Source organism: Schistocerca piceifrons, chromosome 5 (assembly GCF_021461385.2).
Source record: "Schistocerca piceifrons isolate TAMUIC-IGC-003096 chromosome 5, iqSchPice1.1, whole genome shotgun sequence".
NCBI lineage: Eukaryota > Metazoa > Arthropoda > Insecta > Orthoptera > Acrididae > Schistocerca > Schistocerca piceifrons.
This window is the reverse complement of record NC_060142.1, coordinates 83,283,699-83,355,787: the sequence shown is the minus strand read 5'-3', so window position 1 is coordinate 83,355,787 and position 72,089 is coordinate 83,283,699.

Sequence of the window (72,089 nt, the reverse complement as noted above, 5' to 3'; positions counted from 1 at the left end):
TTTGAAATATAACAATGTGTATAAAATTATCAGAAAGTATCCGGAAAACAACTGAGATAGCATTGATTTGTCCAAAAGCCGAAAAATAATACTGGTATCGACAACTACTGTTGAGGAAAAGTAATGCTAAAGGAAGATGTCCCGTTGCGGTGTTCTCTCTGTTTTGGGTACAGATGAATAACACATGGTGCCAGTCGCTACTGTATGGAGTATGATCAATGACAGTGAACACAAACGGTTCAAATGGCTCTAAGCACTATGGGACTTAACATCCGAGGTCATCAGTGCCCTACTTAAACCTAACTAACCTAAGGACATCACACACATCGATGCCCGAGGCAGGATTCGAACATGAGACCGTAGCAGCAGCTCGGTTCCGGACTGAAGCGCCTAGAACCGCTCGGCCACACAGGCCGACAGTGAACGCAAAGCGTCGGATTACTCCTGATGTCGCAGCGCTCGTGAGTGCTCTGGTATCGTCAATTTGAAGGAGAGGCTGCTCCATGTGTGGACAGACCCTTTAAAATCTAAACTCGACTACAGCACGCTGTTTTTTACGCACCGACGTAGTTACGTTACACATGACGCCATGTTACACGCTACAGTTCAGAACCCTCTAGCGACAGAGGGCAGCAAATATCTAGACATAAAGGATAAAGATGTAGAATGGCAATAGCGTTTGTTTCGTGTAAAAAGCTTTAAGTGTTTTCACACACAAAATTCGGAGGCATTACTTTTCAACACGTTCCCGTACTTACCGTGGACTAGAAGACCCATAGATATACCACTAAGAGATTTGCAGTTTTCCTACGTCTGCCCTCGTAAGAGAGTGTAGGGCAGTCAGCGAGTCAGTACATTTAAGGGCTTTGTCGAAGGATCATGTAAAGAATTGCTCAATGAATGGCAATGAACTCCGCGGTTAATACGGGTGCATCTGTAGGCAGTAACATGTATTGCCTCCTCTGTATTTGGTCATTAAAAAATGCGGCTCCTGTAGGAGCACATATTTCGGAACTACCCATGTGCAATATGTACCTATTGCTGTGTCGTCCGAACAAAACACAGCCAGGACAAAAGCACCACAGGTGCTGGTGCCAGTGTCATAGAGACTCGCCAATTGCGCGAGTTCCACCAGTGCAGCGGGCGGCGCTCAAGATGAAGATATCGACCTCGCCTCGGCCAGTTTCAGCAGAGTACTATGGTGTGCGTACTGTAAGACCTTCAATACATACACCATCAGGTTATTTGACTTGTCGCTCTAACGAAGTAGCCGTGTGTCAGCAATATGTCTCGTAGTCTTATCGTGGCGTGCTTATCTTCTGCCGTTAGGTCAGACGATAGAAATGCCACTGGCAGATTGACGGTGACCAACTTTAAACAGAACTTGATTAATTTTCACGCAGATTTATTAAAATAATAACAAGCATGAAAATTACTTAGCTTGGTTCTGGATGCTATTTACAATTGACAGTCTGAAGTTCCTTTGGTATTGGTACGTTAATCGTATTCTCACATATATCTCTGATACTTGACAAAAGTGTCTATACATTTATCTTCAAGGCTGTGTACGGGAATATGGTAATCTTATTAGGCGCAGACTGAAACTTGACTATAGCCTGGTAGAGACAAATGTAGAACTCGTACAGACTGGTCCAGACAAATGCAGACTGGTTGATCGGAGGTCTGTACACTCGTTATAATACCTCGCGCGTTCAGGTATCACTGCGCGAGTGTGATCCGCGAGGAGGGAAGGTTCTACGTTAGCAGCAATCTCATTGGCTGCCTTACATATTAATACGCGGATCGGCGGAAGCAGAATTTGATCCGTCTCTATGGCAACGCCATCTCGTAGTGCGGAGACGGACGAGCGCTGCGCTTGTGCTGTAGTGCTTAGCAGGGGGCTCTCTAGTGGGAAAGTTGTGTACGCGCTGACTACGCAGAACTATGTACACAACAAGTACAATCCGCCAATGGCCGGACGAGAACGGACAGTCGGTGGTTAGAAGAGCAGCTCTCGTCCACTTGGTTACAGATCATCGTCCAGGGCTGACTTAGATAGGGAACGTCGTTTAGTAAACCCTTAGAAGTCACCATACAGTTATGGTAAATTGCATTTGCTATTCTCTGTGGAGTTTACCTACGATTATTCGTACTTGGCCATTGAGGGCCTTTTTTGTGGTATATTAGATGCAGTGCTGCAGACTTCATTACTCGACAGTCACAAAGATAAGTATACCTTTTTAACTAATTTGTGTAACTTTATCACTAACTTGTTTAAGTGTTGTAGAGCCTTCGTTCTCCTATCCCGTTACCTGACACTGGAGCATAGCTGTGTAATAGTGGCAGGAAGAAATTGTCTTAGCGGTGTACTGCACTAGAAACCGTTTCAGGAACTCACAGACTCGGCCTTCCGCAACAACAGTGCCAATTCTGCCTCCACAGCAGTAGCGACGAGGCTTTTGCAAAACAGGCGTTACAAAGCTTATCATGCCAATTACGATTCGATTTCAGCCTTACCTGAATACAGAAGTGAGATCCCTGTCGAACCGTAACCTTAAATGTAACCTTCCCGACAACTAACAGCACTGATCCACAGTGCACGCTTTCGCAGGTTTCGCGTCGTGCAGAGGTGGTGCCTGCTAAATTTTACAGCCGGGTATCTGGAAAGCTTCTGCGCGCAGGCGGACTCGTGAGTGAAAAGTTTCCAGAAAATTCGGCGGGAAATTACGGCGCGCGCGCCAGTGGCTAGTCGCTAATGCACGCACCTTACGGCCCACGGGACAGCTGACGGCTTCGCTCCTGGTACAAGCGAGGACCGCGCTTCCAAACTTTGGAAACTAAATTAACGTGTAGAGCGGAGTCCGCATACGTGTGTACTCGCCGCGCATGAACGTTGTAGGCGAGCGGTTAGCTCCTGCCACCGAAGTCGCGGAAGTTTGTGGCGAGTGCCGAGTGGTAGACCCGCCAGGAAGTGCTCACGGGGTAACTCATGCACGTAACGCACCGTCTTTGCAAGTTTCGTTACGTCCCTGAAGTTTCTCGCGGCATCGTCATCGCGTAACAGAGTCCCTGATTTTTCAGTGGCATCAGCTGTTAACTGTCAACGCTATGAAGATTACTTCCGTCTTCACGAGTATGACTGAATTTTACCATTAGGGAATCATATACACATCAAAAAAAAAGTTTTGCATCACCTCGTTTCCGAGGTACAGGAAATTGGAATAGAGATCAACATTAACATCATTTCCGCCCTTTTTATTGTTCATGAAAATCACACATTGCACGTTGTACCATGATACAGTGAGACCTTCTGAGGTGGTGGTCCAGATTGTTGTACATACCGGTACCTCTGATACTCAGTAGCACATCCTCTTCCATTGATGCATGCCTTTATTCGTCGTGGCATACTATCCACAAGTTCATCAAGGCACTCTTGGTCCAGATTGTCCCACGCCTCAACGGCGAATCGGCGTAGATCCGTCAGAGTGGTTGGTGGGTCACATCGTCCATAAACAGCCCTTTTCAGTATAACCCAGACATGTTCGATAGGGTTCATGTCTGGAGAACATGTTGGCCTCTCTAGTCGAGCAATGTCGTTATCCTGAAGGAAGTCATTCACAAAATGTGCACGATGGGGCCGCGAATTGTCGTCCATGAAGATGAATGCCTCGTCAATATGCTACCAATATCGTTGCACTATCGATCGGACGATGGTATTCACGTATCGCGCCGCCGTTACGGCGCCTTCCATAACCACCAGCGGCGTATGACGTCCCCACATAATGCTACCCCAAAACAGCAGGGAACCTCCACCTTGTTGCACTCACTGGAGAGTGTGTCTAAGGCGTCCATCCAGCCTGACCGGATTGCCTCCAAACATGTATCCAACTATTGTCTGGTTGAAGGCATATGCGACACTCATCGGTGAAGAGGATGTGATGCCAATCCTTAGCGGTCCATTTGGCATGTTGTTGGGCCCATCTGTACCGCGCTGCATGGTGTCGTGGTTGCAAAGATGGACCTCGCCATGGACGTCGGGACTGAAGTTGCGCATTATGCAGCCTACTGAGCACAGTGTGAGTCGTAACAAAACGTCTTGTGGCTACACGAAAAGCATTATGCAACATGGTGGTGCTGTGAGGGTTTCTCCGAGCGATAATCCGTAGGTAGCAATCATCCACTGCAGTAGCTGCCCTTGGGCGGCCTGAGCGAGGCATGTCCTCGACAGTTTTTGTCTCTCTGAATCACCTCCATGTCCGAACAACATCGCTTTGGCTCACTCTGAGACGCCTGGACCGTTCCCTTGTTGAGAGTCCTCCCTGGCACAAAGTAACAACGCGGACGCGATCGAACGGCGGTATTGACCGTCTGGCATGGTTGAACTGCAGACTACACGAGCCCTGTACCTCATTCCTGGTGGAATGACTGATCAGCTGTCGGACCACCTCCGTCTAATAGGCGCTGCTCATGCATGGTTGTTTGCATCCTTGGGCAGGTTTAGTGACATCTCTGAACAGTGAAAGGGACTGTGTCTGTGATACAATATACATAGTCAACGTCTAACTTCAGCAGATCTGGGAACTGGGGTGATGCAAAACTGTTTTTGATGTGTGTATATGTTATTTCTCAAGTTAACATCACTTTTTCTCAAAACATGCTAATCGTACGGTGATAAATGAGATATCGGCAGAAAGGTTTTGTAATCGGCTTCTGACATTGCATATCGATTTCGCGCTAGAATTTACTATTTGTGGAAAATTTTAACATAAAAGAGACATTCAACTATGATATGCAAAAGGGCATCATGGATGACCACCTTGAAACCTATATTTTACGAAGCTAACTTATTAATCACGAATAAGAGACTCCCTTTTCATATTAACTAACCACAAATACCGTTTTATTTGTTTTAAAATACTAGTAACGGGTAACTTGTAAACAGCATAGTCATAGATAATAACCGTGACCACTGCGGTAGTCTTTTATCTCTGCCCGTCGTACAAGTTGACTTTTCTAAACGAATATACTTTCCGAAACAAACAAATTTCTCATTGTCAGCAATCACCTTTATCCCAGCGACTACACTTATTCCAAATTTACAACTATGAAACTGCGGAAGTTCCTCACGGGTTCCCTATTTACAATCACTGCTCAGCTGATTGACACTGATGCGATCATACGTTTTCAACTGACATGAAGACAGTTGTCTATTAAAACTCCCTTTGTGATCATTATAACCGCATAGACAGATGCTTCAAAGAGCAGGATGTACACTACTGGCCATTAAAATTACTGCACCAGGAAGTAGACGTGCCCCAGACGCGAAATTTAACCGACAGGAAGAAGATGCTGTGATATGCAAATGATTAGCTTTTCAGAACATTCACACAAGGTTAGCGCCGGTGGCGACACCTACAACGTGCTGACATGAGAAACGTTTCCAACCGGTTTCTCATACACAAACAGCAGTTGACCGGCGTTGCCTGGTGAAACGTTGTTGTGATGCCTCGTGTAAGGAGGAGAAATGCGTACCATCACGTTTCCGTCTTTGATAAAGGTCGGATTGTAGCCTATCGCGATTGCGGATTATCACATCGCTGCATTGCTGCTCGCGTTGGTCGAGATCCAATGACTGTTAGCAGAATATGGAATCGGTGGGTTCAAGAGGGTAATACGGAACGCCGTGCTGGATCCCAACGGCTTCGTATCACTAGCAGTCGAGATGACAGGCATTTATCTGCATGGCTGTAACGGATCGTGCAGCCACGTCTCGATCCCTAAGTCAACAGATGGGAACGTTTGCAAGACAACAACCATCTGCACGAACAATTCGATGACGTTCGCAGCAGCATGGACTATCAGCTCGGAGACCATGGCTGTGTTTACCCTTGACGCTGCATCACAGACAGGAGCGCCTGCGATGGTGTACTCAACGACGAACCTGGGTGCACGAATGGCAAAACGTCATTTTTTTCGGATGAATCCAGATTCTGTTTACAGCATCATGATGGTCGCATCCGTGTTTGGCGACATCGCGGTGAACGCACATTGGAAGCGTGTAATCGTCATCACCATACTGGCGTATCACCCGACGTGATGGTATGAGGTGCCATTGGTTACACGTCTCGGTCACCTCTTGTTCGCATTGACGACACTTTGAACAGTGGACGTTACATTTCAGATGTGTTACGACCCGTGGCTCTACCCTTCATTCGATCCCAGCGAAGCCCTATATTTCAGCAGCATAACGCACCACCGCATGTTGCAGGTCCTGTACGGGCCTTTCTGGATACAGAAAATGTTCGACTGCTGCCCTGGGGAGAATATTCTCCAGATCTCTCACCAATTGAAAATGTGTGGTCAATGGTGGCCGAGCAAGTGGGTGGTCACAATACGCCGCCCACTACTCTCGATGAACTGTGGTATCGTGTTGAAGCTGCATGGGCAGCTGTACCTGTACAAGCCATCCAAGCTCTGACTCGATGCCTAGGCGTATCAAGGTCGTTATTACGGCCAGAGGTGGTTGTTCTGGGTACTGGTTTCTCAGGATCTATGCACCCAAATTGCGTGAAAATGTAATCACATGTCAGTTCCAGTATAATATATTTGTCCAGTGAATACCCGTTTATCATCTGCATTCCTTCTTGATGTAGCAATTTTAATGGCCAGTAGTGTAGCTGCCTTGTCCTCGATAATATTTCCATAACAAAAGCGAAGGACACTTACTTCAGACGATAAATTAAAATATAATCGTATGTGTTAGAATTGTTAATCACATTAACTCTTCTACAAAGCGTATTAACCATGAGTTGCACTAAATTACTTGATACATGTTGTTGAAACAGTTTTCAAGACAGGTTAATTTGGTTCCAGTGATACCACAGATCATCAGTCTCGTGTAGTCTTGTTTGCAAATCATTTCTCTCCTATGTATTCTGGCAGAACGAATAAATGCTGTGTGGTCGAAATTTAAAAAAAATGCTTAAAGTTTTGTGAATTCCTAAGGGACCAAACTGCTGAGGTCATCGTTCCCTAGACTTACACTCTACTTAAACTAACTTATGCCAAGAACAACACACACATTCATCCCCGAGGGAGGACTTGAACCTCCGGCGAGAAGAGCCTCACAATCCGTGATATGGCGCCTCAAACCGCTCGGCCACTACGCTCGGCTCGAAATTAAATATGTATGTTAAAAGCGAGGAGCAAATAGAAAAACTGCAGCGCTAGTTTTCACATCACGACATAACTATTATTGCGAAAACGTTAGTTTAAAATTCCTTGTATTAAATAAATTCTTGAAGAACAAGGACTGGATAAGAAGACACGGAACATCATAGAGCAGACATTAACAAATACAAAATGCAAAGTGAAATTCATGGGAAAACTTTCAAAATCATTTGAGATAAAAACTGGGGTTAGACAAGGTGATGGATTATCACCTCTGTTATTTGACTTAGTTCTGGATAGAGTCATGGCAGAATGGGAAAAAGAACTCAAAAAAGAAAAGTACTGGAAACCAATATCACTGGGAACCAAAAAAGATGACCTACAAATCCCCTACTTAGCCTACGCAGACGATCTTGCAATAATGGCAGATTCTAGTGAAATGGCAGTCAAACAGATAGAAACCTTAAAAGAGTGTGCAGGAAAAGTTGGCCTACAAATATCTTTTGAGAAAACGGTGTTTACAACAACAAATCTAGAAATTTCTAAGTTACAAACCAAATATGGAGAAATTAAGAGGGTACCATACTTTAAATATTTAGGAGAGATAATTTCTGAAAAATACTCACAACAAGAAAGAATATTAAAAGCTCGTAGGGGTCTAGGGCTGGTCCAAAACATTTACAATAAAAAATGTCTGTCTATAAATACAAAAATTAAACATTATAAGTCGGTAATTAAACCAATAATGCTATATGCCAGCGAAACCTTGACACTTAAAAGGAAAACAGATATGGAAAACCTGAAGAAAGAGGAAAGGAAAATCATTAGGAAAATTCTGGGACCAAGATGGACCAAAGAGGGGTATAAATTACAGAAAAATTCTAAAATTGAAGAATATTCTAACATAGAGATAGACATGAGGAAGAGGCGTCTAAAATTCTATGGCCACATAATGAGACTTCCCGATCACAGACTTACAAAAAAAATAGTAAGATACGTAGCATCCCTTGTTAATGGAGGAGAATGGATCAAAAATGTAAAGAAAGATCTGGAATTAGCCAACATTACTACTGAAGACATGAACAAAAGAAACAATTTCAAACTTAAAGTTGACAAATGGGAGGTCAAACCAGAGACAAAAGCGCCGAGAACTGGAACAAAATGGAGCGAAGAAAGAAAAGCTGAATTCTCGCAAAGAATGAAGACCTGGTGGGCAAACAAGAAGAATAAGAAGCCCCAGAAGTGAACCATCTTTACTTAGCGTCTTCCATGTTGGGAGCTTTACGACTAATAATAATAATAATAATAAAGACCCACAGAATTACTGAAAGACGTCTGGGCGAAAGTAAAATATCGAATTGGGACCATTCCTGTGTTAAGAAGCGCCTTTTGATTAAGGAAAAGGAGGATTGAATGTAACGGAAGAAAACGAAGAATGTCAGCTGGGAGCAGGACAGTCTTTATAGTACTGACTAACGCGAAGTTATGGCTCTTCAAATAGAAGGCAGCTTTTGTTCTTTGCTAAGGATCTCGTCTTTTTTACGGCCCGCGAGATGAGCAGCTTCTCAGTTTGAACCGGATGTTTGGACAGGTAAGAAGAGAAATAAAAAAGGAGAGAAGACAGAAAGAAAGGATATGGAAGGACGTGGCAGGGCGGTGGAAGGGACAGGGGTAACTCATCCAGCGGGGAATCCCCCAGGGCGTTGCGGCTGTTACCTGCAGAGCGCTGTTCTCCGCTGGAGAATCCGGGACGCCCCGGGCCAGCAAAAGTGCCGGCGAGGGAGTCGACGAGCGATCGATGCTGCGGTCGAACAAAGATTCGACCGCGGTCGACAACCTGTCGACAACTCTTTAATTCCAGCCCAAGCGCTTGCCGCGGGCCATGAAAAAGTTGCCTGGGCCAAAACTGCAAGCCGTTCGTTTTGAAGTGGTTTTCAATGTGCAAATATAAACATGCTGTTTAGTTATTTATTTTTGTTTCTAGCTCCGTTGTTCTGTAAAATGTATCAGAGCCATAACCTCTAATTAATCTGTTAATTGGTACAAAGCCACTAATTAGTTTAGGTATCTTCATTTTTCGAGGCAAAACACCCTGAAGGAAACCAACCCAAGTAGCCATGGCCACTTCATAAGCAGTCTAGAAGGAAGGAATATTAAATCTGACGCCGAACCGACGTCGGGCTCGTTATGGATGATACGCAAACTCATGTAGAGCAATGGGTGGGGAAAGAACTGCTCAAGTTTCTCCTCACATTAATTTGAAAATCTACGAATTCTGAATATGTTAGTTGCACCATGTCGCCCTATGCGGTGGCTAAAGGTCTACAAAAGCTCTTTGAGGTTTTGCTGTTCACAATCAATTTCAATAAAAGAGCTGACGATGCTGTACAGACACCGTGATTCCTCGATGGTAAAGGCGACGGGACTAATATTCTTCCTTAACAGTAATTGTTTAAATTTTGAACTTCTCATAATTACGTCTTTGTCAAGGTGTGAACTATACCTTCCACTGTTCCGCTGTCTGGAGATGCTCTTTCGTGCTAGATTTCATCAGATTTCGGAACTTTTTATGGGGCGAGCGTAGTTTTAACGGCTGCTGTTGGTTTTGTGTTTGTGCTATCCGTCTGAAAGCCTCAAGTGCACTACAAGTTTACTGCGCTGATGAATTTGTTAACTCCAGTGCCAATTAAATTAAAAAGAACGCAAAGCCTGGAGAGATATCAACATAGTTCATAATGTAAATGAAGTTTATAAAGAATTAGACATCTTTTAGGCTTCAGTGCAGTGTTTAATTATCATAAAATAATTCTACAACTTTCCTACATCATTATTACCTTCCGAGGCACTCCCGCAGTAAATAAATTCAATGCAGTCTTTCCACCGTAGCTGGGTAACCGTATATGACACGAGATTCCTATACTATTTATGTAGCATAATCTAAAAAGTTCAAACTTTCTGCAGGATCTGGCGCCTTGGTCTATATCCCGGTCCGGAATGCAGCGCACACTTAGCCCAGAGCAAAATTTATTTACATACGAAGTCGAATATTTGAACAGATTGAAGATAAATTACAAAGGTCCTGACCTCTCTGACATCGTATTACGAGATTAATGCACTGAGACCAAGTTCATCTGTACTCAAAATCAGCACAATGTCTCTGCAAGATTAGTTAACACTACATAATTAAACACGCACTAATCCGAGAGTTAACTTGGACTGATCTTTTCAATTATAAGAAACGACATCCTTAGAAAACTGATGAACTGAAAATGGTGTCCATCTTATTGTGAAAACAACTTTTTTTTTCTTTGCAGTTGAATATTTCTTCCCAGTTTGAGCAGATTTGTCCACGCGAAGAAATCAGATACCATTTTTAATTAAATATACTGTGCAATACCTGGTTGGACAAATCAGCACGTTCCACCAATGCGATGAACACCTTTTCGAATTCAGGCAGCCGGCCGCGGTGGTCTCGCGGTTCTAGGCGCTCAGTCCGGAACCGCGCGCCTGCTACGGTCGCAGGTTCGAATCCTGCCTCGGGCATGGATGTGTGTGATGTCCTTAGGTTAGTTAGGTTTAAGTAGCTCTAAGTTCTAGGGGACTGATGACCACAGATGTTAAGTCCCATAGTGCTCAGAGCCATTTGAACCATTTGAATTCAGGCAAAACTCTGAAGAAAGACATGTCATGTATGGAGTAGAGGACACTTCTCGTATACCTGAACGGTTTAAATCAAGCGATCGGGTGAGATGCCGCAGTGGTAACACACCTGACTCGTAATTGCAGCGACATCGGTACAAATCCACGTCCGACCGCCCAGAGACAGGTTTTCCCTGATGTTCATAAATTAATGCCCGTATTCTGGTTCTGGGGTATCCAGAGGCCATTGACATGGGCCTCGATTGTCCGCCATATTCTCTGGATCTGAACACACGAGACTCTTTTTTGTAGTGCTATATTAAAAACAAGTACAGCAATAAACCCAAAACAAATATTACTGAGCTGAAAACAGCCATGCAGGAGTTCATCGATAGCATCACGGTTAAGGCGCTCAGTCTGGAACCGCGCGACTGCTACGGTCGCAGGTTCGAATCCTGCCTCGGGCATGGATGTGTGTGATGTCCTTAGGTTAGTTAGGTTTAAGTAGTTCCAAGTTCTAGGGGACTAATGACCACAGATGTTAAGTCCCATAGTGCTCAGAGCCATTTGAACCATCGATAGCATCAATGTTCCGACACTTTAGCGGGTCACGTAGAATTTCACTATTCGTCTGAACCACATCATTGTCAATTATGGCACGCGTATCGAACACGTCATAACCTAGATCCGAATATCTGTAGAGACGTTTACACGTTGAATAAAGTGTGCGCACCCCGTAGTTTGTAACTGATTTACTTTTTTTTTTTTCATTCAGTTCAGTAATTGTCACCCACTGTGTATAAGCAAGTTTACTAACTCTTTCACTACCGATCTTTTATAAGTGTAAAACATTAGTTTATGTTTTTTTAAGTTAATGTCGTAGTAAGAAGTAACAATACGAGAAACATATTTCCCACAGTTCCGTTTTCCAACATGAGAAGGGGTGGGACATAGAGCGTTATTCACAAGTACTTCCGGCGTTTTTTCATAAGATGACTCCCAAAACATTACTAGACGTACAAGAAACAGACACACGTCACTGGATGGAGTCTCTCTCCAAGTTTGTAACTACAGCACCGCAGGTGACAAATAAGGCCAACGAACTCGACGCAGCAATACGGAGTGTGGCGGAGCGGACGGTTAACAATGAGGGCAACACAATTATTATTAATTATAAGAATCCTGAAAACCATTGGCATACTATAGCAGTAGGACACTGACACACAGCAATAACCTGCAACCAATTGCCGCTGGTTCTCTGATAACTTATCGTCGTACAAATACGTCCCAGTGGTAGTGAAAGAGTCAAAGACGGCGCACTAACTCGAACTGGGGAAGTACGGTAAAGGAAAGCAGCCGCGGTCTTTCGAGGGAACGATCCCTGTATTCGCCTCGAGCGATTTGCGGAAATCACGGGAAATGTAAACCTGGATAGCAGAACAGGTTTCGAACCTCCGTACTCCCGAGGGCTCCGACAGCCTCAGAGAGGTAGGGATGGAAGTGTTCATCGCGTTGCACGGACACATGAACAGCCAATTTCTCTCCCTCGTTCTGTGTGGAAATTATCAGAATAAATAAAGGCAATTAATGGTACTGCTCTTTGGTCCGCTTATATTAGAGTTGACAGCTGATGTGGGAACACTTATCGGGATCGCTGTAACTCGACACACAGCTACCAATAAATTCAGATGTTTTCGAGTTCTGAACATCGCACGATAGCCGTAAATGTTAAGTGGTGAAAACTCCGCAAATATTTTCGTTAATCAAATAATGAAATGTAACAGTATCCAACTTTCGGTCTCTGAGTATTTGCCAGAACATGCAGTTGACCAACGAGTTGCTTGTTTTACTGGGACAAGGGTATTACACAAAGCGTGACATTAAAGTACACAAATCAATTATACACTGCGAGGGATTGTGGTGCGCATACAAATGCTACGTGGCGGCGCAATTCCGGTCCCCATTCAATTAGAGCGGACCCAGCGCGCCGCTGCGGACACGGCACGGGATTATTTAAACCAGATCAACTGTTCACTGTTTCCTCGTCTGTATCTACGGTTTTTTTCTGACACGTACACAACGAATACATAAAGTTATAGCTTGAAGTAATTCGACTGGGAAGACCTTAATAGTAATTCAGCCACCTTTCTTCGAGTGGAATTGTTTCAGCGGCATTGTGAAGTTTCTTTCGCAAGTTTTCAAAAACACAGAAGCAGCTGTAAAATTTCAGAGTGTCATGATATAAGTTTTACACTCAAATCGGATGCAGACTTACTGGTTCAAATGCAGGTGAGTATCGAAGCTTGGTTTCAGTTTGCGTGAAATGACTCTTGACATAATTCTCAGTGCTGTGACTGGTCGCTAGCGCTGTCGAAAACCATTGCAACTAGCGAGTCGGCTTAAGCCACGTATAGGGAATAATAGTGAGCGGGGCCACAAGTCAACGAATATCATCCACTGATAACTGGACTGATAAAGGGCAAAGTTATTTTAAAAAAGCAAATATACAAAATTAGTTAATGTGTAAATTATTATTCACTTACTTAAGAGGTTCTTTAGAAATGAATTCCACGGAAAGCAGCGGAGTTCAGCGTAATCGTCATTGCTGTCGAACAGTCAATAAGGGAACACAGACTTTAGTTTGATACATGGCTCAGTGCATGCTGCGATCGGCCAAATACGTAGAATCCAGCAGCTCTCACGAGTAAAAATGTAAATGTCGTGTGACTAGGACCTCCCGTCGGGTAGACCGTTCGCCTGGTGCAAGTCTTTCGATTTGACGCCACTTCGATGACTTGCGCGTCGATGGGGATGAAATGATGATGATTAGGACAATACAACACCCAGTCCCTGAGCGGAGAAAATCTCCGACCCAGCTGGGTATCGAACCCGGACCCTTAGTAGTGCGGCCGTCAGGAATATTGTTGCTTCCTTTCCCAAATCCACTGGGTAAGTGTTTAGAGAGCACTAGAATCTATCTCAAAATCCTGCCAGTGCTGCATTAATTTTCACCATGTTTAGAATAAAGTGAGCTACTGTGAAAGCACAAATCTATCTTTCATTAATTAGGCAATACTTTCTTCCTTACACACAAATTTTATCTATGCATCGTATGATAGAAACATGTACTTTCATCAAGTAAGTTAACCATTATGCGCTCATAACCTCATTGCCAAAAACTTTGCTGACCGAAGTCGCACATCCTGCCACTGTAGCGTAATAAACCACACTCTGAAAAACCTGTTTTATTGAGATCATTAGTGGAGTGTATCATTGAAACTTCGTACTTTCGTGACACACGCGTATAAATATGAAAAACATTAATTACGGCCTGTTAGTTTCTAAGGTGGCGGTCCCTTCTGACGCTAATCGCTGGTGAGAAAGGAAAGAGGGGTCACAAAGAAAGAGCGTTTTTAACTTTTGTGGCACGGTGTTTTTCCCTTCATCTCGTACAATGGTAAAACTTCTATGACAGTTCCAGTAACTGAGGAAAGGGTGTAGAGGATTCGCCACGTTCGTTTCGAGAGAGATACAGCTCCTTTAGATGCATCTTTTATTAGCAAAAGCCACACTGCAGCACATGCTTGCAAGTACTTGGGCATCCTGGTATCCATCCCGTCTTTCGAGGTTAAAATATAACCTACTTCATACATAAAATAGATTATAACCTAACCTAATCTCGATCTCGTCAGAAACTGACGAATGAGATCGAACACACAGTGATGAAGCTGTCAGGCGATGTTATCGGGCAACCTCTGGCGACGACGTCTGACGACCTTTGTCGTTGCCACTGTGAACGCAGCCTTAGCAAAGACACTCTCGTCGGCTTATTAACACCAAATTTCGCCGCTTTGCCCCAACGGATAGTTCGTCGTACGTCCCACTTGACCTCTGCGGTCATCTCACGCAGTGTTGCTTGTCTATTAGCACTGACAACGCTATGCAAACGCCGCTGATCTCGGAGGTTAAGTAAAGGTCGTCGGCCACTGCGTTGTCCGTGGTGACAGGTAATGTCTGAAATTTGGTATTCACGACAGACTCTTAACACTGTGGATCTCGGAATATTCAATTCCTTAACGATTTCCGAAACTGAATGTCTCATTTGTATAGCGCCAACTACCATTCCGCATCTGGTATTCCCGCCGCACGCCATTTTACTGAATCGCCGGAGTACAAATACAGCTCCACCATTGTATTGCCCTTTTATACTTTTTCTACGCAATACAGCCGCCATCTGTATATGTTCATATCGCTGTCCCATGACTTCAGTGTACACTAGGTATTCGTAGTATCGAGTCACTAAAGCAATAAAAAAACAGCACACGCCCCTTGGGCATTTTGATCACAATAGCCATACATCAACACGATATCGACCTATTCCGCAATTGGTAAACGGTCCATTTTAACACGGGTACTGTATCACGAAGCAATTACCGTCCGCACTGGCGGAATGTTACGCGATACCACGCGCTTATACGGTTGTGACTATTACAGCGCCATCTATCACAAAGCGAAAAAAGTGGTCCAACTAAAACATTCACATTTCTTTACGTACTACACGAATATGTAATAAAAAATGGGGGTTCCTATTTAAAAAAACGCAGTTGATATCCATTTTACCTATGGCAGCGCCTTCTAGCGGGGCAACCATAGCGCCATCTGGTTTCCCCCTTCAAGCTAGACAAGTTTCGTTCTTTCTAGTTTTTTTGTTTGACGCTTATTTCGTGAGATACGAGGGCTATCCACAAAGTACATTACGTTTTGGAATTAAAAATAAATAAAGTATTGGAAATTTTTTTATTGTATACAGATGAAAGTCACACTTAAATACTACTTTTCTACATAGTTGCCATTTAAATAAAGGCACTTATCGTAGCGATGGACGAGCTTGGAAATTCCTTCGTCGTAAAATTAGGCCGCCTGCGCCTTCAACCACGTGGTTACCTCTTTTGGGACAGAAAAGGTGTGATTTTTGTCGATTTCCTGGAAAGAGGCACTACAATAAACTCTATAGGTATTGCCAAACTCTGCACAACCTCAGAAGAGCAATACAAAACAATATATATATATATATATATATAACTTTTTACAAATTGTATCTTCACATTTCATAAATGCTCTCGGCTAAAGAGGAATAATGCAGCGTTAACAGCCACAAGAACTCCTTACCAACCTTGTGGCCACATTGGAGAGCATGCGTTGCCACCCTCTTGAACACACACACACACACACATATATATATATATATATATATATATATATATATATATATATATATATATATATATATATATGAAGGGGGAAACCAGATGGCGCTATGGTTGCCCCGCTAGAAGGCGCTGCCATAGGTAAAATGGATATCAACTGCGTTTTTTAAAATAGGAACCCCCATTTTTTATTACATATTCGTGTAGTACGTAAAGAAATGTGAATGTTTTAGTTGGACCACTTTTCTCGCTTTGTGATAGATGGCGCTGTAATAGTCACAAACGTATAAGTGCGTGGTATCGCGTAACATTCCGCCAGTGCGGACGGTAATTGCTTCGTGATACAGTACCCGTGTTAAAATGGACCGTTTACCAATTGCGGAATAGGTCGATATCGTGTTGATGTATGGCTATTGTGATCAAAATGCCCAAGGGGCGTGTGCTGTTTTTTTATTGCTTTAGTGACTCGATACTACGAATACCTAGTGTACACTGAAGTCATGGGACAGCGATATGAACATATACAAATGGCGGCTGTATTGCGTAGAAAAAGTATAAAAGGGCAATACAATGGTGGAGCTGTATTTGTACTCCGGCGATTCAGTAAAATGGCGTGCGGCGGGAATTACCAGATGCGGAATGGTAGTTGGCGCTATACAAATGAGACATTCAGTTTCGGAAATCTTTAAGGAATTGAATATTCCGAGATCCACAGTGTTAAGAGTCTGTCATGAATACCAAATTTCAGGCATTACCTGTCACCACGGACAACGCAGTGGCCGACGACCTTTACTTAACGACCGAGATCAGCGGCGTTTGCATAGCGTTGTCAGTGCTAATAGACAAGCAACACTGCGTGAGATGACCGCAGAGGTCAAGTGGGACGTACGACGAACTATCCGTTGGGGCAAAGCGGCGAAATTTGGTGTTAATAAGCCGACGAGAGTGTCTTTGCTAAGGCTGCGTTCACAGTGGCAACGACAAAGGTAGTTATTTGTGTGTGTGTGTGTGTGTGTGTGTGTGTGTGTGTGTGTGTGTGTGTACACCAAACCTGTTTTGATGACTTCCAAAACACATACATATGTGTCTATAAACCATGATGTACATACATGTCTATAAACTACGAAGGTTTTTGTAACGTATTCGTATATACGTTACTAAAACCAACATGCTTTATAGACTTATATATACATGTTTTGGAAATTATTAAAACAGGTGTTGGCACGTTGAAAATATTAAACAACACATGACTGTCTTTTGTACATATAAACCTTCTTCGTGACCCATTCTTCACTGGTGCACAAAATTTGTGGAAGAAAATAACTTTCACGTGATGTCTTACTACCAAGTAACATTGCTCGATGAAACTTTGATTGTTGGGGGGAAGAGTGTTTTGGAAAAGTTGTGGGATCTATGAGTCGGATAAGGACGGGAGGGGGTGGGAGAGTGGAGGGTGAGGGGGAGGAGCGCAGACACAGAGAGAGGGAAGTGCTGGAAAGATGAGTAGGCCTCTGCACGGATTTCCTGGCTAGTATGGGTAGATTTCGTTGTGATAGGATATGGAGACTATGGTTGATGGGATTTTTGACACAAGAAAGGCAGAGCACATGGGTTAATGAGAGCAACATTCAATAAGTAATGCAACACATTTTTTTCTCGGCCAATTTCTATTGAAAAAATTTGTTGTGGGAAATCGTGGATTATTCCCGCTTCAGCCCGTATACTTTTATGAAGTTCCGATAGCTGACTGCGCTATACGTAGCCCTCAAAACATCTGTAACGGAGGTGCGATCCAAGCAGAGAGCTGTCATTGAGTTCTTTTGGCGCAAAACCAGAGCATCGCAGATATTCAGTGGCGCTTGCAGAATGCCTATGGAGGCCTGGCAGTGTACAAAAGCACGGTGAGTCGTTGGGCGTGGCGTCTGTAATTAAAACTTCACTGGACTGTTCTTCCTCATCCACTCTACAGTCCAGATCTAGCACCTCCCGACTGCCCAATGAAGGATGCACTTTACAGGAGGTTATTGACACGACAAGATGTTGGCTCCAACGTCGACCAGTAGAGTGTTACCATGTGGCCATACAGGTGTTCCCAGAAAGGTGGCGTAAGGCCGTCGCAATAAGCGGAGATTATGTTGAAAAATAGAGTTTTGTAGCAAAAAGAGTGGGTAAAAATATGGTATATTGATATCATGAATAAAGCCAAACTGCTTTGAGAAAAAAAAATATTTGTATTATGTATTGAACAATCCTCGTAATTAGAGACCAAACATTAGGGTTGTTGATAAGAATGCAGACTAGCGTATACTTTTGGTTTGTCGCCTGTCGCACCTTCTGACCTTCGCCTCCGTTTCTTTGTGCTTGCAGCAGTACGCGGCCAAGTATCAGTTCGGCTACCAGGTGCGCGACCCTAAGACTGGCAGCTACTTCGGGCACACCGAGTCTCGCAGCGGCCACCTGACCAAAGGACACTACCACGTGCTGCTGCCCGACGGCAGGTTGCAGAACGTGCAGTACTGGGCAGATCCGTCCGGCTACCACGCACAGGTGTCCTTTAACGGCGTCGCCAAGCACCCTCCGTCAAGCACCTCGGCGCACAACCACGCGCCTGCACCGCTGCCTGCGCTTGTGCACCCCGGCTACGGCTACGGGGCGGCGCTCAAGAGGGTAGCCACCGAACGGAAGGAGGGGGAGGCGCAGGGCGAGGGCGACCAGCGCTGACGTCACACGAGTGGGCCACTCTGAGGGTGTCGGCGGCGTAACGGAATACTCTGCTCTCCACATGGAATTTGCTGCTTCCTATTCAGTCGAGTTTCAGTAACACTTTCCCTGGCAGAGAGACATGCAGTGGCCAGTGAGATCCAGTATCATCATCATCATCATTTTCCTCTGAATCACTGGTCTCAACCCTAAAAATCTCTCGTTATTCTCAACATTCCCTCCCTTGCTTTTATCTTGTAGCAAGCAGTCACGCAACTCTTGATTTCATTTCATTTATGATTGCTTGTGAACTCCAATACTAGATAAGAAAATTAAAAAGAATGGTCATCAGTTGGAAGATTAGTCTGAACATCACAGTGCATCACTGAGAATTGTAATGAAGGTATACCTCACACTGAAAGCCCCCGTCTGGATTTTTTTTTTTTTTTTTGAGAATGTAATCATGCAGCTCCTAATTTTATTATATTTATGATGCCTTGTGAACTCCATTACTGGATAAGAAAACCGGAAGGTCAGCTTGAACACCACAGTGTGTCACTGGCCATCCTGTTGTAGATGACATGACCTTTGCCTTCTTCCGACTTCTGAACCGACTTACCTAACCAGGCATAGTGGAACCAACTAGTCAAAGTGAACACTTGACTCCAAACGAGAATGTAACTTGCATTTTCTGTATTAACCAATCATTGTGAGAGCTGAGAAACAATGGGGATGTAAAATTTCCTCTTTAGCTTCACTTTGCAAAAACACCATAGATCTATATCCCCACTGATGGTTGCCTCAGAAAAATTTCACAGGTAACTATCTCAAACTTATTCAAACACCCAGTGAATGTTTATTCCTTCAAAGACTTCAGAATTTTAGTTTCTATAACTTCTTCGTCAGGCACAGATGATGGTCTAACCGAGAGAAGTTTGATTATAGATTATCAAAGTTTCATTCTAAATCGAATATCGGGACTGAACGAGAAAAGAATAGTTGTATTATAAGTTCTGTTCACTCCTGTTTGACTGGAGCACATGAACAGTTGATCCCGATCGAACGTTAAGTTTTATGTGCCATAATACTTAGGGCTTAGAGCGTATGTATATATGGTAAGATAGTAAGACTGGAACACTGCGGAGTTTAACTCATCTCTTTCATGCTGTTGCAGATGGTTAAAATCCAGAAATAACTTCCACGGTCGGCATCAGAGTTAGGTGGCGAATGTTCATAACCCATACCGTTCCTTAAGTGTTCCACTTTTACCACAGTTTATTGGTCACAGTAGCAAATAACAGTCAAACCATTGTTATCTGCGAACGGTGTGATTTATATCAGCTGAATTCTATTGTTATTTGATCTGTTTGTCTATGGCGGAGACAATCTACACAGTGGATTAGACTATGAGATATTAACTAGAAACCGTCAAACTATTTGCTCTATTCTTCCCGGCGCCGAGGTCGGAGTAAAATATTCAGACGTAGCTTATCTGTCACAAAGTTGTGGAGAAATATGTGTAATCAAAATGTTTTACATACCTACCTTAAATCAATTTTTCAAAATTATTTCCGTATTACTACGGAATTAGAATACAAGCGGCCAAATAGTTCTCGTTTCTCAGGCGTAATTAGTGTTAACGCCTGTAAATCCATTAAGTATCCTGTCACTCTATATCACCACTGCCATCAGAAACGATTCGATTACTGTGGGTTGCATTAGTCAGATTCGAAGCTATCAGTTTTTAAGATTTTCGAGTAAAAGAAGTCAGTTATGGTTATTCTGACTCCTCCTGTAGAACCAGAGAATGGTGCCTTCACATTTTTTATTTTCAGACTGCTACTGAACGTCGTTCAGGCAACAACACTTTCTTTGAGCAGATGTTCGTTAACAATAGTATGAGGCTCTCCTCCATGATATGAGCTGCCGACACGCCCTCATATGAAGTATCTATCACCTATCCTAGCTGTAACAAGTATACTGCCATAATTTATTTCATTCCTCTAGCAGTGTCATCAGCTACGTTAGACAAAGACTCACTCATCTAACTCATCACTACATGCTTCCAAATCAGATATCGCAGCATCTTTCAGTTAGGCAGGCAATACCCAACGTTCGCCTAAGCATACATAAACGTCCACCAGCACAGGTAGTTACCTGCCGCGATGTTCAAACTATTAGCAGCCTATGCTAAATGTGAAACGAAGATTCTAGTAGACAAATCGTCTTGTTTAAGGAAACATGTATAGAAACAAGAAAAGATGATTTGTGACGAATGTACAACAATTTCACACGAAATACCTTACAATTCTTTACTTTGCGTGATTCTGTTAATTTATATACTTTAAACTGTGAAACACATTCTGTTTCAAAAGTGTTTACTACAAATGTATTTTAATATTTTATTGTACTCTTTGTAGGTTTACAAATGTGATAGAAGGCCACTGGGAAATGTGCAATATTGTATTGATCTCAGACAATACACACCACTTACCTGATATCCAGAGCTGGTCTCCTATCTTATACATTTTTTATATTTTTGTATTTGTTGTATTTTATATAATAAATGTTTTCGTTGAAAAACAGTTGTTTGAATGTAAACCGATTTACTCTGTTCTGTGTTCCCACAGCCACAGATTTTCCTATAGCCCTTAACCTTGTACTTACCATGACACTTTCATTTACAATTCAACATTCGCAATTAAGTTGTTCTCTTCAATTGGTATAAAAGTGCACGCAGCGACTTTGAACACACACAGTCCAGTTTTCGAGCCGATGTGGCACCTTTTTGGAACTATCTTTCGATCAGTCAGTGCCCAAGAAACTAGAATGCTAGGTGAGTATCTTGCAAAATCATTGCAACTGCAGGAGTCACGCAACAGTAGGTACCAACAATAATAATTGCAACCTCCGTTTAACTCTCCTAAGTCTATATCGTTTTACGTCACTTTGTACCCATACACTCAAATCTTTTTTTTTTTTTGTCATCAGTCTACTGACTGGTTTGATGCAGCCCACCACGAATTCCTTTCCTGTGCTAACCTCTTCATCTCAGAGTAACACTTGCGACCTACGTCCTCAATTTTTTGCTTGAGGTATTCCAATCTCTGTCTTCCTCTACAGTTTTTGCCCTCTACAGCTCCCTCTAGTACCATGGAAGTCATTCCCTTATGTCTTAGCAGATGTCCTATCATCCTGTCCCTTCTCCTTATCAGTGTTTTCCACATATTCCTTTCCTCTCCGATTCTGCGTAGAACCTCCTCATTCCTTACCTTATCAGTCCACCTAATTTTCAACATTCGTCTATAGCACCACATCTCAAATGCTTCGATTCTCTTCTGTTCCGGTTTTCCCACAGTCAATGTTTCACTACCATACAATGCAGTACTCCAGAAATTTCTTCCTCAAATTAAGGCCGGTATTTGATATTTGTAGACTTTTCTTGGCCAGAAATGCCTTTTTTGCCATAGCGAGTCTGCTTTTGATGTCCTCCTTGCTCCGTCCGTCATTGGTTATTTTACTGCCTAGGTAGCACAATTCCTTAACTTCATTGACTTCGTGACCATCAATCCTGATGTTAAGTTTCAAGCTGTTCTCGTTTCTACTACTTCTCATTACCTTCGTCTTTCTCCGATTTACTCTCAAACCATACTTTGTACTCATTAGACTGTTTATTCCGTTCAGCAGATCATTTAATTCTTCTTCACTTTCATTCAGGATAGCAATGTTATCAGCGAATCGTATCATTGATATCCTTTCACCTTGTATTTTAATTCCACTCCTGAACCTTTCTTTTATTTCCATCATTGCTTCCTCGATGTACAGATTGAAGAGTAGGGGCGAAAGGCTACAGCCTTGTCTTACACCCTTCTTAATACGAGCACTTTGTTCTTGATCGACCACTCTTATTATTCCCTCTTGGTTGTTTTACATATTGTATATGACCTGTCTCTCCCTATAGCTTACCCCTACTTTTTTCAGAATCGCGAACAGCTTGCACCATTTTATATTGTCGAACGCTTTTTCCAGGTCGACAAATCCCATGAAAGTGTCTTGATTTTTCTTTAGCCTTGCTTCCATTATTAACCGTAACGTCAGAATTGCCTCTCTCGTCCCTTTACTTTTCCTAAAGCCAAACTGATCGTCACCTATTGCATTCTCAATTTTCTTTTCCATTCTTCTGTATATTATTCTTGGAACTCTACAATCATTGGTAGAAGTGGCTATCAAACCGTGAGGTGCCCGGTGAGCAGTTTAGCCTACCCCTGAAGTTAAAATTAAAAGGAAGGTCAGCGAAGGCCGTAATATTTATGGTTTATTGATAGCAAAATCGATTTTCAATCACATAGTCACTGCTGGAAGTTAAAAATTTCACATAGCGATCAGTGAACAGAAACAAAAAGTTACAAATATACCTGAGTATAAACTAACTGTTGGAAAGAAACTACCTGTGGTCCACAAATTAAACTCATAGGCACTGGTATCAAGTTACTAGTAACCAAAACTGAGAAGCGATCACAATAACTCAAGCCGCTGTTTACATTCACCTACACAGCAGACCTCTGTGTGACAGGGTCTTGGAACGCCCTCTATGTGACATGTGTCACGTGAAGACTTAACAATTCTTTATTTGCCAAGAGATTACCACAAAATACCAAAGTGCACTTGCAAATCATTAATTGAATATTTCAGTTTTAAAATTGTACATTAAAAAACGCATAGCTAAAAAGACAGGGGGGAAATGCACATCTTGCCAACGTACGCTGGCGTGTTATTTTCAAACAACTTAAAAAACATGTCAGAATAAAAATCAACAGGTGAAGTTATATGGTGTCAGATTACAGGACAGAAAAGAAGAAAAATATACAAATAACATGACATCAAATATAACAGAATTTGTTATAACACAGTAACCGCCATCTGGCGTATGGAGTCAAAGATATAAAGTTCTTAATTTACGTAAAATATTACATTGAAACCAAGAACTCAAATACATAAATAATGGTAATTATACAATGTATGTCACAATATAGCAGGTCAAAATGTCATGAAACTAATTACGTGTTATTAAAAAAAATTTAAGGGTGCAGACTAACAATTTTTTATCGTATTTAACGACGTGATGATACACACATCTCATTATCCTGTTGGGACATGTGAACACTCTATATAAATTAAAAAATCATCGTAATTATGAAAGCAGAATGTTTTAAAAGCACATTGTGGATACAGATATCATTTAGCGCATTCGTGAGTGAAGACTACTGTTACAAATTGCAAAGAATAAATTATATGTTGGATAGAGACAAGCGTACGAAATACGCTAGCTTAGTAGATATCTCCACTATCACAACTATTATTTATAGAATAATTTATCATATGATACAAACAGAACTTGGGTATAAGGAAACAGTTTTCTCTTTGAAGTATAAAGGCTTTGTCCCAAATAAATACATCGCACTCAAGTTATACCCTTTTGCACAAGCACTGGGTCAGAACCCATCGTACATTTACAGGTGATACAACAAAAATGAAAACTGTCAAGCAAACAGTTTTGGATACCCATATAAGGGAGATAATTTTATTACATTACATTACATTACACCCCTGAGGTGCTACAGATCGTATTCCCAGTGACAAACAGCGATAGAAATCTTCCCCCCCCCCCTCCCCCCCCCCCCGCCATAAGATCAAACGAATTAGAAGACAACAGTGTCACACACAAGGTACGGCTTATCTGATGAAATTACCGGGGGTGGACAAATTAAACATGGACATATTTATAACGGGATCCATCAGACTACGAAAGGAAGGTAAGGATCATTATAAAAACCTGACTTGTTGCAAAAAGACATGAAACATGTTTTATCCACTGAATCAAGAAGACAATCAATTATTAACTGAACAAGGAACACTACAGTCTTGGCACAGGTGGGTGGATACCTGATAGAACTGTCGTAAATACGACCAAAGATTGTGGAGAGACTTAATGAGTTAAAGAACGGTTCGGAAAAGCACGAATAAACTCCGGTACTCCCGCCTAACCGGATGATGAGGGAAGCTAGCTGGCTGTGAAAATTAGATCAGCAAAACGAAACCCTGATGCAGGAGAAATGACTTCGCTCTCGCCTCGGTTCGGTGAATGCAAATGCGGCCCATGCTCACCATTCTAATGAAGTATAAGACCAGAAGCTAGCTACAGCAGTGGCTGGAAATTCTAAGTTGGAGATATCTCACTCTGCAGCTCTAAGATCAAGTGTACTGCCTCAAACCCTCTGGAGAGGCATGTTCCACGTTGTCGCTGCAGCAAGAGCTACTTTTTACACTGCTCTAAGGAGATGTATGTACTTCGTCTCCTCAATAAAACTTTGTTATTTCTGTCTGCGTCGAATCTTGCAGGCCAATTGCTGCAATACACCTTGTGAGTTCTGACCTATGGCAATTTAATAAACAAATTCCCTACTCTTGTAGATTTGCCATGGTTAACCAAAGAAGTATATCTCTCACATGGCATGGGGAAGAAGGCAGAAATCCTCCTCCCCCAACTATGGAACACATTCATAATTGTGGCCTATGAGAATGAGTCCACACACACACACACACACACACAAACACACACACACACACACACACACACACACACACAGAAACTCCTCCCTTTTGCCAAAATAACTACTTTGAGCTAATCACAGATCACCTGACGAAAATTTTAACGAACGTTCCTCCTGATATCCCACGAGCGTAACAGCTGGTCCCGCACTCATGGCCTCTTTTTTCTCCTCTGCTTTAGATCTCTATTTTTACTATAAGGGATTCTTTTCAATCTACACTTAATGAATCTTCATGATGGGCTAGCCGCACTCCTTGGTTACTCCTGCTGTATTCAATTGATAGAGGTCTTTCCACTGTATACCATGTGACTTTTTCCTTTCACCAGCCAGGTGAAAACCCTAAATCTGGCATAAACACAAAGCTCCTTCACAGTGCCAAAAGAAAAAGATGTAGAGTTAGTTAGAAATACAGTTATTGGGATCTGTTATTCTTGTTTGCAGTTTTTATGCAGTGTTAGTCATTTGATTTGATTCAGTAGTCAGATGTGCATTTGGATTACTAAGCAGGTTACGTGACAGTTTTTTGTAAAAAGGCTGTCTCAAAACATCTCCCCTTCCTCATTTCCAAAACGAATGCTGATGTAGTTGTGCTGAGATAAATCTGTAGCAGATGTACATCAAAGATATTTTTGTTAGGCTATGGGTCCTATTTTTAATTTTAATTTGCATAATCATCGATTGATGTGCTTCATGCCAATATTATTGGTGGAAATGGTTAATCTGGTGCCATGGTAACAAGCATTGAAATTCACATACACACTTAACCACAAGCCTCTTGTCACTCACTCATACAAATTTGTTAAGGATAAATTTATTTGAAATACATTAAGTAAAGTGAAGACCAGCTAAGAAAATTCCACACATACTGATTGTTTTTGAAGTACTTATAAGAGAAGGAAATACCTTGTAAACCTCACATGTGCATAAATGGTTGTGTTCAAATATACTTATAGTTAAAATCAGTTGGACAGTTATTTATTACACATTCACACTTAATGTATTACAACTGCAAATCGTTCATCCTTTTAGAAAATTATCCTATCAGCATGGCTCATAAGAAATAGTGTACATATAAACACATATAATACATTAACATAAATAAACAAATAGAATTGGCATCCAAAGTATTAGAATATAAGGCCATACAAACTTGTATGGCTTTGTCAATCATTAGACTTGTTTAAACACATAGTCATGACTTTGGTTCAACATTTATTTGCATAACATTTTTGACACTAAACGTTAGAATAATACGCATGTAACAACACTAGTGTCACTATTTGAACAGGTACAATTATAAGTTTGTAAAGTAGTGTCGTAGTTGTATCGTGGACAGGATACAACACTGAAATGTTTAGCATGAGAAGATTATTTTCATATTAGATCACTTATAACAAAATATGATAAATTTATAAACATATATAAGTTGAACACCACTGATGATGCACATCTAGAACATTTTACTAATTAATATTCTGAATGGGCCAACAGGTAAGTGTCAGACAACACTTTCGCTGAGAAATACAAAAATATACACATAAAACAATAAGTATATTCCTTTAAACCACAAACAAAAACACAAAAGAAAAACTGACATATTGTTCTTGGACAAATACACTGTTCATCATATGAACTGTCTTGACCAATAGCTCGACACACGAAACGACATTTTTGCAAACGAGTTAACGACTATGAAGTTTCTACAGTTCTTCTTGCAGAAGTGTAGATGGCTTATAAACTCAAATTAAGAGTTCATTCGGATAATTTATGGCAAGTTTCGAATTTAATCAATGGGCTGGCTAGCATAAATTTTCATGGCCATAGCCTGCACACTGTCAACAGTTATATGTTCCTCATCTGTACTACTGTCATCATGAAGTTCACAGATCTCAGCTCTAACGTATGACCAATATGCTAATAGTTTTACTGAGTAACATGAATAGTTTACTGTTTGACTCACAAAAATCAATATTGAGGTGAGTAGTATGGTAACGTTCATTCTCAAACGTTGGTAACAGAAAATAATTTTATGCTGTCTGCTAAATCACTGAGATTATATCTATGTCACTTTTCTCACAGGTTATGCGTACACACAGGCGAGAGTTCAAAGGAAGCGTTACAATAAATATTGTTCACTGATACAACGTGTCCTTGTGTGGGCAACAAGATAACAACTCCAGATGCAGTTTTAGTGCAGATGCTCACCTCGACTCAAAGACTCCCTGGTATTTAATATTGTAGACATAGGTAAGTTAACCTCTGAAGCATGGCTGTTCAAATATTCAAAAGTGTGTGAGTTCCTAACGGACCAAACTACTGAGGTCATCTGTCCCTAGACTTACATGCTACTTCAACTACATTACTGGCCATTAAAATTGCTACACCAAGAAGAAATGCAGATGATAAACAGGTATTCATTGGACAAATATATTATACTAGAACTGCCGCGTGATTACATTTTCACGCAGTTTGGGTGCATAGATCCGGAGAAATCAGTACCCAGAACAACCACCTCTGGCCGTAATAACGGCCTTGGTACGCCTGGGCATTGAGTCAAACAGAGCTTAGATGGCGTGTACAGGTACAGCTGCCCATGCAGCCTCAACACGATACCACAATTCATCAAGAGTAGTGACTGGCGTATTGTGACGAGCCAGTTGCTCGGCCACCATTGACCAGACGTTTTCAATTGGTGAGAGATCTGGAGAATGTGCTGGCCAGGGCAGCAGTCGAACATTTTCTGTATCCAGAAAGGCCCGTACAGAACCTGCAACATGCGGTCGTGCATTATCCTGCTGAAATGTAGGGTTTCGCAGGGATCGAATGAAGGATAGAGCCACGGGTCTTAACACATCTGAAATGTAACGTCCACTGTTCAAAGTGCCGTCAATGCGAACAAGAGGTGACCGAGACGTGTAACCAATGGCATCCCATACCATCACGCTGGGTGATACGCCAGTATGGCGATGACGAATACACGCTTCCAACGTGCGTTCACCGCGATGTCGCCAAACACGGATGCGAACATCATGATGCTGTACAGAACCTGGATTCACCCGAAAAAATCACGTTTTGCCATTCGTGCACCCAGGTTCGTCGCTGAGTACACCATCGTAGATGCTCCTGTCTGTGATGCAGCTTCAAGGTTAATCGCAGGCATGGTCTCCGAGCAAATAGTCCATGCTGCTGTAAACGTTCGTGCATATGGTTGTTGACTTGCAAACGTCCCCAACTGTTGACTCAGGGATCGAGACGTGGCTGCACGATCTGTTACAGCCACGCGGATAAGATGCCTGTCATCTCGACTGCTAGTGATAACGAGGCCGTTTGGATCCAGCACGGCGTTTCGTGTTACCCTCCTGAACCCACCGATTCCATATTCTGCTAAAAGTCATTGGATCTCGAACAACGCGAGCAGAAATGTCGCGATACGATAAACTGCAATCGCGATAGGCTACAATCCGACCTTTATCAGAGTCGGAAACGTGATGGTACTTATTTCTTCTCCTTACACGAGGCATCACAACAACGTTTCACCAGGCAACGCCGGTCAAGTGCTGTTTGAGTATGAGAAATCGGTTGGAAACTTTTCTCATGTCAGCACATTTCAGGTGTCGCCACCAGCGCCAAACTTGTGTGAGTGCTCTGAAAAGCTAATCATTTGCATATCACAGCATCTTCTTCCTGTCGGTTCAATTTCGCGTCTGTAGCACGTCATCTTCGTGGTGTAGCAGTTTTAATGGCCAGTAGCGTAACTTATGCTAAGCATAACACACACACCCATGCCCGAGAGAGGACTCTATCATCCGGTGGGAGGGGCAGCGCAATCCGTGACATTGAGCCTCAAACCGCACGGCCACTTCGCGCGACAGAATGTCTGTCCCAAGAGGGATTATCATACATAATCTCTTGTTGTGGCGGTGCCAGTGATTGATTGTGTCAGCTAGCAGTAGAACCGGTCGTTTATTGTGCATGCAAGATGCTGGTCACCGGTCCCATATGGCGGGTAACATGTGCGAGCACATGTAGGTGTTGCTCTTGAGTGATACACCTAGTTGCATATGGCTGACAGTGACCCCAGTAACTACGACTCAGTGCTCGTGTGTGGCAGTGTGTCAAGGCCAACTCACTCCCTTCTGCCAGCTGCCTCTCGTTCCCGTTTCATAGGCTGTATCCATTATTTTTCCATCAAGTGACGTTACATAGATACATTAGAAACACAAAACAAAGTTTACATTTTTAACAAGTCGCTTAATGTCTTCAACAATAAAAACTTTTGACTGTTACTGAAAGACAATGATTTGTGTATTCGTTATGGCACGAATTTTGGCGCCTTGGCCTCTGTAGAATGAAGAAATCGAATGTTCTTGCTCCGTGGCCTCTTAAAAATTAACAATTGACCAAAAAGTGAAGAATGTAAATGTAAGTCTCATTGATATGCATAGTGGTGCATGTTAAATTTTAGTATGCAGAATTACAGCGCAAAATCCTCAAAAGCAGCCAACATATTTTCTTTAAAAACAACGCCTTCTACGGAATTTCATTCTTAAATAAGTGTCAGTATATATGAACATTCAGGAAAATTGTGCTCCTTCTGCAGCTGTGAAGAAATGGAGGTCTTTCTTGATTAATAATGAGAAATGAGAACTATGTAGTAAGAATGACTTTCTTAAGCATAAGGTTTCTGTGTTACATTGTGGTATCTGTGGTGAGTATCTTCAACATGTGGCAAAACCAAGGTGAAACCACGTGCAGGCGTTGTGAGGTTGGGCGGCACTCTCATTACAGATGTCTGATGTAGGTCGGGCAAAGTAATAAAATAGGACAGGCGGGGCACTGTGGTGAAAAAAACATCAGACTTTAATGCTAGGCAGAGCACAAGTGCATCTGAACACACAATGCACCGAACTTTCCTAACGATGGGCCTCTTCAGTGAATGGCCCACGCGTCTGCCAATATTAACATCACAATGTTGGCCGCTACGAATGAAATGGGCACGTGACCATCGGCGCTGGACGTTGGGGTAGGCAGTGGCAGAGCATTGCATTGTCTGATGAATCTCGACACATCATCATGTCGATTCGAGAGCGCGAATCTGTCGCCTTCCAGGCGAACAAGTCATTCACACCTGCGCTGCAGGACGGTTACAAGCTCGCAGCGGCTCCATTATGCTCTGAGGAACATTCATATGGGCATCATTGGGTGCTGTGGACATCGTTCAAGGCCAAGGAGTACCGTACACTGGTTGCAGAGCACATACACCCCTTCTTGATGATCATGTTTCCTAATGGCAGTGGTATTTTTCAGGAAGATAATGGTCTATGTCATAAGGCCAGGAGTATGACGGAATGGTTAGAGGAACACAGTGGCGAGTTCCAATTGATGTTCTGGCCTCCCAGCTCGCCAGATCTGAACCTGATCGAACACATCTGGGAAGTCTGAATGTGGCATCACCCTCCCCGGAATTTATGGAAATTTGGTGACGTGTGTGTGTGTGTGTGTGTGTGCAGATGTCGTGCCAACTCCCTCCAGAAACCCACCAAGGCCTCATTGCTTCCATGCCACAATGCGTCGCCACTGTTATCTGTACCAAAGATGGACACACCGGCTATTAGGTAGGTGGTCATAACGTTCCGGCTGATCAGTGTATAACACCTGAGACTTCTCAGTTCATATGTTCAGAGAGAGCCTTAGTAGTTCATACATTTGTAATGTCAGAAAGAGACACTGCAGTCCAGAAGGCTTAACACATGTTACATGAGGTTAAATTTAATAGTTCTGCTGTTACAGTGTCGCAGGGAGTCGACACTTTTTCTAGCATGCTATCTACACTCCTGGAAATTGAAATAAGAACACCGTGAATTCATTGTCCCAGGAAGGGGAAACTTTATTGACACATTCCTGGGGTCAGATACATCACATGATCACACTGACAGAACCACAGGCACATAGACACAGGCAACAGAGCATGCACAATGTCGGCACTAGTACAGTGTATATCCACCTTTCGCAGCAATGCAGGCTGCTATTCTCCCATGGAGACGATCGTAGAGATGCTGGATGTAGTCCTGTGGAACGGCTTGCCATGCCATTTCCACCTGGCGCCTCAGTTGGACCAGCGTTCGTGCTGGACGTGCAGACCGCGTGAGACGACGCTTCATCCAGTCTCAAACATGCTCAATGGGGGACAGATCCGGAGATCTTGCTGGCCAGGGTAGTTGACTTACACCTTCTAGAGCACGTTGGGTGGCACGGGATACATGCGGACGTGCATTGTCCTGTTGGAACAGCAAGTTCCCTTGCCGGTCTAGGAATGGTAGAACGATGGGTTCGATGACGGTTTGGATGTACCGTGCACTATTCAGTGTCCCCTCGACGATCACCAGTGGTGTACGGCCAGTGTAGGAGATCGCTCCCCACACCATGATGCCGGGTGTTGGCCCTGTGTGCCTCGGTCGTATGCAGTCCTGATTGTGGCGCTCACCTGCACGGCGCCAAACACGCATACGACCATCATTGGCACCAAGGCAGAAGCGACTCTCATCGCTGAAGACGACACGTCTCCATTCGTCCCTCCATTCACGCCTGTCGCGACACCACTGGAGGCGGGCTGCACGATGTTGGGGCGTGAGCGGAAGACGGCCTAACGGTGTGCGGGACCGTAGCCCAGCTTCATGGAGACGGTTGCGAATGGTCCTCGCCGATACCCCAGGAGCAACAGTGTCCCTAATTTGCTGGGAAGTGGCGGTGCGGTCCCCTACGGCACTGCGTAGGATCCTACGGTCTTGGCGTGCACCCGTGCGTCGCTGCGGTCCGGTCCCAGGTCGACAGGCACGTGCACCTTCCGCCGACCACTGGCGACAACATCGATGTACTGTGGAGACCTCACGCCCCACGTGTTGAGCAATTCGGCGGTACGTCCACCCGGCCTCCCGCATGCCCACTATACGCCCTCGCTCAAAGTCCGTCAACTGCACATACGGTTCACGTCCACGCTGTCGCGGCATGCTACCAGTGTTAAAGACTGCGATGGAGCTCCGTATGCCACGGCAAACTGGCTGACACTGACGGCGGCGGTGCACAAATTCTGCGCAGCTAGCGCCATTCGACGGCCAACACCGCGGTTCCTGGTGTGTCCGCTGTGCCGTGCGTGTGATCATTGCTTGTACAGCCCTCTCGCAGTGTCCGGAGCAAGTATGGTGGGTCTGGCACACCGGTGTCAATGTGTTCTTTTTTCCATTTCCAGGAGTGTAAATGCGACATTCCAACATAGGAAACCACTTAGACGAAGCGTATCATTTCTGGTGTACGTCCATCCCTATACCATTACCCTGGAAGGTCTAAGAGCTATATTTTCTGGTACACTTTCTCACAGTTTCTTCCAACATGTGACATTTATCAGGTATCTTTTCATCGCATTCCTACAGCAGTGGAAACTGTCTGTAACACATTCGGCTGCCAGGAAGATAGATTTCAGATGAGGTGGTGAACATATGTTTGAAATTCTAAGACAATAAGCATGGACTATAAGAAAAATAATTGTTAAGACTGACAGCTACCAATTTTAACGTCAGCCAATTTTAATTATCGTTTGACCACAGATCTTTAGATGCTTTCTTGCTGATTTTACCCAGTATACCTACTGCTATCACATTGTTATCCCCATGTAGGCGATATAGCTTTTTGGCTTTGACGGAGATTAACTTGAGAAATTTATCACTTAGATACCTGTTAAAGGTATCATAGACACTTAAAAGTGTTCGTCAGCTGAATTCGTCCTCCTACCGAGAATTTGAAGGCTCGTAGACACCTTAGAGCAGAATAAGCATACTTAACGATTCACTATCACCAGTAACTGGAATTATATGTCGAAGAGGTGAACCACATGAGGTATTTGCAGCAGGGAGAGGCAGGCTACCGCTCACCAGTTTCACCATTACATACAGATGGTACAGCGCATTAGCCGCATGGAATGCTATGGCACTATACCTGGACGTGATTTTGACGCTATAGTTCGGCGCATTAGACGGGTTCTAGAGTATAGCGCTGTATCCGAACCTGATTGTAGACAGGATGGTACAGTCCACTGTCCAGACATTAGAATATGACGCTGTACCTGAATGCGATTTTAGACTGGGTGGTACATTGCATTTGCCGGACTGTAGAATATAACGCTGTATCCAGATTTGGCTGTCGGGCTATGTGGCCAGGGATAAGGTGACACTCGCGAATGGCAGTCTCCCTCACTCTGCGACGAACAGCTTCTGTGGTGCCCTTATTAGATACGTATAATTCCGTTTATGCATGATTGTGATTAGTCATGTTGCTTGTTCTACTCTAAAGTGTCTAGGAGCCTTCAACTTCTTAGTAGGGCGACGGGTCCAGCTGACGAAAACTTTCAAATTGTGGTGCCGCTAACAATTATTTACGTAATAAATTTCTGAAATTCATGTCTGTCAAGTCTGAAATCCCATGTCTCCTACACGAGGAGGACATTGTGATAGCAATGGGAATACTTTCAACAATGGCAATGGGAAAGCTTTCAACAAGAAGCATCTAAAGACGCGTGATCAAACCATAATAGTTACAATTGAACATATTGATAATGGGTCCACCAAACTACGAAAGGAAACTAAATGTGACTAGAAATCTGATTTATCACATCGCATACGTTTTATCCACTGAATCGAGAATATAATCAATTACTAAATGAACAAGGGATTGATAATACATACCATAGCCTTGTTACAGGTGGATGGGCACGCTATTCCTGATTTAGAACAGTGTCAGGAATACGGCCAATGATTGCAGAATAACTTGATGAGTGAAAGGAAGATCTTGGAAAATCATGAGTAAATACTAGCACTCCCACGTAAGTACATTCTAGGTGCAGCTAGCTGGCTGTGAAACTCAGACCAGCAAAACAAAATCTTGGTGTAAGATAAATGACTTTGCTCTTGCTTCGTCTCAGTGAATGAGAATGCAGCTCATACTCACCAGAATAATGAAGGATGAGAGCGGAAGATGGCTGCAGCAGAGGCTGCATCTGAGTTCTGTTCTAAGTCCTAGACGATTCGCTCCGCAGATCTAATACCAAGCATACTGCATACTGCGTCAAGACCCGCAGAAAGGTGTCTTCTGTGATCTGTGTGGAGCAAGAAGTGTTCTTAAAAGCGGCCTAGGGGAAGTATGAAACCCTCTCCCTTACAGGACTTAGCTGGATCTGACAGCGTTGGAATCTCGCCAGTCAATTGCAACACAGCTTGCGAGTTCCAACTAATGACGATTCAATAAACATGCCAACTGTTGTTGATAATTCTTCCGGGTTGTATGGCCGTGGTCCATGGAATTCTTCTGTTCCTAACGTTTCGTCCAATACTACGTTGGGCTTCCTCAGAGGTATGGCTGGTCCTGTTGAGTCCTGCCGACTGACGAGTCGGGCGTCGGAGAGCGGCCTAAATACCGAGGAAATTGGGCGTGGTCTGGCTTGGACATAGTAGCAGAGAGAAAACTAGTCAAAGATAAAATGTAACTATCGATAATAGTCCGTCATAGATAAAAATCACTTATCGATTCTGTAACGACACTGTCCGTATCTCGCTTAATTTCAAGGCCTCTTCTTTTCTATTAAAATTATCTTCATGTTTATAAATTTCAATAACCTCCCTATACAGTCGTGGATAATAGTTCGTGGTAGCACTTAGAACTGTAGTTTCGAAAACTTAACTACATGGTCACCTGACTGAAGTGCATGTTCCGCAACGGCCGATTTATCTATTTTTCCCAGTGGGCAAAGACTTTTATGCTCCTTTACCCTCGTATTCACACTTATTTTCGTAGTACCAATATAGACCTTGCCACAAGTACACGGAATTTTATACACACCGCTAGATGATAATGGTGGCCTTCTATCTTTAACAGAACGAAGTACTTGTCCCATTTTTCTAGTAGGTGTGAACACCGGTTTCACTTTATGTTTCAGCAAAATTTTGCCGATTCGATCTGTAACCTTACTAATGAAAGGTAAAGACACCGTATTCTTCCATTGCTCTGTACCATCCTTGTCCTTTGGCCTGCTGTAATTAGGTCTCAAAACTCTATTAATTTCTTTGTTTGAGTACCCATTCTTTTCGAAGACCTGTTTCAGATGATTCAGTTCCGTATCCAGATGTTCCGGCGTACAAATTCGTTTTGCCCTGTCCACTGAACTTTTGATTACACCTCTTTTTTGTTGTGGGTGATGATTGGAGTTCTTATGTAAGTATCTATCAGTATGTGTGCTCTTCCGAAACACTTTATGTTTTAGACTGCCATCGGTCTGTCTCATAACTAACACATCGAGAGACGAAATGGCCTGGTCTTTTTCCACTTCAATGGTAAACTGAATTATAGGGTTTATGCTATTAGGATAATCAAAAAATTCGTCTAAGGCTTTTTTACCGGGTGTCCAAACCACGAATGTGTCGTCTACATAACGATACCAACAACATGGTTTCTTATTTGCTTTATTCAACGTTAATTGTTCAAATTTCTCCATGTAAGAATTGGCAATCGCAGGGCTCAACGGGTTGCCCATGGCAACAACATCCACTTGCTCATAAAACTCCTCATCCCACTGAAGCTGGCTAGATGTGAGACAGTGTCTAAACAGAGCGGTCTAATCTTCAGGGAAAACCTCCGTTATGTAAACCATAACTTCATTGACCGGAATCATATTAAACAGAGATACAATATCAAAACTGACGAGAATGTCTTCAGGAGCCAAGGTTAGACGTTCAATTTTCTCAATAAAATGACGTGAATCCCTCACATGAGAATCAGTCTTACCAATGTATGGTTGTAGAAGAGTAGCGAGATACCTAGATGTTTGATAAGTAGGGGAATCAATCGCACTAGCAATGGGTCTCAGAGGGAGATTTATTTTGTGAACTTTATGGTTTACCTAAAGTTCACAAAATAAATCTCCCTCTGGGACACTTAGCTTCACTCCTTAGCAAAACTTTTTTATCCTTCTGTGGAATGGAAGTAGAAGACTTTATCAACGTATTAGTTTTCCTCAAAATAACAGCCGTCGGATCTCTTCTAAGTTTATTGTTATGTCCCGCCACTAATAGATACAAAATCTTTCTTCTGTAGTCCTCTTTGTTCATCACCACAGTGGCATTGCCTTTATCAGATGGAAGAACAACTATCCCTTCGTCCGCATTTAAATCCCTGAGAGCCTTCCTCTCCCCCTTAGTTAAATTACTCTCCAATGGCTTATTATGGCATAAGACCCTTGTGATTTCAATACGAATTGCATTAGCAGTTGCCTTAGGGAGGGTTCGAATCCCTGCATCCACATTCGCAATAATCTCTTCCACTGGTACATGCGTAGGACTAATGGCATAATTACCTCCCTTTGCGAGAACTGAGACCTCATCCTGAGACAATGCTCTCCGCGATTTGTTAATAACAGTCTCTGCCATTACAGTGTTATTAATACTCTGTACATTAGATCTTATTATATTGAACTTCTTCTTATGCCTATTGGTGGTCACTTCCATTATAGATTCCATTGATTTGAACGTTAAACCATCTATTTTATTCCACAGATCTGCCGATATAGTGTAAGCAATAAATAAATGCAGTTGCTGTAACTTACGGTCCACATAGTCCATCTCTCGTCTGGTAAAAGGACCAGCCATACCTCTGAGGATGTCCAACGTAGTATTGGACGAAACGTTAGGAATAGAAGAATTCCATGGACCACGGTCATATAAACCGGAAGAATTATCAACAACAGTACCATTCGGTGTGAAAGCCCTCATTGTATGTTGCCAATAAACTCCTTACTCTTATGGATTTTCCTGTGGTTAACCAATGGAATGTATTTCTCCCTTTGATGGGGAAGAAGGCAAAAAATACCACCCGCTATGTAACAGATATCTAGTTACAGCCACTGAGAAGGAACCCACATACGCACATACAGGAACTCTTACCCACTATCAAAAAAATTACTATGTGCCAATCACAGATCTACTTACAAAATTTTGAACAAACATACCAGTTGGTCTCCTCCGGGCCCAATCCCTGGTACCAGACTCATGGCCTCTAGTTTCCTGCTGTCATTTAGATCTCAGTTTTAGGAAAAGATTTTGATGGGCTGGCCGTCTTCGCTGGTTGCTCCTGCTGCATTCATTTGCTAGAGCGAGCGAGGTAGCGCAGTGGTTAGCACATTGGACTCGTATTCGGGAGGAAGGCGGTTCAAGCCCACGTCCGGCCATGCTGATTTAGGTGTTCTATGATTTCCCTAAATCGCACCAGGCAGATTCCAGTATATTTTCTTTGTAAGGGCCCAGCCGACTTCCTTCTCCACTCTTCCATAATCTGATGGAATCGATGATCTTGCTGTTTGGTCCCCCCCCCCCCATGTCAACCAACCAGCTCGGTTGCTAGAGGTGTTTCCCCTGCATTTCAGCAGAAACATCTTAACGACCTGTGTGGTTCTACCAAGTTACTCTCGCTTTTCGTCAGCTAGCTAAAAGCCACGAGGCTACCGTAATTACAACACTCCTTCACTGTAACAAAAAGAAATTGCATAAGTTAATTAGAAATGCAATAATCGACATTTGTTTTTCCTGTTTGCAACTCTTACACAGTGTTAGTGTTTTAGTTTAATTTTCTAATTACATACGCATATTTCATTAGTAAACGTGATACATGGCAGTTTTTGGAAAAAGCTGGCACATAAAAAAACGACTTACTAAGGTAGTTTCTAGTAGACTCTATCATACAGGAGGTATACCATCAGATTTTCGGAAAAATATTATCCACGTAATCCCAAAGATAGCAAGAGCAGGTAAGTTCGAAAACTACTGTACAATCAGTTTAACAGCTCACGCATCTATGATGCTGATGAGAATAATATACAGAAAAATGGGACTGAAGGTCTGTTGGCTGACAATCAGTTTGTTTTTGGGAAGGTAACGAGAGAAGGTCACAGTTCGGGCCTAATAATGAGAGCAAGACTTCAGAAATATCAAGAACTATCATAGGATTTGTCAACTATAGAAAGCGTTTGACAATGTAAAACGATGCGTTAACCGAGTGAATCAGTTAAAAATTCTTAAGACAACTTCTCCCCCATACGTTTTGTTGCAATATTGATTCTGTATCCTGTAGATCTAAAGATCAAAACATATCGAATTGCCCGCTTCTTAGCGTCTATATTAACTGTATTGACTTAATTGCAGCCTGAATGGTTTGTTAACTTGATTCTGTTATATAAAAACCTTACTGCTACATTTACCTACTTTTGTGGCAGTCCTGTAATGCTGCTGCAACATGATTCCGAAGTGAACATCGATACACACCGTTTGGAAGCCGAAAGTGCGTATTATTCTGCTAATTTGTGACAGTTTTGGATACATTCTTTTATTAGCAAAGACTCTTTTCATAACGTTATCGTGATAAGTAATTCACTTGTATTAGTACCTGCTACTAAATAGCGTTTTTCGTTGATTTATTCAATACATCAGATAAACATAAGACATATCAATCACTAGCATTATTGTTATTACTATCATTACTATTATTGTTATGTTATTATCATTCATTATTATTAGTGGCAGCAGCAGCAGTAGCAGACGTACTGCAAATACACTCCTGGAAATTGAAATAAGAACACCGTGAATTCATTGTCCCAGGAAGGGGAAACTTTATTGACACATTCCTGGGGTCAGATACATCACATGATCACACTGACAGAACCACAGGCACATAGACATAGGCAACAGAGCATGCACAATGTCGGCACTAGTACAGTGTATATCCACCTTTCGCAGCAATGCAGGCTGCTATTCTCCCATGGAGACGATCGTAGAGATGCTGGATGTAGTCCTGTGGAACGGCTTGCCATGCCATTTCCACCTGGCGCCTCAGTTGGACCAGCGTTCGTGCTGGACGTGCAGACCGCGTGAGACGACGCTTCATCCAGTCCCAAACATGCTCAATGGGGGACGGATCCGGAGATCTTGCTGGCCAGGGTAGTTGACTTACACCTTCTAGAGCACGTTGGGTGGCACGGGATACATGCGGACGTGCATTGTCCTGTTGGAACAGCAAGTTCCCTTGCCTGTCTAGGAATGGTAGAACGATGGGTTCGATGACGGTTTGGATGTACTGTGCACTATTCAGTGTCCCCTCGACGATCACCAGTGGTGTACAGCCAGTGTAGGAGATCGCTCCCCACACCATGATGCCGGGTGTTGGCCCTGTGTGCCTCGGTCGTATGCAGTCCTGATTGTGGCGCTCACCTGCACGGCGCCAAACATGCATACGACCATCATTGGCACCAAGGCAGAAGCGACTCTCATCGCTGAAGACGACACGTCTCCATTCGTCCCTCCATTCACGCCTGTCGCGACACCACTGGAGGCGGGCTGCACGATGTTGGGGCGTAAGCGGAAGACGGCCTAACGGTGTGCGGGACCGTAGCCCAGCTTCATGGAGACGGTTGCGAATGGTCCTCGCCGATACCCCAGGAGCAACAGTGTCCCTAATTTGCTGGGAAGTGGCGGTGCGGTCCCCTACGGCACTGCGTAGGATCCTACGGTCTTGGCGTGCATCCGTGCTTCGCTGCGGTCCGGTCCCAGGTCGACGGGCACGTGCACCTTCCGCCGACCACTGGCGACAACATCGATGTACTGTGGAGACCTCACGCCCCACGTGTTGAGCAATTCGGCGGTACGTCCACCCGGCCTCCCGCATGCCCACTATACGCCCTCGCTCAAAGTCCGTCAACTGCACATACGGTTCACGTCCACGCTGTCGCGGCATGCTACTAGTGTTAAAGACTGCGATGGAGCTCCGTATGCCACGGCAAACTGGCTGACACTGACGGCGGCGGTGCACAAATGCTGCGCAGCTAGCGCCATTCGACGGCCAACACCGCGGTTCCTGGTGTGTCCTCTGTGCCGTGCGTGTGATCATTGCTTGTACAGCCCTCTCGCAGTGTCCGGAGCAAGTATGGTGGGTCTGACACACCGGTGTTAATGTGTTCTTTTTTCCATTTCCAGGAGTGTAGTAACTTCGTAAGGTGGCAGCTTAAATGAATGTCAAATTCGCACCTTACATGAGATTTTATATGGCGTAATAAGTAGAAGGATATGTCACCTGACATACATTAGTGATAATGAGCAAATTTGCCTATCAAAATGTACAGCATGTACTGCAAAGGGATGACACTCGATCCGAAGGTATTAACACACCGAACCCAAATCCTGCATGTCAATGGGCAAAAGATGAAAAAAGCTGCTGGAAGAAACGTTTTAGTTTGGGGGCAGATGTGAGTTGCGCTATCACGGCCCGAGTACAACGGAACATTTCTAAAAGGTGTTAGTGACCAGTGGCGCCGAGCGATACATCGAGGGGAGCAGGTAGCGGCGCAGCGCTGCTTGCGATGGAGAATGTCTTTAGTAAATTGCGTTGGGGAATTTGCAGATGGAACAAATAGACCAGCGACGCAGTTGATCACGTGGAACGGTCGTGGTATGCTAGTCATGTATGTGCGTAACTTTTAGGCGTCAGGAGCGGGCACAAAATGTCCGATTGGCCGAAATAAGTTAGGAAGGAGTAGAAAAGGGCGATATTTCGACGCAGTTTAAAGGTAGTCCCTTTGCGATTGGCAGAGGTAGTTTCCACAAGATGAAAGGAACGCTCCCATTGGTTTGAAAAAGCCGTGACGTGAAGCACGAAAGGACACAGGTGGGGGACAGTTCGCTACAAAAGACATAATACCGAAAACTTCGGGGACTCTCCTCTGAACCAGCGTCAAGTGTAGAAAAGGGTGCATCGTGCTCTGTATGACGCCAAAAGAGAAATTTTGTGTGAACACTGTGCTCATTTTGGCTGACACTCGGCTATAAATTAGTTGTAGAATCGCTGAGCTCCGACAGCAGAGAAACGAAACAGCCGCGTAGTTAATTGTTCTTGTTAGAACTGTGATGGCGTTGATGCATACACACTGTTCTATGCCTGTGTATATCACTATATTTTCTGTACTAGGGATGAGTACACATTTTCTCGCCTAACGAGGAACATAGGACGTTTCAGCAGACAAAATGAGTAAGGTTTTTTAGAGGGCGAGAGCAACAATGCAGCCGACAGCACATCATAGCTAAAAGGTAAATGCCGCTGGCAAACATGTAAACTTGATGATTCACCAGGTTGTGTCCACTGTGAACTCTAGCAGCCTTGAGTAATCTTTTGCCCATCTTGTCATAAAAGACTAACCACCCTCTGTAGACTTGATTGTCATCCTAAATAGTACCGAACTTAGAACCGGAATCAGATGATTTGTCGTAATATCGGCCAACTTCACGGTGTATAAGTAAGAATAATTTTGTAGAGAATCTTCTATTTAAATTCGATGTTGTCGTGTTCAGTGTTATTTCTGTTAAACAGGACGTAATACGTTATCTTCACAACTATCTTGACATTGTAATGTCACAATCTATGTAAATTCGTGTACTTATTTGACAGTAATTGTGAAATTAAACAAATTGTGTACAACTAAACACCGATGTGCTCTGTCATAGAATAAGGGCCAACTCCCAACCCCAGTCATTTATTCTAGTGACGCTAACGCACTCACAGGGTGTTTCTGCTGATGTCTGACAAACGTCAAAAGGATTGGAGTGTCAGAACGTCGTAAGTTCATAGACAGTATTATTTACCAATTTGCCACTAAAGACACTCAGATCATTTTAATAGTATTTGTCATATTAAAATTATTATATTTTAGGTAATGTTAAACGCTGTGTGTGTGAAACTCTGGTCCGACGTAAGAGAGTGCCTGATGGCCGTAATGAGATCAGGTTAAATCAATAAATCAAAATAAATACGTAAATCATCAGCAATATAGTTTCCCACGATATCTGAAACAGTTTGACGATGTTCGGATAATTTTTAGATTTCATATTTTTCGACAATACGAGGTAGTAGTTCATCTCCTTGCTTGCCATGCAGTGCCTCCGTGCTTGTCAGTAACGCTGCACAATACAGCATAACGATGATCATTCTCTTGGGAACCGCCAAACTCGATTGATACCATATTTTTATCGTGGCCCGCACAGTATTATGCTATGATGAACAAGGGCACCTAGAAGTTCAAAATTTCAAAAGCAACTTTACCAGAAAAGAAGAAGGAGTGAAATTCGATAAGTTCTGAGCCTCAGCGCTAAATAAAGTAAACATCGCCATTTCGTCTGGCGTACAAGCTCCATTTCAGACGTCGGCGCTACTCCGCGACTTTAGACAGCAGTCTGATGATGTCACGATCCAATTACTACGCGGTTTCAAATAAACAGTTTAGCTTGCTGAACTTGTTTGAAAATACTGATAACATCTTTGTACACACTGCTGATGTCACCAAGATTAGGAAACGAATCATGCCGATTTAGACTATGATTGATCTCCAAGCAACCAAACACAAACTGGAAAACTGGACAAGTGTAAGTATGATTCGTTGTCGAAGGATTCCCTACAAAGTTAATTATCTACATAGATAGTTCATTATTCCGGGGAATAAAGACTATTGACAATTTTTGCCTGTTATCGATGTCGATATTGACAAGACGTCAATCCCGAGACGTCCAAGACTGTTCAGAAATTTTTTGTGTAATTTCGCATTTGTCGTTGTGATTTTTTATTTAATTTACTAATTTAGGAGTTATATCAACATTCTGTGCTAGTTGTGAATTTCAGATGCATTGACTTCGTCTGCTCTTGTCCCTATTGCAATTACTGGTAAGATTTGACGGAAATCTAAAGAGAAGGAAACCGTACAGCCGGTGGTAAGGTTTGTTATTCAGATGACGAATTGTCCTTCGGAATGCTTCAACAGACATTTTATGGGATATCAGAACCTATCCCAAACAGTGGAAGTGTAGTCCAGCATCAGTTACCAGTATTGCTTAGTTCTGAAACATTACAGATGCCGTACTTGTTGTAGGCCTAGACTACCAGGGAGCGTTTGTCTACAGAACGGGCATTTCGTAAAGCACTTGTGATGCTAGCGACAGCATGGCGTGGCAATGAAATGGCGCTACAGCTATCACCACTTGATGGCAAAGGAATCGTTTCCACAGCGGCAGAGGACTTTAATTCATCGCAGCTCAGTCAATAAGCACCAAACATTTGTAAATTACAAACAGAAACCTTACTCATGAATCACTCTGCCACTTACTAAAATCTTCCCGAGATTTTTCACTGATTACGAATGGAATGCAGGACTGTAAAGAGGAAAAAAAATATGCAGTATAATTACAACTTAACAGTTGTCGATTTCTTCCTTTACTTATACTGTGAAAACTTGGTTCTTGGGAAATTTCATGACTGTAGTTCAACAAGTAGTACACTACACATTTTGATGAGTGAGTTTGCAAGTGTCAAAAAAGGTTGTACCTTTTCAGTGGATTGACTTAAAAGCTTAATTTTTTTAAATCGTCATGGAACTGTACAGCTTAGTATGGGACAAAAATTTCAATACGTTACCTCAACCTGTTTCTGAGAAAAAGGGCGCTTAACAGTCGGACAAACACACAGACAGTCACACGGAAAACAAAATGATCCCATAAGGGTTCCGCTTTTACCGATTGAGGTAGGGAACCCTAAAAGTCACCAACGTAGTAAATACCGTCCACGAACCATTACATAACCGAAACTTCCTGGCAGATTAAAACTGTGTACCCAACCGAGACTCGAACTCGGGACCTTTGCCTTTCGCGGGCAAGTGCTCTACCATCTGAGCTACCGAAGCACGACTCACGCCCGGTCCTCACAGCTTTTACTTCTGTCAGTATCTCGTCTCCTACCTTCCAAACTTTACAGAAGCTCTTCTGCGAACCTTGCAGAACTGCAGAGTGAAAATCTCATTCTGGAAACATCCCCCAGGCTGTGACTAAGCCATGTCTCCGCACTATCCTTTCTTTCAGGAGTGCTAGTTCTGCAAGGTTCGCAGAAAAGCTTCTGTAAAGTTTGGAAGGCAGGAGACGAGATACTGGCAGAAGTAAAAGCTGTGAGGACCGGCTGTGAGTCGTGCTTCGGTAGCTCAGATGGTAGAGCACTTGCCCGCGAAAGGCAAAGGTCCCGAGTTCGAGTCTCGGTCGGGCACAAAGTTTTAATCTGCCAGGAAGTTTCATATCAGCGCACACTCCGCTGCAGAGTGAAAATTTCATTCTGGCATTATATAACCATTTGATCATTTTACTGTTTTCAGGATAAACGAAGTAATGACCAAACAGTATTGTCCATTAAAGTCAACAAACATCATAATTGAAAGGTGCTCTATTCTGACTGCTTCCAATGCTCTTCAAGCTCCCGATAAAGTCGCGTAGACACACGCCGACATTGTTGTCGAAAGGGAAGCAGAGAGGAAGTATTTGAATGTGTAAGGGAAGGTGGGGGTATTGTGGCCCGCACCACAGTCCCTGCCATCTAGTCGCCCTTCAGTCATGGGTGACGACCGTATAGTCGAAACATCAAGGGAAAGCCAGCACGGCAGTATTTCGTCAGTCTTCAGCAGAGGTCGCTAGCGGTCGCCGTACTACATTTCGCATCTCTGTCACATGCCACAAATGAGACAAGTGCTGTATCATTCCATGTGAGAAGCCATCGAAGCGGAAGCGTGATATCGTACCACGTCAACAACCAATAGCTTGGGATTACTGTACCTCTCTGTGTGACTGTTTAACTCGTGCCTCACCAGTTCTTCAGTGGGAGTCTTTGGTCAGAGTCGCAGAGTGGAAGTTAGTTTGCGGCCTACTTGTATAGTAGCCGCTGCAAGCACCTATGACAAGCTAACACACACCAACAAGCGACAAACGTCGGCAAGCCCCTGCATATCAGCAACGTTGACTGGAAATACCAGCTGATAAGCCGGCCAACAGGCTACAGCAAGAAAACCGACAAGCTCGCTCACTGACGCACAAACAAATCGCCCATATCACCCTACACTGTGCTACCGATATATGACCTATCGGACACAAAACGATGATAAAGCTAATTGTTGCAGGTTGCTGACGCTGATCGAGAGTTCAACACCGGCACCCAGCGGAAGCCGCCGAGGAACAGCACCGCACAACGTCAAAGGTATCGACACGTATGATGCCCACTACTAACAAAGCCTACCCTTGCACGACCTATCACAGGCAGCAAGACATCCGCTACTGCTCTTACTACCCGACCTAACTATCGCAGAGGTTTGTTTCAAAAATGGGTTCAAATGGCTCTGAGCACTATGGGACTTAACACCTATGGTCATCAGGCCCCTAGAACTTAGAACTACTTAAACCTAACTAACCTAAGGACAGCACACAACACCCAGCCATCACGAGGCAGAGAAAATCCCTGACCCCGCCGGGAATCGAACCCGGGAACCCGTGCGCGGGAAGCGAGAACGCTACCGCACGACCACGAGATGCGTGCAGAGGTTTCTTTCCCTTGGCTCTTGCCTTGGTACTTTTTTCCCTCTGCCCTTCAAACCGCTACACTTCGTTCGACTTTCGACCCAATCTATCTCCAGATGAGCGCGTTTTAATGGTTAACCTTAACCAGACGTACGCAAACATCTCAGTACCCACATCCTGCGACACCTCACTTTAGTGAAAACTAAACCTTATGCAGAGATTGCAGTAGGCATTTTGAGTTGTGGGCGTGGAGGGGCTCCACCTCTTTAAAAAAAGTGAAGTCTTAGCCACCACATTCGACATTGCTTGACCAGTGTGCTGTGGGCTTAATTCTCAGCCAAGACAGTATTATATGTATTTCGCACCAGAATTATTGTTGAAGGTTCATAATTCCTCGTAATAAAGAGTGTCATCTGAACAACGCACTAACCATTTCCGTAGTGGTGTTATAGAGAGTATGGGTGCATAAACACGTCAGTGGTGCTGCCCCAAGATACACTGTAACAGGAACGAAAGACGCACCACGACGAAATTATCCGAATGGGACGCAAATCAGTAGATGTAAAATGATGACAATTTCAGAAAAATTTTATGATTTGTTCAAGAGAGATATCATCACAAATTGAGCAGGTCAATGAGTCGTTCGTCTACCTTTGGCCCTTATACAAACAATTATTCGGCTTGGCATTGATTGATGGACTTTTTTGGATGTTCTCTTAAGGAATATAGGGCCAAATTATGTCTAACTGGTGCGTTAGATCTCCAAAATCCCAAGATGGTTGGAGGGTCCTGCCAATAATGCTCCAAACTGTCTGAACTGATGCTAAGCAAGCAGTAGAAACTCTCGTTGTGTGCTGGCAGGCATTATCTTGCTGAAATGTAAGCCCAGTATGTCTTGCCATGAAGGGCAACAAAAAGGGCGTAGAATGCCGTCGACATACCGCTATGGCGTAAGGGTGCTGCGGATGACAGTCGAAGTGGTCCTGTTATGAAATGAAATGTCATCCCAGACCATCGCGCCTAGTTGGTGGACTGTATGGTGGGCGACCGTCAAATTGGTATCCGCGTACAGCCTGGCGAGCCTCCAGACTGATCTTCACTGGTCATTGGGGCCCAGTTCGAAGCGGAACTCATCACTGAAGACGATTTTACTCCAGTCAGTGAGGATCCAAGTCGAAGACGTTTCTGCAGACTCCCTGGACATCAGTGGGATTCCATCCTTACTGTCGGCCTGCCATACGACCAGACAACCAGTAGTGATGGTATGGGGTGCCAGTTTTTTTTCATAGCAGGACCCCTTTGGTTGTCATCCGTGAGACTCTTTCAGCACAACGGTTCGTCGACAGTATTCTGTGCCCCCTTTTGTTGCTGTTCATGGCAAACCATCCTGGGCTCATTCCGGCAAGATAAATGCCCTTCCGCACAGGGAGAGCGTACTTTTGTTTGTTTCCGTGCTTTCCAAAACCCACTTTGGCCATCAAGGTCATCAGATCTCTCCTCTACTGAAAAATTTTGGGATATTCGGGATTTTGATGATCTAACGTCCAGTCGCCTAGAATTTGGCACTATATCCCTCAGAGGGCATCCAACAACTCTATCAATCAATGCCAAGCCGAATAACTGCTTGAATAAGGGCAAGAGGTGGACCATTCGGGCTATTGACTTCTTCAATGTGTGAAGCTGTTTCTCTTGAAAAAAATCGTCCAAATTTTCTGAAATTGTAACCATTTGTTTCCCTGTACATGTACTTCACATTTCCGTCCAATTCAGGTAACTCTTTCTTGTTGTGTCATTTCTTTGTCTTATAGCTTATGAGGAAGGTGGTCAGCCAAGATTATAATAGGGGTATAGTGTACAATAAAGCAAAAATATCAAAAATTGTTATTTTAACACACTCATGGTAAGTAACATAAAGCCCTATGTAAGATTACTGTAGTTTCACCACTTTTAACATACTACACCTGTTTAACTGCAAAGAACAATACAGTGCTGTTTAACAGTAAATATGAAAAATTTGTGATTAGACACGTTTCCCCACCCGAGGACTCTGGTGCTCCCTCCACATTGCTGATTTTTTTCTCCTCTTCTGACTGCTCAATAAAGCTTTCTTGTACATTTTCTTCTTCCTGTTATTCAACTCAGTCCGTTGTTTCTTTCCTTCCTTACTTTCCTCATTATATTGAGCTTCTTTCTTACAGGTGTGCGTACCGGCTCTCTGTCAGTGCGCAATTATCTTAGTCTCATTTTACATACTAATGCGATCAGATTCGGTGTTACTTTTAGAAAGCTTATGCGTGCCTGCTTCAATGAATAACATGTTTCACTAACATTCAGATAAATATAAATAAGTAGTATTCGTAAGCATACTCACTTATTTAGTGTAAACTAAAAGTGATGAAACTGGCCTGTTTTATTTGCCTCACACTCGTGCATTCCACAGTTTAAATGGCACCTGTCTTATTATATAATAATGATGTAGGCTGAAGCAATGAATTAAAACTTGTGCCAGTGCCAGGAATCGAACCTAGGTCTCACGTTTTCGAGGCAGATGTGCTATCCGTTAGCCACACTGACACTACAGCTGGAGCCGCTTCACAGACTACCTTAGCACGTCTCCCTCACCGATACAAATTCCAATTCACACTTCACCCCACTGCAGCCGTAGGTGTAGTGCCAGTGTAGTGCAACAAATAGCGCATATGCCCAGTAAGCAGGAGACCTGGGTTCGAATCCCAGATCTGGTGTAAATTCTAATTCATCGCTTGAGCCTACTTCATTATCACAGATGAAGTGAGACTCAATATGTCTCTGGTATATCAACTGTATGTGATTAATATATAACCTGTCTTCTTGTTCCTGTTTGTTACTTACAGGGAAGAGGGCAGCTGTAGTCGGAAGTCATCATGTTACTCACAAGCTTCAAGCACTGAATGCGCACGATTGCGTGCTATGCACGTTCACCCCACTCTCCCCTATGTGTGCAACAGTGTATGTGTGTGTGTGTCAGAGAGAGAGAGGGGGGGGGGAGAGAGAGAGGGAGAGAGAGAGAGGGGGGGAGAGAAGGAGAGAGAGAGAGAGAGAGAGAGATGGTTGGTTGATTGATTTGGGGGAGGGTACCAAACAGCGAGGTCATCGGTCCCATAGGATTAGGGGGGAAGGAAGTCGATCGGGCACTTTCAATGGAACCATCCCGGTATTTGCCTGAAGCGATTTAGGGAAATCCGGAAAACATAAATCAGGATGTCCGGACGTGGGTATGGATCGTCGACTTCCTGGTTGCGAGTCGAGTGTACTAACCACTGCGCCACCTCGCTCGGTGTCTGTGTGTGTGTGTGTGTGTGTGTGTGTGTGAGAGAGAGAGAGAGAGGGAGAGAGAGGTACGGGAAGTCAGAGAGGAGCGAAAGTGTCCAGCGCGAGATGGCATACGCCGCCGTGCGGTGGTGCCCCATCTGCCCCTGTAGAGAGTAGAGTCGTGTGCACCCTTAGGCTCTCCACAGACGGTCTCGCTTTCTCCTCAAGACGGCGGCGACAGCTAGGAAGGTGCCGTTTCCCCCGCTGGAACCGTGCCAGCGCGCTATTACCGCTTTATTGTACGTCAGCACAAGTTGGCGGAGCGCATGCGCACTGCATTCTCGAGAGCTCCAATGCCGCCACGGCGGTACTCACGCTTTATCGCTCCGCCGTATGCGTGCTGCGGGGATCGTTTAACATCGCAGTAAGGAACAATTTCCATAAACGTCTTCCAGTGCCGTGTGTAAACTCATGCCAGCACTAAACGTAATCTCGTGCAACGAGAACAGGAGGCTTTCCTTAGAGAAACGTCTGGTGAAAGCCTGATGGCAGTTTTATAGCTGTTTAACCCAGTCAATTTCTGCTTATCTTTCTGTGAATGGTAATTCAGCGCTTCTTAGCCCTATGTGCACTAAAAACGACTGAGAAAACTACAGCAGCCGAAAAGAATGGCTCTAATAAGTTTAAAGTCGAAGGATGAGTAACATAATTTCATTAGGATTGCAGGGAGTTGGCGTATATTCAGGCTCAACAGCGCTCTCTCTTTGAAGCACGTTTGTCCCTCGTTTCCCTCCCCATGTGATGCTATTACGACTCTCCGTGCTGTACTGTCCTATACTAAGTACTCCCTTGTGCCATTCAAGCGTTATCTGACCTGGGCAAGATGGGCGTCGCTCTCCAAAAAATGTTTCAAATGGCTCTGAGCACTATGGGACAACTTCTGAGGTCATCAGTCCCCTAGAAATTAGAACTACTTAAACCTAACTAATCTAAAGACATCACACACATCCATGCCCGAGGTAGGATTCGAATCTGCGACCGTAGCGGTCGCGCGGTTCCAGACTATAGCGCCTAGAAACGCTATGCCACCCCGGCCGGCGTTGTACTCCAACGGGAAAATATACATCGTTGATAGCTGGATGACACAGTAAATGTCTGGAGAGCATTCAGGCATATACTGAATGTACGCATTTCCTATTGTTATGAGAGGTTATAATGCGACTAAGTGAATGCAAGAAAATCAGACAAAAAAAAAGACGCAACTAAATTGTATGAGGGAGCTTATTTGTACCAAAGCACTGCAAACCCGCAAGCACTCAATCTCATACATTAATTTTACAGTGATCGGTATTTCAGGCTTTGCGTCAGACAACCAGAAGAGAGCAGATACAGCCTAACATAAAAAAAAAAATACGGCGCACCACGAACGAATTATCCTAATGGGACGGAAATCGGTACATGTGATGTACATGAACAGACAACCAATTGTTACTATTTCAGAAAAATTGGATGATTTGTTCTAGAGAAAGGGCTTTACAAAGTGAGCAAGTCAATAGCGCGTCGTTCCACCTTGCAACCTGATAGTCAAGGGAAGGCAGGATTCTGTTACGATTGTGGACGGGGCCGTAATTACTTACTATTGATTACCTTTTACAGTTACACACATTTATTTTTAAAACAGTAATTCCAGACTCAACAATAAATAAAAAAACACGTTATGTGTAAATAATAGTGTTTTGAGTGCCCCCCCCCTTTCGTCCTCAAAAGTGGACAAACGGACCACGTTTTCTAATATTACCACCTTCCCGCAGGTGGGCAGACGAGAATAAATGGCGGGAACCCCCCCCCCCCCCAAAAAAAAAAAAAATACGGTTGGTATAATTAACAAGAATAAGTAAATTGAATCCGACTAAACTTCATAAAATCCGTTAACCATCAATACTCAACTTCTGGTGCGTTACGACTCCCAGGACTGAAGCAACGCAGCACCTCCAAATGCTCTGCCGAGCCGCCCGCTGCCAGCCGATTCAACGGACGCAGGAAGGCGCGCCGATTTTCTGAACCTCCTTGCCATCATCATAAAATACATATACAGATAATGTTTAAAAAACAACACGGGTGAAGGCCTTACACGCCAAGAATGGCAATAAATTAAGAATGTTCAAAAACACGCTACAATTACAACTTACGATATTGAAACATTAAAAAGTAAGTGGCCACAAACACAGCAGAAAGTATCAGGCGCCAGGTATGGCAGTAAATAAGGTTTTAAGGCTTACTGCTAAAATACAGATACCGAATTATTTTTTTCAAAGCAAATACAAGCAAAGGTTAATTAAACGAAACAAGTTTATGATAACCTTGTAACACAACCCTTTGCTAGATTTATTCCAGAAGGCGACCTGAACTATTAACTAAACGTACATAACCTTTAATGTAGGCATTCCAAGGTGTGGTAATAAATAATACAATAATAAAACAGAAGGACCAGTCACAGACGGTGCTCCAGGAATCGACCTCTGAGAAGGTCTGGCAACAAACACTATCGCGAGAGATGAGATAGGCAGCCAAGAGTTGCATTCACTTCAAAAGATGGTAAGTCAGACTAGTGGCAGTCTAACGAATGACTAATCATAATCTTGCTGAAGCTCTCTGACGTCCAATAAATGAAATGCAAGAATGGAACAACACGCCGAAGCTGGAACCGGCCGACTGCACTACGCCCCCAGGATACTGTGCTTAGAGCGCCCAGAACGAGAAAGGAATCACTACCACCAGAGTAGAAGAATCACAAACTGCCTACAGTCAAGGAAGCTGTCAAAACTACACGTCTTACCGGACAGCAGAATTAAGGCGAGCAAACGAGCGCTGCCGTTACATTCACTAGCCCCCAGGCAGGTAACTGGAGTGTTGGCAGCCACTAGGCAGGAAAAATACCGCTGGTTCAACTTAACAAATTTTAACAGGTTTAATGCAGTAAATAGTAACAAGCAGCCGAAGAAAGCTAACCAGATCAGGTCGTGCAGCCTCGTGACCACAGCCCTTCCCTACAGCAGTCCGCGCGCGCCGCCAGCAGTCCTGGCGTGTTCTGGCACTGCGCGGACCTCGCCCCTCCTCAGTCCCCAACCGAACTCCTACACTCACACGACACTGAAAAACAACGACGTCGCCCCAAAGATAGGGGAACAGTTACTACATATCGATAATCGCCGCTGCTGCCACTAGCGGACAGGCAACGCTTGCGAAGCGAGAGGCGCCAGTCAAGACGAGAAGAAGACAAACAACCGCAACCATGCCAACCAAAGGATACGGCCTGGCCTCCAACAGAGGGCAGAAACCTACAAACAGCTCCGACGCGAGCCGCAGCACGGCTCACAAATGGTTCAAATGGCTCTGAGCACTATGGGACTTAACTTCTGACGTCATCAGTCCCCTAGAACTTAGAACTACTTAGACCTAACTAACCTAAGGACATCACACACATCCATGCCCGAGGCAGGATTCGAACCTGCGACTAGCGGTCGCACGCTTCCAGACAAGCGAGCACGGCTCACAACTCTTGACCATACGCAAAGTATTCGACTGATTGATAGTCGATGTCCTCCTGGGGGGATATCGTGCCAGGTTCTGTACAATTGATGGGTTACATCGCCAAAATTCAGAGCTGGTTGAAGATCCCTGCCAATAATGCTCAAACGGGAAGATATACAGTGTTATTGCAAATGATTGAAGCGATTTCACAGCTCTACAATAACTTTATTATTTGAGATATTTTCACAACGCTTTGCACACACATACAAAAGCTCAAAAAGTTTTTTTAGGCATTCACAAATGTTCGATATGTGCCCCTTTAGTGATTCGGCAGACATCAAGCCGATAACCAAGTTCCTCCCACACTCGGCGCAGCATGTCCCCATCAATGAGTTCGAAAGCATCGTCGATGCGAGCTCGCAGTTCTAGCACGTTTCTTGGTAGAGGAGGTTTAAAGACTGAATCTTTCACATAACCCCACAGAAAGAAATCGCATGGGGTTAAGTCGGGAGAGCGTGGAGGCCATGACATGAATTGCTGATCATGATCTCCACCACGACCGATCCATCGGTTTTCCAATCTCCTGTTTAAGAAATGCCGAACATCATGACGGAAGTGCGGTGGAGCACCATCCTGTTGAAAGATGAATTCGGCGCTGTCGGTCTCCAGTTGTGGCATGAGCCAATTTTCAAGCATGTCCAGATACACGTGTCCTGTAACGTTTTTTTCGCAGAAGAAAAAGGGGCCGTAAACTTTAAACCGTGAGATTGCACAAAACACGTCAACTTTTGGCGAATTGCGAATTTGCTGCACGAATGCGTGAGGATTCTCTACCGCCCAGATTCGCACATTGTGTCTGTTCACTTCACCATTAAGAAAAAATGTTGCTTCATCACTGAAAACAAGTTTCGCACTGAACGCACCCTCTTCCATGAGCTGTTGCAACTGCGCCGAAAACTCAAAGCGTTTGACTTTGTCATCGGGTGTCAGGGCTTGCAGCAATTGTAAACGGTAAGGCTTCTGCTTTAGCCTTTTCCGTAAGATTTTCCAAACCGTCGGCTGTGGTACGTTTAGCTCCCTGCTTGCTTTATTCGTCGACTTCCGCGGGCTACGCGTGAAACTTGCCCGCACGCGTTCAACCGTTTCTTCGCTCACTGAGGGCCGACCCGCTGATTTCCCCTTACAGAGGCATCCAGAAGCTTTAAACTGCGCTTACCATCGCCGAATGGAGTTACCAGTTGGTGGATCTTTGTTGAACTTCGTGCTGAAGTGTCGTTGCACTGTTATGACTGACTGATGTGAGTGCATTTCAAGCACGACATACGCTTTCTCGGCTCCTGTCTCCATTTTGTCTCACTGCGCTCTCGAGCGCTCTGGCGACAGAAACCTGAAGTGCGGCTTCAGCCGAACAAAACTTTATGAGTTTTTATACGTATCCGTAGTGTGTCGTGACCATATGTCAATTAATGGAGCTACAGTGAATTTATGAAATCGCTTCAATCATTTGTAATAGCCCTGTACAGCTATTTTGCAGGCCAAGGTATGGTTTGGCAAGCACGAAGAGATGCAGTAGCAAATCTGGTTGTGTGCGGGCAGGCATTATATTGCTGCAATGGAAGACTAGGAGCCGGATCTGTGGCCGAGCGGTTCTAGGCGCTTCAGTCTGGAACCGCGCTGCTTTAAAATATCGTCGACGTACCGCTACGCTGTAAAGCTGCCAGGCGTGACAGCCAAAAGGGTCCTGGTATGAAATCAGACGGCATTCGAGACCATCACACCTGGTTGCTGGGCCGTACGTCGGCGACGGTCAGGTTGGCATCCCACTGTTGTCCGGAGTGTCCCCAGACACGCTTTCGCTGATCATCGGGGCTCAGTCCGCATTGGAGTTCACCACGAAGACAATTCAACTCAAATCAATGAGGCTACAGGTCGAATATGCCTCATACCAATGCAAAGGAGCTTGTTCGTCAACAGTCAGTCAATGGTAGCCGGCGCGAGGGGCGCAGTGAGCTCAGCGCCCTTTCTGTGAGCCGCCTATTAATGGCCCTCGTGGTCACTGAATCACCAGCACGTATGATCGATGATGATGATGAATCTGGGACTCTGAGTGCTTCCCTATGCGAGATTGGTATAACAGAGAATTGTGAAGGTGGTTCGATGAACCCTCTGCCACGCACTTAAATGCGATTTGCAGAGTATCCATGTAGATGTAGACAGTACGACTCGCTATTTAAATTATTTTTTCTTTTTGAAATTACCTGGGCGCGGTTGAAACCTGGTAGTCAAGGGAAGGCAGGATTCGGTTACGATTGTGGACAAGGCTGTAATCAGTCACTATTGGTTGCCTTTTACAATTACCCACAATTTATTTTAAACCATTAGTTCCAGGCTCAACAATAAATAAAAAGTATCACAGGTTATTAATGAAGGAACAAACAACAGTGTAAATAATAGTGTTTTCAGTGAGTTACAATTTAGCAAGTCACCATTACATACAGATACAATAGATAATGCTTTAAAAGCAAGCCACTGTGATATAGGCAGAATGGCAATAAATTAAGAATTGTTTAAGAACTCGCTGCAATTTACAAGTTACAGGTATTGAAATATTAAGGTAGGTCGCCACAAACACAGCAGAAGCCATCAGACGCCAGGAGTGGCAGTGAATAAGGTTTTAAGGCTTACGTTGTGTTAACCGGGGACCTAGAAACGACGGAGAAGCTTCATCCCCGCCGCAGCCGCAGTGCTCCGTAACCCCACGACGACTACCGCAGTCCACTTCACCCCTCAGCCGCCCCACACCGAACCCAGGGTTATTGTGCGGTTCGGCCCCCGTTGGACCCCCCCAGGGATCGTCTCACACCAGACGAGTGTAACCCCTATGTCTGCGTGGTAGAGTAATGGTGGTGTACGCGTACGTGGAGAACTTGTTTGCGCAGCAATCGCCGACCTAGTGTAGCTGAGGCGGAGTAATGGGAACCAGCCCACATTCACCGAGGCAGATGGAAAACCGCCTAAAAACCATCCACAGACTGGCCGGCTCACCGGACCTCGACACAAATCCGCCGGCCGGATTCGTGCCGGGGACCAGGAGCTCCTTCCCGCCCGGAAAGCCGTGCATTAGACCGCACGGCCAACCGGACGGGCCTTTTTAAGGCTTACTGCTAAAATACAAATACTAAATTAGAATTTTAAGGCAAATGACTACAATCACGGCTGAATGCCTTACACGCCAGGAATGGCAATAATATGAAAAAAATTTGAAACCTGCTTTAAAACAGCAAAAAACTGCTTGTTGATTTGTCTCTTCTCTACCCCACGTCTGCTGCTGTTTGGTGCGGTGCGGTATAGTCGAAGTGTTCAGTAATACCGCATCTACTCCCTAGCCCGTTTTAAGGTTTGCGAGCCGCTACCGTATCGACGTATAATCCCAGTATGCAATTTTAGTAAGTTGGTTGCGCCCTGTTAACATTTTTGTACATCGTGGCTGCCCGGGGTGGCCGAGCGGTTCTAGCCGCTTCAGACTGGAACAGCGCGACCGCTACGGTCGCTGGTTCGAATCCTGTCTCGGGCATGGATGTTGTGATGTTCTTAGGTTAGTTAGGTTTAAGTAGTTCTAAGTTCTATGGGACTGATGACCTCAGATGTTAAGTCCCATAGTGCTCAGAGCCATTTGAACCATTTTTGTACATCGTGGGAGATCTTTCCTGCGCCGCATGCGATCCTGAAGGACACCACCGTGCACAACAGCGCATGACCACGAAGAAATCAAAAAATGTGTATTGTATATTATTTTTTTACTGATGCAACCACTGAACTTAAGAGTTGATTTTCGTGTTTTTTTATTTACTTTGGAAGGTAGACATTTACATACCTCGTTAATTATAACATCTATGCTCAATTATTTGTCATAGTTCGTTGCGTATCTTATGCATCACATTTAGGAAGGTTCGTGGCGTAATGTGTTTAAAAGGAAGGAAAATATTTTGTGATACGGTGCGCATCGTAGAGGCTACAGGGTTTGAGCGTACGTTCATAGTAATCAGAATGAATTGCATTTAAGTTGTTTTAATTAAAAATTTGAGATCAATATTTTATGGCCTTTAGAGACCACAGGTGATTTCTAGGAAAATTTTGGTATTTCCTAGTGGCGTTAAAATCTTCAAACCTTGCATTATGCGATTTGTATTTTTTCCTTTGCTTAGAAAGCGATTTTGAGTTTTGGTTCAAATGGCTCGGAGCACTATGGGACTTAACATCTATGGTCATCAGTCCCCTAGAACTTAGAACTACTTAAACCTAACTAACCTAAGGACAGCACACAACACCCAGTCATCACGAGGCAGAGAAAATCCCTGACCCCGCCGGGAATCGAACCCGGGAACCCGGGCGCGGGAAGCGAGAACGCTACCACACGACCACGAGCTGCGGACTTTGAGTTTTAGGCGTTGTAAATTGATTCTGAGAGCTGTTCTTTGATCTGTTATTATTCAAGAGACTGTTGGTTAAATAATGTTTCAGGAACTTTCATTAAGAAACAATATTGAGGACCTTGCTATTCATGGTAACAAATGTTCACTTACTATTTCAAAATCGAGTTAATAAAGTTGTAAAACTTTGAAGCTAAAAAAGAACTTATTCCAGAAACGGTGCCTGCCCGTACTCCCCACAACTTCCACTATTCAAGGTATTGGCCTTCGGGCGTTGTCTGATGTTTTCCCCGGTATCTATCCAATCTAACATCTGCGGGGTCATGCCACTGACGATTGCTCGATCCTCGCGTTCTGTCGTCTCTATAGGTCGGCATCTTCGTACGTGACTCCGTTTTAGGCCATGGTTCACGCATTACTGCCAACATCGTCGAACAGCGGCGTTACTCCTACCCAAATGTCGAGCGATTCGCTTATTACACCATTCGACTTCATATAATCCAACTACACGTCCTGTATATTTACGCGCCTGTCTGCAAGGCACAGCTACTGTCCAGCTTTGTGCACGGGATTGAGATCTGGTATCGACACGTCTCCTATTGACTACCATTGCCAGCTCCAGCCATCGGCCGCCAAAGCTTACAATTTTACATTTTCCGTCGATACCTGTATGAAAATCAATTTGTGCCCCATTTGTATAACTCCTTCGGGGCGCGTCGTTTTTTTGTCTTAGAGTGTATATACCAAAACTATGTATATTTTTTGGATCGTCTCGTGAAGTGCCTGAGCTTCACTTCCACATGTAGAGACCTTAGGCCCTACAAAATACTGATTCACGTTGTAAGGTGTCAGGCAAATCCAACACCTTCTATGAAAACCCTGACATGATAAGTAAATCCGGCAGTATGTCATATAGCTCCAAATAAATCCTGACATTAAATTAACCAAAGTAATACGATCAACGAGTGAGCAAATGGAATACCACAGACTAACACAAGAACGCCTAAATGCATGTCATGCCTTCCCACCGTGAAACAGACGCAGTTCCGAGGGGAGAAACGAGCTGAGAGCAGAATCGTGTAGGCTAGGAGGCCCTACGATAAGGGACGGACACCCACGTCGCCAGCTGACCGCCAAAACCACCCCCCAGCCCATGTTAAAAGATAGAGCCCTCAGAAGAACAGTATAGATCTTACGATAACACTAAAAGGGCCACACCAGCTGAAAGTTTTAGCGTGAGACTTTTTCGCGTCTCTGTTACGTTGCAAACGTTAAAAACATTGCCCCACCACGAAAAGTATAACGTTTCTCATTGGACAGACAGAATTTTGTAGTCGGGGCTTAAGGTTAACATTGAGACCCTGATTGGTCAGCTGAAAACACAGCCAGATAGTTTTTTTTTTTTAACCAACTTCGGTAAATTGTAGTAAGGAGAAGTTAGGAGGGAGTTGCTCCCGAGACGGTGAGGTGTGGAGCTGCGCTGCCCGCCCCCCCCCCCCCCCCCCCCCCTGACGCTGCCTAACCACCGACAAGGTAATGAACGCACGCGATGCCGCATTTTTGAGCGCATAAGGCTTCACTCAGAACTGCAGAAGTCTCATCTGTTACATCCCCTTTTTGCGTAATACTAGTGTCGATCGTCAATTAAAGCTCATGGTATTCACATTTGCTACGTAAGTTAAAATCTGAAACGCGATGATTTTTCTGTTATATAATTATTGAGAAGCCACATCAGCCACTGTAATTTACGACAAGATAAATAAGTAATTAAAGATAATTGAGGGTCACTGTAGACCATTTTGATAGTTTTCTCTTTTGTGAAACTTAATTTAAACCTAGATCATAGATGTGATATGGCATAGGTCATTTTTCGATCCATTGTAGAACTTGGAAACCCATTCAGGGAATATTCGTTCACATTTTTGTTGAACGAAGTTGGTTTTTATCATCCTGTATTAAAAGATTTCCTTTTATCAATAGTGCAATTTATAAATAAGGTTTTGTGAGTAGAATAAAATTTCCAATGGTAAACTTAACTGCTTTTTCGACGTTATTTTACCAGTTAACTAAAAATAGGAATGCCTTGAACACCTTCCACTAAGTTTAGTTAGTATTAAGATTCTTTTACAGGGAGTGCAGTGGAGCTGACGCTGGAATCATTAAGTATTTGATTATATCATGGCTAGTCTCACTGAACTCTTCTGAACCCTACATGTCATGTGTGGTCTGGCGTCTCCTTACCAGCAACAGGTCCCAGGTTCAAACTAGTCTTTTCCCTAAAAAACACGCTCAGAGCATCGTTGCGCGAAAGTGGTAGGGAGACACGACTTAGAACTAACAGACACCACGCAGAATGTTAGAACGTGGACACTCCCTTTCTTACACAATGTTCCCTGATAGTTCCTCTGTTATCCCTGGCAGACTTCCTTGTCGTTCAACTGAACGAATTTTAGAATGTCGGCAAGGAAAGAAGTTAGAAGGCGATAAGAACTTGAAACACGTCGGTGTCGTCCTCGCCTCCTTGTTTCATAGTCCTGTACATCACACACAAGCACAGCCAGTACTACTCGCTTGTTTGCAAAGTATTGTGTGCATAGCAAGTCCAATTGCTCATTGCCTGCTGTTTTGTGCCGCCTAGGATAACATACCTACATCAGACTAAGTCAGCCATCAGTTCACAGATATTTTTATTTCGCATTATCGGTTTCGACAAATTGATTTGTTGTTTTCAGGAGCCTACTGAATTATGGATATTATATATCTTTAAATCTCAGTTATAAGTTTATGTAAAGAAGTGTATTTTCGAAATTTACATAGTATTCATTTATCAATATTAACTCAGTATTGGTTTAGCAATACCAAGGAATTTTCTATAATATACTTCTTATAGTTTACACAAATGTGCAGCCTAGATCTAAGGATTTGTAATACCTCTTATTTTGAGGCTTCTCAAGACCACTAATTTGTCGAAACCGGAAAAGCGAAATTAAAACATCTGTGCAACTAACCACCGAATTTTATTCTAAAACATATATTACAGCTGCTGAAAAAGATCTGTACAACTGACGATTTGTCAGAATTTTATTCTGAAATATATGTTACAGCTGCTGAAAAATAACAGCTACAGGGTGATAATTATTGAATAACATGAAAAAATGTAAATTAGTTACAAACTACGGCGTGCACACACGTTATTCAACATGTAAACGACACTACAGATATTCGGATTTAGGTTATGACACGTTTCTATATGCGTGCTATCATTGACGATAATGTGGCGCAAACGAATACGGAAATTCTTCGTGACCAGCTGAAGTGTCGGAACATCGATGCTGTCGATGACCTCCGTAATAGCTGTTTTCAGCTCAGCTATTGCTGTAGACTTTGCCTTTAGTATAGTCCCACAGAAAGGAGTTGCTTGTGTTTACATCCGGACAATATGACGGCCAATCGAGGCCCATGCCAGTGTCCTCTGGGTACCCCAGAGCCAGAATGCGGTCCCCAAAGGGCTCGTGCAAGTCATTAAACACTCTCCTGCTTCGATGGCGTCGAGCTCCATCTGGCATGAACCACATCTTGTCGAAATCAGGGTCACTTTGGATAATGAGCATAAAACCATCTTCCAAGACCTCCACGTATCGTTCGATAGTCACTGTACCATCAAGGAAAATCGCATCGGCTATTCCGTGACTGGACATTGCACACCACACAGTCACCCGTTGAGGGTGAAGAGACTTCTCGATCGCAAAATGCGGATCCCCAGTCCCCGAAATGCGCCAGTTTTTCTTACTGACCAACCCATCCAAATGAAAGTTGGCTTCGTCGCTAAACCCAACCATGAGCATGCGCATACTAATTCCCATCACGCCCCGCGGTACCGTTGAGTTTGAACTTCCTAACCGTTCAGAAGCTATGACGATTTTATTTGATATAGTTCAATAATTGTAGGAATAAAATAATATACCTACATCACTTGAGAAGCTTTGACTGGCGCGAGGCAGTGTGAGCAGAGGTCGGCAAAATTGAGCTGTACTGGCTTCCTTTGACAGAGGAAACTTCACCTCTAGTCCTGTGTTCGGCATCGGTGCGAAATAGTCGCTCTGACGAGTAGTGGTTGTGCTTCGATGTTACACCAGGCTGTTTGCTAGCACTGGCTCAGACTGCTGCCTACTGTAGGCTCAAGCCCTGAATTTCATTCTCGTTGCATGTGCGTTTCTTCCATTTCAAGTAACGTTTTCAAGCCATGCTTATACAGAATAGCTTCTCATTCTGCATATTTGTTCGATTTGTACCGGATCTTCAGTATTCTTTTTTGATTCATTCGAATCCACTCACATATGCACTCGTGGGTGCCAGTATCCGTTTATAATTATTCCATCCGCGAATATAAATAGTTTGTGGACTCACTCTCCCAAAAAGAAAAGGGAAATTACGTAGCCCTAGCTATCATTTTCGGTGTCCTCAACTGATCATGTGATTTGCGAACTTACGCATCACTTGCATTGATGTTGAATGAAAAGCATCTCTCCATTAGGCAACGCATGTTTCAACTATCTTTCTTAGAATTTTTCAATGCTCAAATCAGGATACCGTGACGCATTCCTGAGATGCAGCTGTAGTTTGGTAGCTTTCAGATCCACCACAGCTCGTTGATTTCAAGTGATAAATTTAACATATTGCAAGTAGGCAATGCCCACCACTGAATGTACCTCCAAAACTGTCTTTCTACAACACAGTGTTAAGGAGATTTGACATCATAGACGTAGAGATGTGTGAAAAAACTAACTTTTCTTAAAACTGAGCGTCTTCAACCATAAAGCTTTTATATACTTAACATCAAATATTTAACACATTAACTCAGTTGCGGAGTAATAAGACGACCGAAGGTGTTTTATGGATGAGAGTTCGTCTCTTTAAAACTCCTGGGTGGGGCTACCTGTAACTTATACACTGAAGAGCCAAAGAAACTGGTACGACTGCCTAATACCGCGTAGGACCCAAGCGAAAACGCAGAAGTGCGGACATCATTAATCCTGCAGAGCTGTCCATAAATTTGTAAGAGTACGACGGCGTGAAGATCTCTTCTGTACGGCACGTTACAAGGCATCCCAGATACGCTTAATCATGTTCATGTCTGGGGAGTTTGGTGGCCAGCGGAAGTGTTTAAACTCAGAAGAATGCTCCTGTAGCAATTCTGAACGTGTGATGTGTGCTGGAATTGCCCAAGTGCGTCGGAATGCGCAATTGATATGACTGGATGCAGGTGATCAGACAGGATGCTTACATACGAGTCACCGTCACAGTTGTATCTAGGCGTATTACGGGTCCTATATCATTCCAACTGTACACGCCCCACACCATTACAGAGCCTCCAACAGCTTGAACAGTCCCCTGCTGACATGTAGGGTCCTTGGATTCATGAGGTTGTCTCCATACCCGTACACGTCCGTCCGCTCGATACAATTTGAAACTCGACTCGTCCCACCAGGCAACATGTACCCAGTCATCAACAGTCCAACGTCAGTGTTGACGGGCCCAGGCGAGGCGTAAAGCTTTGTGTCATGCAGTCAAGTGCATACGAGTCAGCCTTCGGCTCCGAAAGCCCATATCGATGATGTTTCGCAGAATGGTTCCCACGTTGATACTTGTTGATGACCCAGCATTGAAATCTACAGCAATTTGCAGAAGGGTTGCACTTCTGTCATGCTGAACGTTTCTCTTCAGACATCGTTGGTCCCGTTCTTGCAGGATCTATTTCCTCCCAGAGCAATGTCAGAGATTTGTTGTTTTACCGGATTTCTGATATTCGCGGTACACTCGTGAAACTGATGTACGGGAAAATCTCCACTTCATCGCTACCTCGAAGATGCTGTGTCCTATTGCTCGTGCACCGTCTACAACACCACGTTCAAACTAACTTAAATCTTGATAACCTGCCATTTCAGCAGCAGTAACCGATCTAACAACTGCGCCATACACTTGATGTCTTATATAGTCGCTGACGACAGCAGCGCCGTATTCTGCGTGTTTACATATCTCTGTATTTGATTACGCTTGCCAATGCCAGTATTTTGGCGCTTCAGTGTAAATGAAATTATAAAATAATGGGACTTCGTCAACACGGGCCTTAATAAAATCTTACATCTCTCAGGTGTTCATTGTAGTCGTATGTGTGTGTGTGTGTGTGTGTGTGTGTGTGTGTGTGTGTGTGTAGTTTGTCTACGATGTAAACCGACAGAGTGAAATGCGTGCTGCCAGCCCAACCTGCAGCAGATTGTTTGTTGTCAAGTATACGGGTTCACACCTAGTGCAGTGGTCCAATGTAAACCGAGTGCTATAGTTTTTAATGGTTATGCGGATAATATGACGGTCACAACATCGTGTAGTTACATTACGTGGTCCAGTGGCAGCCAGGTTCTTTGTTCGAACATTTTCCGCCAAGTGATTTCACACACGCTGCATGCAGACCGTACCGAAATGATATAATAGAGCCTTCAATTTCTGTAAGACCGATCATTCGTACCCGTGCGCTCACTCACATGTTGATTAACACCCTTTGGTGTTGAGAAATCATACTGACGCATTCACGTCTCTACATCGTTTGACGGCTTGGTGTAACACACTTTTCTTACTGCCTAATGTGAAAGAGTCTATTTTATCTCGTATCCGTTCAAAATCTTCATGACACTAACAAACTGTAATAAATTTCAGCTTGAAAATTTTCTCCCTCCCTGAGAAAGGGGTAATAGATCGTTCACGCACAAAGTGCCTTGGCGCTATAGCGCCATGCAGTTGTACGATGATGTCTGAAAGCTGTTTTTACTGTCAGCTTTTAATGGAATGTGTGGCGCCTGTCTATTTATTTCCAGGATACGGTAAGCTAAACACTGCCCGGCAAGCGGACTTGCGGAGTCCATTAGACGCAAAAGCAACGCGCGGAAAGCTAAGAGGAGCGTACCTTGTTCGTTTCGTTGCTTCCAGTAAACTGAAACCCCACCATGTCTTATAAAATTTTAAAAGAATGTTTCACCCTGAAATTTGTATCAAATTTTCAAATACGAAACCTCGGAAACGCAATCTGACTCTGAAAGTTAGTTACTAACGTGGTAGAACCTTGTGTACGTGACATATTTAAGGGATTAACATTCCAAGTTTACAGGTTAATGTAAGTACGAGATAAGGCATTGCAAAAGTGAAATGCTGGTACATTAATAACTGGGGTAACCCCAAAATGTTAAATGCAAGTTTGCATGAACTGTGCTTTACAGATGTCGGATGTCAGTTTGTGGAATGAAGTCCTAAGCCTGTTGCACTTGGTCGGTCAATACAGGAACGGTGAATGCTGGTTGTGGATGACGGTGGGTTTGTCGTCCGATGATGTCACACATGTTCTCCATTAGAGACAGGTCTGGTAATCGAGCAGGCCAAGGCAACATGTTGACACTCTGTAGAGCATGTCGGGGTGCAGCAACGGCATATGGGCGAGCGTTATCCTGTTGGAAAACACCCCATGGCATGATGTTCACGAGAGGCAGCTCAACAGATTGAATCACTAGAATGGCGTACAAATTCACTGCCAGACTGAGCGGGAAATACACGGGGTATCCTCCTGCGGTCATACAAAATCGCACCCCAGTCGATAACTCCAGGTGCAGGTCTAGTGTGTCTGTCACACAGAAAGTTTCTCAGGCCCTCAGCGGATCTCTTTCTAACCAACACACGGCCATTACTGCACCGGGGCACAGCCAGCTTTCATCGGAAATCCCAACAGGCCTCCAGCCTGCCCTCCAATGAGCTGTCAGTTGACACCACTGAATACGGAGATGGTTTGGGGTCAGTGGAACGCACACTACAAGGCGTCTGGCTCGGAGCTGTCCTTGAAGTACCCGACTTGCAGCAGTTGGTTGTCTCACTGTGATGCCAACCGCTGCCCACATTGCTGCGCAGCCTTACTAAGATGCGCCGCAGCCATACACCGAACACGACGGCCTTCCCTCTCGCTAATGCCACGTGGCCGTCCACAGCCCGGTCTTCTTTCGATCATGGCTTCCTGTGACCACCGCTGCCAGTATTCATCCACAGTGGCTACAGTGCTGCCATGTCTTTCTGTAGAATCGCAAAAGGTACATCCAGCTTCTCGTAGCCCTGTTGCACGACCTCGTTCAAACTGAGTTGTTGATGTCTTTGCCGCCTTAAAGGCACTCTTGACTTAAACTCGCCAGTGTCAAATGTAACTAACGCCCGCAACTACTACAGCGTGTATTTAAAGCAAACCTGATTTGCGTCCTCATAGTGACGCCACTAGCGCCACTTTTATGCGACTGGACGTCATCTTTCAGATGTAGGAACTCGCCTACCAGTTTTAGTTTACGTCGCACGACTTCTTTTTGGTACTGGGGTTTCTTTCCGTTAGTGTAGTTAGTGGGCAACGGCCTTGCCGCAGTGGATACACCGGTTCCCGTGAGATCACCGAAGTTAAGCGCTGTTGGGCGTGGCCGGCACTTGGATGCGTGACCATCCAGCTGCCATGCGCTGTTGTCATCTTTCGGGGTGCACTCAGCCTCTTAATGCCAATTGAGGAGCTACTCGACCGAATAGTAGCGGCTTCGGTCAAGAATATCATCATAACGACCGGGAGAGCGGTGTGCTGACCCCACGCTCCTCCTATCCGCATCTTCCTCTGAGGATGACACGGCGGTCGGATGGTCCCGGTAGGCCACTCGTGACCAGAAGACGGAGTGCTTTTTTTCAGTGTAATTGGTACCGATTAAACACTGAGTACGCACACTGTGCTATCAAAGTATAACGTGTAATGAACTTCGCCGTATAGGCGTCGTACCTGCATGGCAGCATTTCTTGGCTCGTCAGTGGGTTCCGCAGTTGCTTGATCCGAGCACGTGCCAGCGCAGGGTTCGCTGAAGCGGAGTCCGCAGGAACAGTCGGTAGCGAACAGTCGATCGGAGGTAGCGTTCGACTGTCAGCCGAGTAGTGTATCGGATCTTACGGTCGCGTGTCGGGCGAACTGTAATCAGACTACTGTGCAGTAATTCGCTAGTAGGGAATGTCACGAACATCGATGCACTCATGAAAGTGGAAGTTTATTTCAATCTCGTGGCATAATTTTCTTTCTACAATGACGAAAAAAGAATCGCAGCACCAAGAAAGACTTTAGAAACATAAACGAAAGTTTTTCTAAATCTGAAAGGCGATGTCTGTCAGCCGCACAAGAGTAGAGCTTATAGCGCCATAGAGCTTATAGCGCCACTATCAGCATGCAACTCAGGTTTGATCCGGATACCCGCTGTAACGGTCGTGAGCGTTATTACCTTCGATATTGGACGTGATGACCATTATCAATACCTCACTGAGTTTGAACAAGGTCGTGTAATGGGGCTACGAAAAGCTGGATATTCCTTCTGCGATATTGCAGGATTTATGACAGGGGTAGTCACGAGTATGTACGGTCGAAAGAAGACCGAGGTCCAGACAGTCAAGTTTCACTATTCTACATCTACATCTGCATCTACGAGGGCAGTTCAATAAGTAATGCAACACATTTTTTTTCTCGGCCAATTTTGGTTGAAAAAACCGGAAATTTCTTGTGGAATATTTTCAAACACTCCCTCTTCGTCTCGTATAGTTTCATTGACTTCCGACAGGTGGCAGCGCTGTACGGAGCTGTTAAAATGGCGTCTGTAACGGATGTGCGTTGCAAACAACGGGCAGTGATCGAGTTTCTTTTGGCGGAAAACCAGGGCATCTCAGATATTCATAGGCGCTTGCAGAATGTCTACGGTGATCTGGCAGTTGACAAAAGCACGGTGAGTCGTTGGGCAAAGCGTGTGTCATCATCGCCGCAAGGTCAAGCAAGACTGTCTTATCTCCCGCGTGCGGGCCGGCCGTGCACAGCAGTGACTCCTGCAATGGCGGAGCGTGCGAACACACTCGTTCGAGATGATCGACGGATCACCATCAAACAACTCAGTGCTCAACTTGACATCTCTGTTGGTAGTGCTGTCACAATTGTTCACCAGTTGGGATATTCAAAGGTTTGTTCCCGCTGGGTCCCTCGTTGTCTAACCAAACACCATAAAGAGCAAAGGAGAACCATCTGTGCGGAACTGCTTGCTCGTCATGTGGCTGAGGGTGACAATTTCTTGTCAAAGATTGTTACAGGTGATGAAACATGGGTTCATCACTTCGAACCTGAAACAAAACGGCAATCAATGGAGTGGCGCCACACCCACTCCCCTACCAATAAAAAGTTTAAAGCCATACCCTCAGCCGGTAAAGTCATGGTTACAGTCTTCTGCGACGCTGAAGGGGTTATTCTGTTCGATGTCCTTCCCCATGGTCAAACGATCAACTCTGAAGTGTATTGTGCTACTCTTCAGAAATTGAAGAAACGACTTCAGCGTGTTCGTAGGCACAAAAATCTGAACGAACTTCTCCTTCTTCATGACAACGCAAGACCTCACACAAGTCTTCGCACCCGAGAGGAGCTCACAAAACTTCAGTGGACTGTTCTTCCTCATGCACCCTACAGCCCCGATCTCGCACCGTCGGATTTCCATATGTTTGGTCCAATGAAGGACGCAATCCGTGGGAGGCACTACGCGGATGATGAAGAAGTTATTGATGCAGTACGACGTTGGCTCCGACATCGACCAGTGGAATGGTACCGTGCAGGCATACAGGCCCTCATTTCAAGGTGGCGTAAGGCCGTAGCATTGAATGGAGATTACGTTGAAAAATAGTGTTGTGTAGGTAAAAGATTGGGGAATAACCTGGTGTATTTCAATGCTGAATAAAACAACCCCTGTTTCAGAAAAAAATGTGTTGCATTACTTATTGAACTGTCCTCGTACATACGTACTCCGCAATCTACCATACGGTGCGTGGCGGAGGGTACCTCGTACCACAACTAGCATCTTCTCTCCCTGTTCCACTCCCAAACAGAACGAGGCAAATGACTGCCTATATGCCTCTGTACGTGCCCTAATCTCTCTTATCTTATCTTTGTGGTCTTTCCGCGATATATAAGTTGGCGGCAGTAAAATTGTACTGCAGTCAGCCTCAAATGCTGGTCCTCTAAATTTCCTCAGTAGCGACTCACGAAAAGAACGCCTCCTTTCCGCTAGAGACTCCCACCCGAGTTCCTGAAGCATTTGCGTAACACTCGCGTGATGATCAAACCTACCAGTAACAAATCTAGCAGCCCGCCTCTGAATTCCTTCTATGTCCTCCCTCAATCCGACTTGATAGGGATCCCAAACGCTCGAGCAGTACTCAAGAATAGGTCGTATTAGTTTTTTGTAAGCGGTCTCCTTTACAGATGAACCACATCTTCCCAAAATCCTACCAATGAACCGAAGACGACTATCCGCCTTCCCCACAACCGCCATTACATGCTTCTCCCACTTCATATCGCTCTGGAATGTTACGCCCAAATATTTAGTCGACGTGACTGTGTCAAGCGCTATACTACTAATGGAGTATTCAAACATTACAGGATTCTTTTTCCTATTCATCTGCATTGATTTACATTTATCTATATTTAGAGTTAGCTGCCATTCTTTACACCAATCACAAATCCTGTCTAAGTCATCTAGTATCCTCCTACAGTCACTCAACGACGACACCTTTCCGTACCCCACAGCATCATCAGCAAACAGCCGCACATTGCTATCCACCCTACCCAAAAGATCATTTATGTAGTTAGAAAACAACAGAGGACCTACCACACTTCCCTGGGGCACTCCAGATGATACCCTCACCTTCGATGAACACTCACTATGGAGGACAACGTACTGGGTTCTATTACTTAAGAAGTCTTCGAGCCATCACATACTTGGGAACCAATCCCATATGCTCGTACCTTAGTTAGGAGTCTGCAGTGGGGCACCGAGTCAAACGCTTTCCAGAAGCCAAGGAATATGGTATCCGTCTGATACCCTTCATCCATGGTTCGCAAGATATCATGTCAAAAAAGGGCGAGTTGCGTTTCGCAGGAGCGATGCTTTCTAAAGCCGTGCTGATGCATGGACAGCAACTTCTCTGTCTCAAGGAAATTCATTATATTGGAACTGAGAATATGTGCGAGAATCCTGCAACAAACTGATGTTAAGGATATTGGTCTGTAATTTTGAGGATCCGTCCTTCTACCCTTCTTATATACAGGCGTCATCTGCGCTTTTTTCCAGTCGCTCGGGACTTTACTTTGGGCAAGAGATTCGCGATAAATGCAAGCTAGGTAAGGAGCCAATGCAGTAGAGTACTCTCCGTAAAACCGAATTGGAATCCCATCAGGACCTGGCGATTTATTTATTTTCAACTCATTCAGCTGCTTCACAATCCCAGGGATGTCTATCACTATGTCCTCCATACGGGAATCTGTACGAGACTCAAACGGCGGTATGTTTGTACGATCCTCCTGCGTGAAAGATTTCTCAAATGCTAAATTTAAAATTTCAGCTTTCGTTTTGCTGTCTTCCGTTGCCAGGCCAGACTGATCAGTGAGTGACTGGATGGAAGCCTTCGACCCGCTTACCGGTTTTACGTAAGACCAGAATTTCCTTGGGTTTTCAGCAAGATCTTTTGCTAAGGTATGACGGTGGTAGTGGTTAAATACTTCGCACATCGCTCTTTTTACAGCAGCACGAATCTCTACTAACTTTTGCCTGTCCTCATTCTCCCGATCTTTCTTGTACCGCGAGTGCAACTGCCTTTGCTTCCTGAGCAGTCTCCGAATTGCGCTGCTAAACCACGGTGGGTCTTTTCCGTCTGTAACCCACTTTTTCGGCACATACATGTCCAATGCGTGATTTACAAAAATTGGTTCCAATGGCTCTGAGCACTATGGGGCTTAACTGCTGTGGCCATCAGTCCCCTAGAACTCAGAACTACCTAAACCTAACTAACCTAAGGACATCTCACACATCCATGCCCGAGGCAGGATTCGAACCTGCGACCGTAGTGGTCACGCGGTTCCAGACTGTAGCGCCTAGAACCGCACGGACACATCGGCCGGCTCGTGATTTACAATGTGTTTAAAATTTGTTCATAATTATTCCGCGTCCATCGTACCGGAGGTAAATGAAGTCGATTCATTTACTAAATGGGATGCTGACAACTGCTTATCTGCTCTTTCCAGTAAGAATACTCTCCTAGCCTTCTTGACCGACTTTTTAACTTTCGTAACCACAGTCGTAATGACAATATCATGATCACTAATCCCTGTCTCAACACTGACACCGTCGATGAGGTCTGGTCTGTTCTTGGCTACCAGATCTAAAATATATCCATTACGCGTTGGCTGTCGATTTAGCTGCTCAAGACAGTTTTCGAATAATGTGTTCAAATGGTTCAAATGGCTCTGAGCACTATGGGACTCAACTGCTGAGGTCACAAGTCCCCTACAACTTAGAACTACATAAACCTAACTAACCTAAGGACATCACACACATCCATGCCCAAGGCAGGTTCGAACCTGCAATGTGTTCAAAAGTAATTCACACGACGGCTTGTCTGTACCACCTGTAATGAATCCATAGACATCCCAGTCTATACTAGGCAGGTTGAAGTCGCCTCTGACTAATATAGCATGATCCGGGTATTTCTGCGATACAGAATGTAGACTCCCTTTGAATGATTCTAGAACTGTCACGGTGGAACCTGGTGGCCGGTAACAACACCCCACAATTAACTTTATTTCCCCTAGCCTTGTTAAACGTGTCCAGATAACTTCACAATCACACTCTACTTCGACCTCAGTAGACACAATATTTTTGATGTGTCGACAGAAGTGCCGGCACAGTGTGATTTGAGGGGACCGCAATGCACGCTATAAACACACGAAGGATGGCGTGAGGTCTGAAACAGGATACGTAATGAATGCTATAAAGAAAAGTACGTAGCTGCTGAAATACTTAACTTTAATCCATCCTTGTTGTACATCGCTATTGACGATACAAGTGAGACTCTGTAGATTCAGGCAATAAACTACTAATGGCGCCTTGCTAGGTCGTAGCCATTGACTTAGCTGAAGGCTATTCTAACTATCTGCTCTGCAAATGAGCGAGGCTTCGTCAGTGTGCATCGCTAGCTACGTCGTCCGTACAACTGGGGCGAGTGCTAGTCCGTCTCTCGAGACCTGCCGTGTGGTGGCGCTCGGTCTGCGATCACTGACAGTGACGACACGCTGCTCCGACATGTACTAATGGACCGCGGCCGATTTAAAGCTACCACCTAGCAAGTGTGGTGTCTGGCGGTGACACTACATTCCTCCCCCGCAAATCGGCGAACGATCGTGTTATAAGGCTTCCGCCCGCCACGGGGAGGACCCCATGCTGACGTATGCGATGAGGTGGGGAGCCTAACAACAGGCGAGGCTGTGCCACCCGCACCCTGCCATTCGGTCCGAGGGGAGCCAGGAAACACCTGAAAACCTAGTCCAGGGTGTATGCGCCCGTAAAGAGACAGGAGGGGCCGAAAGGTCGACCTCCATTGCGTCGGGGTACACGACGCGCGAAGACGCCATGTGGTCCGGAGCGGGCAAGAGTTCCATGGCGGAGGACAGCTGGTCATGGTAAGCGATCGGCGGCGCGGGACCCAGGGAGGCGCCAGGCGGTTGCAGCGACGCGTCTACTGCGGGCGTCGCCGGCGGGAGAACAGGCGGCGGCGGCGGTGGCGGCGCGTCGCCATAGGGCAAAATGGAAGGCAGCGTCGGTAACACCTGGGGATGAGGCGAGCAAGTAGATTTGTCCCCAGGGGGCCGACCGGACGGCACCGTCGCTGAAAGCAGACGGGGAGCGGCAGAACCCGGGCGACGTCAGAGGCGCAGCTGATTGAGATGCCGACGCACCTCACCAGAGGCCCCCAAAACCAAATACATCGCGCGGCCGAGGCAGCGAAGAATGCGCCCTGCGAGCCAACGCCGTGAACCGCGATAGTTGCGATAGAATATAACGTCGCCTGGAGCAAAAGCAGGAGTCTGCCGCTGCACAGGAACCTGATGCTGCGGATGCAGCAAAGACATCAAGGTTCGATGAGGACGACCGT